This window comes from Cololabis saira, chromosome 8 (genome assembly GCF_033807715.1).
Source record: "Cololabis saira isolate AMF1-May2022 chromosome 8, fColSai1.1, whole genome shotgun sequence".
Lineage (NCBI taxonomy): Eukaryota > Metazoa > Chordata > Actinopteri > Beloniformes > Belonidae > Cololabis > Cololabis saira.
In genome coordinates this window covers 11,157,075-11,218,022 of record NC_084594.1, presented here as the reverse complement: position 1 = coordinate 11,218,022, position 60,948 = coordinate 11,157,075, and the positions used below count along the sequence as shown (strand labels likewise).

The 60,948-nt window shown below is 37.7% G+C and overlaps 1 protein-coding gene across 4 annotated transcripts; it reads right to left on the bottom strand.

Moving 5' to 3' along the window:
* Positions 1-1,950: 1,950 nt before the first annotated feature.
* LOC133448328 (guanine nucleotide-binding protein G(s) subunit alpha-like) lies at positions 1,951-53,996 on the bottom strand. 4 transcript variants are annotated; one of them, XM_061726747.1, is made up of 13 exons: positions 52,263-53,996; positions 50,472-50,544; positions 45,853-45,907; positions 45,535-45,651; positions 43,784-43,837; positions 38,877-38,974; positions 14,033-14,087; positions 12,756-12,829; positions 12,108-12,166; positions 10,436-10,556; positions 7,361-7,491; positions 6,982-7,076; positions 1,951-4,217 (listed from the first exon to the last, which is right to left on the bottom strand). In XM_061726747.1, exons 1-13 carry the CDS (start codon positions 52,399-52,401, stop codon positions 4,071-4,073), a joined length of 1,218 nt encoding a protein of 405 aa, XP_061582731.1. In that variant the 5' UTR covers positions 52,402-53,996; the 3' UTR covers positions 1,951-4,070. The 4 variants fall into 4 exon arrangements, with proteins under 4 accessions (XP_061582731.1, XP_061582732.1, XP_061582733.1 ...); XM_061726748.1 differs by having other exon boundaries at positions 7,009-7,076; XM_061726749.1 differs by lacking the exon at positions 43,784-43,837.
* Positions 53,997-60,948: the final 6,952 nt, after the last annotated feature.

Sequence of the window (60,948 nt, the reverse complement as noted above, 5' to 3'; positions counted from 1 at the left end):
AGCAAGCTTCAGAAAGAAGCAGCAGCCCAGGTATTGCACAAAGGGAGTTCATATGCAGGATGTGACTTTGGTGAAAGTTAGAGGATAAAACCAATGACTGATGGTGAACACTTCGCTGCCCATTCATCTGGTAAGAACAAAAAATGGGTAAGTTCCATTACCAAATGAAAATGTGTTGATAAAAGCTTAATTACTTAATTTAGTTAGTTTAGAGTTATTTTGATTGGCATTTAGGTCAATTTATTTCAGTAATGCATAGGTATAGAAAAATTGTACTTTTGGAATGACCAATGATTTTGATAGTTTCCTTATAAATATACCTCATATTCTATGCAAATACTATAAAGACACCTAAACATTAAACCCTATAACCTTCATGAACACACAATTTATTGCAGAACTGTTGTGTTAGACTGCATTGCGAGTGCCTAAAAACAAACACCTGCTGAATGTGCTGAGGATTACAGGTGAGAATCCAATGAGCCTGGGAATGAACACTAATACAACCGTTTCTTCTTATTAAACAAATAGAATTTGGTTTATGTAGAAACAAGCAACGCTTTGCAACTGGATAGTTTCCGTCAAAAGAGTTAAAGCTAAAACAAAAAGGAGACCCACCATTTTTCACCCAGAGCGGCCACGTTTTGGAAATGTTTCCAGGTGTTACAGCTCTCAGCGCTGATAATTGTGTGCGATGCAAAACACACACTTAACCCCGGCTCAGAACCAGTTGGGCTGCTGTGTAAGGTGTAAATGAAAACATAATGTAATGGTTGACATCTCTCATAAACCAATATTTCATTCAGAAAAAAACATGGAAAGCATATCAAATGTTCAAAGTGAGCAACGTTTTACCACTTCCTAAAAAATATCTGATCATTTTGAATTTGATGGCAGCAAAACGTCTCATAAAATTTTGGGCCAAGTTAACAAAAACCGAGAAAAACACACAAGCAAGTGCTTAAAATAAACATTTGGAGACACATCGCACAATAGGCCACTAATATGATTGAGTATTTGAGGAGAAAAAAAAGCATCGTAGAAAGTCTTAAGAGGTTCACTGATCTGCAGAAAAACTGCTCTCAACTTTAGACGGTAAAGACTTTAAACATGTCAACATCTACAATATATAATATTGAAAAAAGAAGATTAAGACAATGTTAAGAAATCTGGGTGCTAATACCAAGGCCAAAAATCCGTATGAGATGCCGGTGATCTTTGGGGAACATTGTACAATGTACACCCTGAAGAAGGCTTGCGCCGAAACGCGTGGGTCTCTGCTCCCATGTTTTTATACTAATTAGCCATGTTTCAATAAAGGCTTTTTATATTTTTCCACAAGAAGAGTGCCTTGGACTCCCTTTTTTATTAGATATTGTTTTTTTCCCCAACACCAAAGAGCACCTTCAAGATTTTTTCTGAACAATTCCCTGAGCACTTCGGATTTTCTCTTCACTTGATGAACATTGTACAATGTTGCGTTAAAAACGATAGCGGAAATCGCCTCCATGGGCTCAGGATCCCTTCCAGTAACCCCCGTCCAAGAACGCATATTATCTGGAAATGCAGGTTAGAACTTCAATATTCAAAAAAGTACTCATAAATGAACATGATCTGGACATCGGTCTCTTCTTTGGGTCGTTAGGACTGAGGCAACGATGAACATACATAATGAAATATGAAATTCCTTTAGGAAACAATGGATGCCGTGTCAAAAGTCTCCATCGCTGATGGTATGGAGGTGAATTAGTACCCATGAAATCTGGAAAGAAAAAGTTTTTTTTGGGGAGGGGGGGGGTGACTTTCAGCAAGACAGACTTGGACAACAGCCTGTATTGATTACAGAAGCACAACTTTTACGTGGAAGAAGCTGAACTGGCCCGTCAGCAGTCCTCACTTTTCACCAACTATAAACATTTGGTGCATCACAAAACAAAGACGACCCAAAAGTGTTGAGCAACTCTTTAACAGAAAAGAAAAAGAAAACATCTCTCTCCTGAAACTCCAATCCTAAAACTCTTTTCAGTTCTGCTGATCAAAGAACGGATGTTACACAGTGGGAAACATGATCGCATCACAGCTCTTGAGATGTGTTACTGCCTTCAAATTCAAACTGAAGATGGTACATGTCCTCACTTTCAGTATTTGATGTTTTTTAAGTCCTAATCTAAATGAAATATAGGTTTATAAGATTTGCAAATCATTGCATTCCCTTTTCGTCATGTATTTATTATATATGAAGATGTGATGTTTGTGTGTGTATGGGGGTTTAGTATCTTCACTACACAGCAATTAGATGATGTGTCTGATTTTTTTTCCTTTCAATTCCCATTTTATAAACCAAAGGAGAGTCAAAGCAAAAAATTAAAATTAAAAAAAATAAAAATCAACAAATAAAAAGTGTGAAAAATGGTGACTAAGCAACAGACGAAAGAAAACAGCCGCCGGCCCGATCCAACGCTCTTCCCCCTCCATGGCCCACGGTGGAGAGGCGAGCTAGCCGAGACGAGGCTGGACAGACCCGTCCAGCTGTACAGCGCAGTGAAACATAACTTACATTTTAGCTCATTTTTTACACGTACAGTCGTGATCAAGGCACAGGGATCTTCTACAAGTTATCTTTTTTTCTTCAATAAAGTTGTACAAAATAATACATTTTACAGTCTGTACAAGAATAATAGTCCAGCAGTAAAATAAAGACAGACGTTCTTAAAGCCGAGTTTGGTGAGGTCCAGGGCGGGGAAGGAGGTTCGGCGAGGAGGAGAGAGGGGGGAGTGAGAGAGAGAAGAGAGGCGAGGAATGGAGGGATGGAGGGATGGAAGGAGGGTGTAGACATGGGAGGGGGACGGATGGGGCCGGAGGACTGTGTGTGTTACCATTTAAAAAATGGTGCGACCAGTCCCTGCTGCAAGTCTTTAACTTCATGCTTTCTTTTTTCTTAGTTTTTTTTTTCTTATTAAATAAAATCTGTCATATATTTTTCCATATGTTGAATAGTTGTGAAACAGCAGGGGGGGGGTTGGAAGGGGCAGTATTTATAGTTAGTTAACAGCGGGGGAGATGGGGGAGGGCAGGGGGGGTGGTGCACTCAGGCAGATCACACCCACAGTGTACACCAACAAACAACATGGGTTAAAAAAAAAAAAACGAGCAAAAACTTAAAAGTTGAATTGTGTTATTACAGGAATATATAATATTTATATATATATATTTATATATATACATATTTATATACACACATATATAAATATCTATATATATAGCTTGTATTTTCTTTTTTTTTTTTTTTGCACTGCATGAAGTTCACTGGTATGCAAGAATCTATGCGTTCTATGGTAATTTTCTTGCGTTTCGAGTTTTTTCTGCCATCTCCCCCTCTACTTGTTTCTTGAAGAGCGGGGTCACGTGAGCCGTGCGACTTTGTCTCTGAGTCCTGCTCCTGTCCACAGGCAGCCAACAGTCCGTTAGGACATCTGTCCATCCCCGGGCACGAAGGAGCTGACGGCCCTCCCCCTCACCAGTCTGCCACCCTCCGTGTCCATCGTCCTCTTCAGCACGCGGTGAATAAACTTCAGCCTGTCAGACTGCTTTGCTTTTTTTCCCTCCCTCTGCCAACTGTTACAGCAGGAGGACTTTTAGTTTTAAACCGACTGTGTGTGACTGCAATATCGTGTATGCGAGTACCTGTGAGTGTGCGTTCATATGTCTGAGAGAAAGAGCTAACGGGATAGAGGGAATCCAGTCCGGAGCCTCTTCCCTGGGTCTACAGAACAGAGGTCCAGGCTGATAGTTGATGAAACTGCTGTTGGTTAAACTGAGTCTTTTTTTAAAGTCTTTATTTTAAGAAAAAAAGTCACATTTCTTATTTTTTTTCCCCTCCTGAAGTCGTGTGACCAGGAGAAGTATCGGGGTGGAGGGGGGGAGGAGGGCAGGTTGTCAGTCGCTCACTCGGCGGTTTGGGGGGCTTTGGTGGAGGCGGAGGGATGACCGGCTGGCCGCTCGTGGGCAGGATGGGAGGTGGATGCTAGGTAGGTTGGTGTTTCCATGACGAGGCCCGGCGCCGCTGCACATCACAAGAGCTCGTACTGCCGTAGGTGCATCCTCTGTATGATGTCACGACAGTCATTGAAGACGCGGCGGATGTTTTCTGTGTCGACTGCGCAGGTGAAGTGGGGGTAACAGTAATGCCGTCCGTCCCCGCTGGCTGTGCTGATCCTCTGAAAGAAACACACACAGGTCAAGACAGATTTGTGTTAAAGAAATTGTTGTGTTGTGACCCCACAAAGAGTAACTGTCTGTTTATCACAAAGGATGTTGTTTTAATAGTTTATTATGACTATTTCTTAGTTTATATATGTGCATCCGGGAGGGAGAAGCTACATTTTCAGCCGTTTATCTATCATGTTACTCTGTCCTACTAAGCAGGACTTATATTTGTCGTCCAATCAAAACTGATTAACTATTATTCTTTCTGTGATTCAACACAGCCTTTAGGATACAGTCCAATGCCATTTCTTCCTACTTTTGTACCATATTCTCGACATTTCGACTTTTTTCTCGAGATTGTACTTCAACATTAATCTCGACATATCGAATTTTCTCTCGAAATTTTGACTTTTTTCTTGACATTTCGACTTTTTTCACAAAATTTCGACTATTTCCTTGACATTTCGACTTTTTTCCTCAACATTTTGACTTTTTTCTCAACATTTCGACTTTTTTCTCAACATTTTGACTTTTTTCTCAACATTTTGACTTTTTTCTCAACATTTCGACTTTTTTCTCAAGATTGTACTTCAACATTAATCTTGACATTTTGACTTTTTTCCTCGACATTTCAACTTTTTTCTCGACATTTCGACTTTTTTCTTGAAGTGCATAATGAAAAAAAAAAAATCTTCCCCCAGTTATAACTAATATAGATACATGCAGAATGTGTTGCCTTCATTCTAAGGCTTATACAAGACTTTTCATTTTTTGCGGCTCCAGACATATTTGTTTTTTGTGTTTTTGGTCCAATATGGCTCTTTCAACATTTTGGATTGCCGACTCCTGCCCTAGTCCAAATCTCTTAACACATTTACAGTATAAACTTATAGCATCTTCATGTTAGGTTTGGTTTCTTTCACAAAGAAAATTAAATAAATCCTAAATGCCTTTTAGCCACTGAAGTATCCAAACCTCTTTCGGATATCCTGTCTAAAAATTAGACGGCCTAAATTTTAAACTAAAATATTTTGACTTTGAACTAGCAGAGCTGGATGCAATACAAATATACACAGACACAATGTTTTATCATCTATCTATCTATCTATACACACACACACATGTGGCATACGAAGAGACAATATTGATTATAGCAATCTAGTTTATGCTGTGATCGGATTATACTTGCAGAGCCACCGGTTTCTCACATCTTCATCCTTCCTCCCTTTCAGCAATACATAGTGAGACACAGATGCTCGACTACTGCTAAGCTACCGAAGAGACAGTAGTGGGTGAGAGCAAAATAAAAGATCAAATTATTTGCATAATGGTCTGAGTTCAAAGTGTAGGGTGAGCAGCAATAGAATATAATTTGCAGAGAACAGTGCCATAAAGGCAAAACAAATGACTGTGAAGCTACGTGCTGAAGCCTTCAGAGGCTCATGGCCTGAAACGAACCACAGTGCCGAGTTCATACATCCGAGCGGCGATTTATAACGGAAAAGGTTGGAGGTTGGAGGCTAAAGCTAAACTAAAGCTTACCTGAGTGATCTGTGTCATCTCCCCCAAGAAAAGCTTTTTTTAAGTGAAACATAAGCTGTGATTAAACGATTATGATCAATTTATAACTGATCAGTTGCTAGTACTAAGATTAATCGTGCTGGTGTAATTTGATTACTTTAATTTTTTTTTGTATGTTGCTTTTTAATGATCTTAATGTCCTGCATTAGAAAAAAAACGCATTATGCAAATGCTTATGCATTTCAGGCATATATTTTAATACTAAACACATACAGGAAGGTTACACTGCCATGTTTTTCCAGCTGGATTTTATTCATACAAATACTGTTTAGTAACCTGAAGCACGTCTTCAGATGTCACAGGCGTCAATATTTTATGGTGAACAAAAAATATTTATTTTTCAAATTAAAAAAATATATAAATGTAGTCTCTTTGTTGTAAATTAAGGTTCTAAAGAAAGAAAACTACCAAACTATCTGCTGAGAATCCCTGGCCTCAATGAGGATTTTGACCTTTCATCTTTTCTATGATTTAGTCATTTTTTTTGTATAATTATTAGTCTTCTTCTGTTGGGTTTCTTTGTTTGCATTTATATTCACATTGCTCTTCTCTTTTGTCATTACTTTTTAGGCCATTTTGTGATTTACTGTCATGTTTTGTTTAAGGGAGGGGAGATTTTCTCTATACATTTAGTTTTATTATTCTTTGTATGGTTTTCATTTTGGCAATCATGATTTACGTTATACTGCTACACTGTGTAACTTATTAACAGTCAATTCATTTTGTTTGATTGTTCAGGAAGCAGAATATCTGGGTGCTCCTGCCGGCGCCTCCTTCAGGCCTGGAGGAGCACTGCATAGACCTGAGGAGCCACAGCTGAACTGAATCCTCTATAATTGTTTGGTTTTTGTCTCTTGTCTCCATACACCCTGAGGAAGGCGCAAGCCGATACACGTTGGTGTTTTTTAGAATGTAACCCAGTCTAAATAATGTTTTTTTTTTAACTTTTTTCAAGCCACCAGAGTGCCTGCATTTTTTCTTTTGTTTTTTTATATCTGCTGAGAATATTGAATATTGATCATAGAAAATTGTTAGGGGGCTTTATATTATTTATATATATATATATATATATATATATATATATATATATATATATATATATATATATATATATATATATATTTATTTATTTATATTGAAAAAAGAAATGTATAAGAAACCTGCTCAAATTCAAACAGGTAAAATAAGCTTTACCTGTTTGGATTTGAGCTTTGTACACACCAGAAACTCATCCCGAATGAAGTACTTTGCCCTGGTAACCCGGGGATCTTCACCTGGCTCTGGTATTGCTGTTTGACAAACAAAATCTGGTCAGAAACATGAAAATCTTGACGTGTTTACAATTATAACAGCTATAAAAGTGTGTGGGTTATATTTGTGGTAACATGAATAGAGTTCAGATAATGGATACACACAAATATACAGGGTTTTCTTTTTACATAATAATGAAAACAAATATAGATTATCAAGTCTGCAGTGGCATTTTGAAAGCCAACCAAAAGCTGCAGCCATCAGGCTACGGGGGTTGTGGGTTAATTCACTGATGGGAGGCAAATGTCTGATCCAATCTTACCATCATCTGGTGTGGTGTAGCGTGCAAAGTCCGGGAAATACTCCTCAATTTTAGATTTCCCTGCCAAAACCTTCTCAGCAAGTAGGTCCTGTTTGTTCAGGAAGAGGATTACCGAAATGGTCCGCAACCACCTGTGGAGGAAGGGGGTACACTAATGAGCTCAGGCCGGGGCGTCTTTAGACCTAATCATTTATCAATCCAAAACCTGGAGTTCACCATTCTCTCTTAATTCTTTTAGTTAATACATCAGGTTATTACAACAAGAACATCTGGTCTTGACCAGAGATTCAAATTAATTAAATACACCATCAGATGAACAGCAGCATGAGATATTAGAGCATGTTACTATCTAAAGAGGTACCAAAAAGCTTGTGCAGTTTTAACTGAGAAGCTCTCCCAAAGGCAAGGAGGTTATGTTGCTTTTACGTCACTATCCAAGATTAAGTCTTGTTTGGGTTTCCTGTTCAATCACGCTCTTCTTTCCTCTTCTGTCATTATTTGAGCCTCTTATTTTTCTCAGCGATGGTGATGTTTTCTCAGCCACCGCAGCACGCTGGGCTAGTTTCACCATTGCTGATGTGGGATTCGGTGTCAAAGTGATGCACAGCTGGCGCAAGAGACGAACAGGATGGAAGTCCGAATCTACTTAAACAGGATTTTGCTGACAGTAGGGACACGAGACAGTGAAAGTGTCCTGAAAGTAATTTAACATTCCCTAAAATTATATATGATATGATATGACAACAGAGACTGTACTTTCTGAAAGTTCTTAGGAATAACAATCTGACTCAGAAACCTTTGGTGTCATTCTATCGTTGCTCCATAGAAAGCATCCTGTCTTACTGCATGTGTGTGTGGTCCGGAAAATCCCTCCAAAGGGTTGTTAACACAGCCCAAAAGATCATTGGCTGCTCACTACCCACCCTGGAAGAACTGCTCTCGCTGTCTTAGTAGGGCTAAAAACCTTCTAAGGGATTTGTCCCCCCCAGGTCACCAGCACTTTGGATTATTGCCCTCGGGCAGATGTTTCTTATCTTTGCTCAGGGTCTCTGCAATCTACTGTTTTGTCTCCTAACCCTGCGTTCACACTGAAAGCCTATCCGCCTAGGCTGATTTATGGTTCCGCGTCACACCAACGCAGACCCAACGGCGTAGGGTTCGCGGCGACGCACACCGTACTACGACCCTACGCCGTCGGCTACGCCGTCGATTTAAAGCGGCACCATAATTCAGGCGAAGCTGCAGTCTGTCTGCGGTGATACCATACACACCGGGTCGGAGCGGATTTGGTCATGATGTTTAACGTGTGTTTTGTGATTAATAAGCACGGTTTTTAATTAATTTTCGTTGGATCAATGTATCAAATAAAATAGTTCAGACCATCCAGCTCCTCAACCATCAAGATACGTGTTTCACGTGATCAGTTCAGGTAAAAACGACAGTCAAACCAGCAAAAATGTCATTTTGCTGGATGAAATATATTAATTCCTGATAAAATAAGTTTGTTAGTGCACAGCTCTGCTCCTGTACGCATGTGAATCAGTGTATGTTTGTGTGTACATGAAAGTACAATCTGCATTGAGGGTTTTTGCTTCGGGAATCCCGGTCTGTGATTGGACGACGCCTCGGCGTTGCCGCTCCTCATTTGCATAAAGTTCAGATTTTTCAACTTCAAATTGACGCGACGCTCCCGCCGCCCCTGCCGCGTTTTCATAGACAATGAATGGCAGCCAGACGCCTATGACGCCCGTGACACTTTCAGTGTGAACGCAGGGTTAAGCTGCTACGGTGTGTGTGAGTGTATATGTGCCTGTGTGTCTGTGTGTCTGTGTGTGGGTGTGTGTAATCTTGTCGTTTTAAATGTGTCTTTTAAAGGTCTAGTCTATTCTTTTTTTGTGCTTTTAATATTAAATTATTCCTCACTTTAAGGGTTTGTAATGCCAATTTCATTTTGATGGTACAATGACAATATATTCTATTCAATATCAAAACTGTAAATTTAACATAAAAACTCTTCTGTGCTGCCTTCACAAAAGGAAAGCCAAAAAACAAAATGTAACACATGATTCAGTGGCTGGTAGAACAACTTTTTGCAGTTTTTGGATAAAGTTGACAACAAATTTTAACCGATTCTTCTTTATAACGTTTCTTCAGTTAGATGAAGTTTGAGGGAATTTGTTTAAGATCCCATCAGTTCAATCAGGTTAAGGTCTAGAGTTTGACTGGTCCAGTTTGTTTGACAGAGAGCGTCATATTTGACTCAAGGGCAACTAAAGAAACACCCATCAACAATAAAAAAAATAAAAATAAATTAAGCTTTTAACCTGGAGAACATGCCTGTGAGAGAGGTTTTTATGTGTTATCGGATGTATGATTAGCTAAATCAGCCATTCACGATGGCTGTGAATTTCTTCTTTGAAGGTCAAAAGAACACCTGCAGTCTCAGAAAGGCTTGTTTACACCACAGAAAGAGGGTGGAGCGGCGGGTGCTGCTGGGTGGGGCTACACGGATCATTTGCACACATTGTGAGGTAAACAGAATTTAAAAACGATAAAACAAAAATGACAGAAAACGGGGCAATATATCACACATCACTGTCGTTAAGAGATGTACTGCAAGTCACATGCGGGAAGTTGTTGCAGTGAAATGTTTTAACAGCGTCTCTGCAGAAATTTTCTGTTTTCAAACAGTATTTTTACATCAACTTCCTCTTCATTTATTTTGAAGGCCACAAGCAAGACAACCAGTCCCGTACGCTAAATGTTTTTCTTTACGGATGTGCACTTTTATATAGAAATATATCCTTTATTTCAGTGTTTACAGTGAATACTGAACACATTTCCATGAATTAAGTAACAACTGAGAAAATATTTCTTGTGAAAATTAAAGACATGCAGGATTTTTTTGTTTTTTAACTTGGTATAAGGGCCAGGATCAAAGCACTGTTGTTTTCATATTGTTTGTATGAAGTTACCCTTTTGAGGCACATTTATTTCCTGAATTAAACATTTTCCAAGAGGCTTTTTTAGCCTCCCACTTTGCAATAAAAGTAGAAAAAATAAAGAGCCCCTGACCTGTTGTTCCAAATGTTCTTGAAAAGATTGAGGGCTTCTTGTAGTCTGTTAGTCTGATTGTCTTCTCTGATCACCATGTTGTAGCTGCTACTCGCCACCACGAAGATGATGGCCGTCACATCTGTAGCACACATACAAATACAAAAATGCCTCAAATAACAATAATAATACGATAATTTATAGGTGCCTTCCAAGCTCACCATACAAGAAGACACAACAATGACAAAACAGGACAAATCAACATAAAAAAAAACAGCAAAGCAATAAAATGAGGACAATAAATTACAAAGAAAAAAAGCGTATTCAAGAGGGATACATGTTATTGCGCACACAAACAATTACTTATTACTAGTGTAGTCCCGATCGATCGGGTCGATCGGGCCCGATCACGTCATTTTCAAAACATCGGTTCGGCCAAAAAAGTTTTGGGACATACAATTAGGACACGGCCGGTTGGGCTTTCCTCCGCAACTCCGCACAGCGGAGTCGGCGCAGCGGAGTCGGCGCAGCGTGGCCAGAAGAGCTTCACGCGCGGAGCCGAGGACGAGGACGAGCCGAGGACGAGCCGGGCGCGCGCCGGCGGACAGCGGAGCCGCGCACATTGCCGCAGCTGCACCTCACCAGATAATCTATGGGAGAAGTTAAAGAGCGGGGCTGCCAGTAGCTCGAGGCGAGTTCGTCTTATTTGTTTGCTTGTTGCTCTGTGCCTTATGATTTTGGAGTTCCCTGTGAGTAGGCTAAGGAGTTTTTTGTACATCTCTCCGTGGTCCCTGTTGAAGTTTTTTGTGTTTTACAAATCAAACTACGCCGTGATTTTGTCCAAAGTTTTACCCTGTCTGGAGTCTTGCGCTTGGGTTTGGAAAAGAAATCCATAACACATACCTAGTTAAAGGAGCTTGAGGCAAGAATAAGAAATGAGACTCATTAGCGCCACGACGACCGTCGGGGTTACTGCAGCCAAAAGCGAAGCCGGCACGGGAGAACGGGGAGAACGTGCATGCAGCGTCATGTGACGTCACATCCACAGGACAGCGCGGGAAATTCCGGTCCGGAATTGCAGCACATTTTGCAGCACACAGCCTGTTCAAGGCAACGGAGAGATACACTAGAGGAATCATTCTTTTGGTTTGGAACGCTTCATCTGACATTATTACTAGAAAAATTAAAACGTATACGAATTTTTTTCATAAATCCTGCCTCAATCGTGCCTCATGCTCCTTTAATGTTTTTAATATATATTAATTAAATCGTTTTATAATTGTATTTAACAACTGTATTTAACAATACAGACAGTTGATGTGTGTTTATTATAAGATATTGCTTTTGGGCGGCGCCGGCGGCTGGAAGAGACATTTGTGCTGGAGGGGGAAAGAAGCGTGGCAAAGGTAGCCTACGCTCAGATAAACGGAGACAATAACAACCGCGATGAATAGCTGCTGCTATTCATTTCATGCTGTTGAGAATTCTGCACTAAGGTTAAGCCAAAAAAGTGATCGGATCGGGAAAAATCGGGATCGGCAGATACTCAAACTCAAGTGATCGGGAGCGAAAAAATCCTGATCGGGACAACCCTACTTATTACCCATACTCATTAAGCATTAAGTTGGTCAACAAATAACTACATTAAAATAATAATCCATCTTTTCATCACAACAGTAAAGCAACAGCCAACCGTTAAAACACTGGATCCATTTCCGGCGTTCGTCCCTCTGACCTCCTACATCGAACATACTGTGAAACACAAAGTTAAATATTTTATTTGCAAAAAAAAGATATAACTTGTCTGGTAAGGAGAAACAAGGGAAAATAGAAGTTTTAATATTTTACAATCACTGAACAGCTTTCCTAATCTTTGCATCATTTTGTTGTACAGGACTGTCTCAGAAAATTAGAATATTGTGATTTTCTGTAATGCAATTACAAAAACAAAAATGTCATACATTCTGGATTCATTACAAATCAACTGAAATATTGCAAGCCTTTTATTATTTTAATATTGCTGATCATGGCTTACAGCTTAAGAAAACTCAAATATCCTATTTCAAAAAATTTGAATATTCTGGGAATCTTAATTTTAAACTGTAAGCCATAATCAGCAATATTAACATAATAAAAGGCTTGCAATATTTCAGTTGATTTGTAATGAATCCAGAATGTATGACATTTTTGTTTTTTTTAAATTGCATTACAGAAAATAAAGAACTTTATCACAATATTCTAATTTTCTGAGACAGTCCTGTATACTGACAAAGTCACAGATTACTGGCACGCCTACGACTTTAATCCTCCAACTCTTGGAAAAATGAAGTTTGTTACTCACTGGAAATTGACTTTGTCTATTTGAAATCTCGTCTCAAAGATCCCGGATGTCAGTACTCTGCATCTCAAGAGGTCCTGAAACAGAGACGGAAAAGGAACGAGTTGAGAAAAAAAAATTAATGCAGAGAAAAAAGAAGATAGGTAGAGGAGTCAATAATGGGGGGCTTTGAAGCCACTTCAAGGTGTCCACATGTGTCATGCACATGGATGGCAAGATAAAACGGAAAAACAACAGTTACATGTCTCAGTAATAACAGCTTCAGTTACTCTTAATGTTACTTCTTCAACAAAAACGATGGACAGGCATCTTTCCAACAGATATTCCCACATTTGGATTTTTGATGATGGAAGAGGAGAACACCGTTGTGTTTGATCAGGGTGAGATCTAGGAACTGCAATGGTCATAGTGTCATGGGTTCTGTTTTTTCCCTTTAAATGATGCAAATGATAACTTGTAAGAATGTGATAAAACAACAAATGAGAAGCAGAGGCGGCTGAGAGAAGCATGAAGTATCACAGAAGTAACAGAGAAGGTGTTATTGATAAACAATAATGATGGCTGAATGAGTTATAACAAAGCCATGTGCACAAAACTAAAAATAATTTGTAGGATCCTGCTATTATTTATCTTACATTTCAACTTAATTCCTTTATTAAGTGCTTTTCCAGTTTGGGTTTTTTTTTAAATTTATTTATGTATTTTTTTTTTTATCATTACATTAAAACTTTTGGTTCTTTTTTTGTTTATCCCCAAAAAAGGAATGTTTTGTTGGACACGAGAATAACTGGTGCCATGTTTTTGCCTTTAAATATGTTTAAAGGTATGAAAACATTAAAGTGTTAGGTTATAATTGCATACATTGTCTATATTTCATTACTTTATATACTGTCTTGGGGTTACATTTGCAAAAAAATGCTAAAAACCAAAAGCTCAAAAATTAAAAACCAAAATAGACCGAAAATGGAACAAATAAAAACAGAATGTGGGAAAAAATAAAACCGATTTCATGTTTAATCTCAATATAATACTAGTAGTAATATTTTGCATAACTACAGTCATATAATTCATGCAACAGCTCAAAAAACAGTTTTAATAACACTAACCCAAATCAATATCGGAATCGAATCGAATCAAATGTTGATAATCGATTCTGAATCTTAAGAATCGGAATCGAATCGATTCTTGACATTTGAATCGATCCCCAGCCCTAGTAGATAGGCCTACTATGTTTTGTTAAACTGTCATCACATCCGTTGACTGCATGCTGAACATCTCACCTGATCAGTGGGTGTGTAGTCATTCTGCCGCACCACTTCAACCCTGTCTAAGAAGCTGCAAACAAAACAGGAGAATATGATCAGATCTCAGCTGTGTAAAATATTATTATAATAAAACAAGTCATTTCATACAGTATTTGTGACCAGAAAAAAAAGATGATGACTTAAATGTAACAATTAGGAACAGTTAAGTCTTAGAAACCTTCTAGCGTACATACTTATATGTATTTATTCATTAAACGATGCAAGTTTGTTATCAGTGTGATCAGTACTCGAGTTGTAAAAGAAAATGGGATGGTGGATTTTATCATATGGGGACAGATAATTTGTGCTGATTACAAATAATATAATATATTACAAATAATAGCACTGACCAAAACACCTGCAGAAATACTTCAGGAATGACATAGCAGCAGTTAAATGCAGCCTTCTGTAAGCTTTAAATATCCACTGGGCTTACATCAAATACATCAAAACACAACAATAAAAAACTGTTTTATGAACTTATCAATATGACTCTGTCCTTCACAGGATAAGTAAAATGGATCACTGCAAAAACTCCAAATCTTAACAAGAATATTTGTCTTATTTCTAGTTAAAATGTCTCATCTCATCTCATTACACTTAAAACAAGACTCATCACTGGAAAAAAAAACAATTTTCACCTGTTTCAAGTAGATTTTCACTTAAAATAAGTAGAAAAATCTGCCAGTGGAACAAGCTTTTTTGCTTGTAATGAGAAGATAAATCTTGTCCCACTGGCAGATTTTTCTACTTATTTCAAGTGAAAATGTACTTGAAACAGGTGAAAATTGTCAAATAAGTTATTTTTCTGGTGTTATTTTTCTGGTGATGACTCTAAATGTGGAAATAGCAGTAAAACCACATTCATTGATGAAATGACATATGGGATGGAAAGGGGGGATGGCAGTTTTACAGGGGGGAGGATTTTGACCGTTTTTATTTCAGGTCGGGATTCCATCCCCCCTCATCCCCCCTCATCTCCAGTACTGAGTGTGATCCAACAAGACACACGGTGTCTGCAGCCAGTGCGTTCAAAGATGGAGGGTGTCGTTCCCAGAACGACCACAAGGGGGCATGTGTTTTGATTCAAAGTGAAATCAGATGCAGGCAGTCTGAGTCATCAGCAGCCGTTTGCTCTGTCAGCCCAGAGAAGGCTCGTCAATGGAGCTGCTGTAGTAGTCCTTGCACAGGAGGAAAATGTGCATCTGTCTTTGTGTGTGTATGTGGCAGTGTGTATGTGTGTGCCTGGGTGGGAATGCGGGCTTAGAGTGGATTCATATTTGTAGAGTGGCCACCCAAAGGCATGTTAATTGTTCTGCTGAACGGACTTATAACACTACTGTTTTTCCAGGTGCATGAATTTAGGATTTCATAATGACTGTCTGAGGATGAGTTCCCTGCTAGAGTTGTCTGCTAAACCAAATCGGGACTCAAAACAACTAGAACAGATATGGTGATCATCTTTAAGATTGTGTGGCAGCTATCCACAAATGATTTGACCTACACTACTGCTCATAATAATGATTAAAAAAAATATATAGAAGATTTTTCCACAAACACTTCCAAAGAGCATCTTACACATTTGTGTACAGTGACTGTCCTGCCAAGCATGATGATAATATCATCTAAAGTTATTACTTTGATACTGCCCTTAAAAAAACCCTTGCAGATTGATGCCCGTTAAAGTTAAGGCCTTCACATCTTATACTGCGGTGTTAACGCAACATTTTAAACAATAAAATGTCATGTAGGTTGATGGCAAACTATCATCGCGCGGTATGTTGCAGATTTGACCAGACTTTTGTGCGTTACGTACATTTACATTTTAACATTATTTACACATTAAACTAAAGGGAGTCTCTGGTAAGTGCAGGTTTTTCTTGAAGCACAATAGTTTAGTTTTTAGTTTAGTTTAATTTATTTATTTAGCAATATAAGACAAATATGAACAAAAAATGAAAAACAATGAAATAACATGCAAGGAAAGGAAGAAGCCTGGTGGCTTATATAGAATCCTTTCCATATATGAATAAAAAACAAAACGAAGCTACACAAGGGAGAGTAAGAAAAAACAAAAAAACACAAGAAAATGTAACTCAGATCAAATAATGAACATTACAAAGATGAAACAATAAGAAAGTTCTTTAAATGTTTTTTGAATATTGGCAAGGATGGTGATGATTTAAGAGATTTATTGAGTGAATTCCACAAGTGAGGGCCTCTGTAAGTGATGAAAGATTGATGTTTCCATGTTCTACAAAACGGTAAATTAAAATCATCTTTGTGCCTTGTGGCATAAGAATGAATATTGGAATTAACACAAAATAAATTATGAAAAGAAGAAGATACTGTATGAACACATAAGTACAATGCTTGGCCAGAGACTAGTTTGGCACATCCCAAATAAACAATAAATGGCTCCTTAGAAACTCCACCATTTATGACCAATTACAGTAGAGGCAAAGCAAGTGTAAATGTATAGCACATTTCATGTACAAGACAATTTAAAGTGCTTTTCAGCAGGCCAGTAAGGACACATCTTAAAAGCACAGAAGCGGAGGTGCTACTTAAAATACTCTTTGGCTGAACTGTCACATCATGAAACTAGTGACTGAGTGAACAGCTTCACTTTTGTTACGTTGAAAAAGATGCACAGGTTTAAACTGTTTTAAACACTTGTTGATACCAGGCTGCTGACACATACAGATGGACTCATGGCCTGCCCTCTTTGATTCCTCGCCTGCTCAGTTGTCTGCCCTGATTGACTGACCGGCCGGCCTCCGTCTCAACGCCTAGAAAGGCAGTGCCGAAAGCTTGTAGATGCCTCTCTGGAACAGGTATGTAGTCTACTAGTCTGAGATGACGAGGAATGTGGCAGGCAGGGTTGAAATGTGACAGGAAGGCTGCAGGTAACACAATGATAAGAGCAGGGGGCTGGGACTGCGGAAGTGTGTTGGGGTTACGGATCGGCCAGCTGACTGACAACGAGCCACCGAGTCAAGAAGACGACAGTGAAAGCAAGAGAGACCGAGATAAAAACACTGGAAGGACAAAAGATGCCAATGTGCACTTCCTCACACAAATGCATACTGACACAGATATTCATATTAAACACACACAGAGGCTATTAAGCAGCCAACTGGTAAGGTACCATCAGCTCTCTGCAGGGGCCAAGTGGCTCAGCTGTTCCCACACCACAGTGCCTCTGCTGTGCCAGCACGCCCACAGCCCTCTGTGGAGAACTGTTCAGAGCCAAAACGCCTCACATCCACTGCTTCCACCCGGCGAGCCTCTAACTTTGTCCTCCTCCAACATTCCCCCCACTGAGCTCCCGAAAACATAAATAATCTGGATGTGACAGAACCAGAAAGCCGCAGCGCTAATGCTGACAGAGTTAACATGGCTGCCGCCATCATCTGCCGAGGCCAAACTCGTGTTTATCTACGGCTCTCGACTAAGGCGTCGACACGCCCAGCACAAACACACAGCTCAATTTTAAGCAGTTCTCCCTATTAATAGGAGAAGTGCCAATAATAACCTTGCCTAGTAAGTTGATCTAAATAATAGTGGCTGCCCCAGTAACAGAGAGGTCTGCGGTGTTATGTATAACCTGCCAGGGTTATTCTGGGTAGCAGACAGGCGGACTTAAACTGTGGAAATACACACACGACACTTGTCTGGTGATTGAAAATAGCCTCGTACTTACAAAAAAAGACAGTATAAAAGATAAAGTGTAAAGACATGTCTGTGTGTATGAGTATAAATAACTATGGGAGGGATTTGGAAAAATTCAAAATGTTAGCAATATTGACACATTTTTAAAAGTTCCATTTACTATTTATTTTTTTATTTGTTTCATTACAACTTTAATATAATAAGCTCAATGCCAATTTCCTGTTATAAGATTATTAATTGTTAAATAATCATTATCAACTTTGAAAATTGTTCTTTTTCTTTTTTAACTTACTTTAGGTTTCAGTCGAGAGGGAAATGCTTTCCACCATTAATGTATTATATTAGATTAAGTTTTATTACCACCTGAACATTTTCTATGATTATTGTTATTATTAGTAGTATTATAATAATAATAATAATAATAATAATAATAATAATAATTATTATTATTATTATTATTATTATTATTTATAATGATTATTGATGTAAATCCTTTATACATATTGTATAATTGTGCAAATGATTTTTACCTCTTTACCACTGTTGAAACAAAGTAATTTCCCTCCCGGCATCAAATTAAAATATCAAATTCATCCATCTATGAAAATATTTCCAGCACTTCCACATACAGGAGCATGTTTTTAACTGTACTTCCTTTCCGCATTTAAAATCAACGATAAGAAATGAGTTCTGTAATGAAACACTGACAGCAACCTTTGTTTAAGGCTTCCTCCTCTCGCCACGATCTTCCCCAGATGTGTGTGCTGGAGAGGCTTAATGGGCAACATCATCAACAGCACTGCGCTGTCCCAACAAAGCTGATAACACTCCCATAATACATTCATCTCGTTAAAGTTGTTAAAGCATTAGGACAAAGGATTACTCAGATTATGAGCTTGTATAAATCTGCTGCTCTAGACGGGATTAGGCGACTCCGAGCTGCACAACTTGTGTGGATTTTTCTGGCCTGCACACACAGCTGGATATCAAATATTCAGAATTATCATCTTAATCGAATAAGGTACCGAAAAATGATTATTGTCTTAATAAGATATCAATGGATTTAGTAGTTTTGATTCCAGATATTGTTTTATAACAATATATATATATATATATAAACTGTTTCAAATGTCTTTTTTGTTTGAATAAAAACCACGATGTACCATCAGGAAATGCTTAAACTGTAACACAAAATCTAATCATTACTTCTCAATTATGTTGGGGGTTTTGTTGTGTGTGTTTTAACTTGTAAATGACTCGGGGTTTATTATTAAATTTGATACAAACACAAAACATCTGGAAAACTTTGCCCTGCTGCTTGGCTGTGTGACACACACACACACACACACACACACACACACACACACACACACACACACACACACACACACACACACACACACACACACACACACACACACACACACACACACACACACACACACACACACACACACACACACACACACACACACACACACACACACACACACACACACACACAAGGGATCAAGATCATGTCCCTAAAAAGCACCTCTTTACACATCTGCTTCAATCTATTTTCCACTACATCGTTCAAAAATAAAAGTTCAAAAAGGGATTATTTCTTATAAAGATTAATTTGTTCTTCCTTTGATGAGTAATAAATTGAGTTAAGATGAGTAATGAGTTTTTCTTTCTACTCGTTTTAAAAAGGAAAAAGGTTTTTTTAGACTATAACTCTCATCTCGGAGGGTAATTATAAACTATTTTATTGTTATTTGTCAGTTATATTTTTGTAAAAAGAATGAAAAACAAAAGAAAATGTCATTCAAGTAGCTTAAGATGTAAAGTTAATTTAAGTGAAAGTTACTCGTATTTGGCAAAGTCGATTTTGCTCTACTAACATGAAAAATGTTTAATGGGGATTTGTAAAAATGTTTTATGAGTAATACCAATATTAAATGAAGAAAAATAAAACTTTTACAAATCACAATCTCTTACAAATTACAATTGCAAATCAATAAAATGTGTCACTAAGTTCAATTGAACTGCACAAAAGTAACATTTAAAACTAACTCCAACTTTTAGAGTGGAAACAAAAGAAAAATCTGCACAAACACTAACATTTTTCAATTTAGGACACTCAAATCTGTCTGTGCAGAAGACGAGACAGAAGTTTCTCGGGCCTCCAAAGCACCGACTCCGGTAAAAAAAATGTTTTCGGTGCTTTCTTTTTTTTTTTGGGTGGGGGGCGTCCACGGCCTGCTGAGCAGAGCGATTCGAGGGGCTTTACTGCCACTTTGTATGTTAACGCTTCAGCCTGCGAGCCGACCAAACCTGAGGCTTCAACCGCCGATCCTTATTCAAACACACACACACACACACACACACACACGCGCGCACAGACATGCACAGACACACACACGGTGAGAGAGAAAGAGGAGGAAAGAAATGAGAGAGAAGGCTGTGTCTGACATTACAGCGCTGCTCCAAAAATAGCTCCCTGGCGCCCTGGCCTCCAGCTTGGTTGTCATGGTGACAAAACCACAGGCGCTATTAATAGACAATCGGCTCCAAATCTTGTGCTACTGGAGAGAGGCCAGAAAGAGGGAGAGACAGAGCGGGAGAGAGGAGAAAAAGAAAGAATGACAAGAAAGAAGGGAGAGAAAGAACGATAGATAGACAGATAGATAGATAGAGGGGGGGAGAGAGGAGCAGAGCTGACAACAAAGAGATACGGAGAGAGCAATGCAGGGAATGGAGTGGGTTAGAGAAAGCTGAGGAAAGAGTGCAAGACAAGGGAAAGGGGATAAAAATCCAATAGCAAACAAAATAAACAGCAAACAATTAATGCAACAGTAAGAATAGAAAAAACAAGAAAGGAGAACGGAAAGAGAAAGAAAAAGAAAAAGGGTTGTCCAGTTAATCAAGTGTTAGTCGAGATTTCAATGCTGGTTCTCAAAGATCACAAATAACAATGTAATTAATTAAAGTATAACTGTTTTACTACATATGTGCTCTTCATGCATAGACTCCACTTTGGCACCGGTGAGTGACTCATTCCTGTTTTATGTGCAGCAAAGTCATTTTTTAAGAAACTGAAGTCATGCTGGTATTTCTAACGCAGACGACAAAAAGACAAGGGGAGTGTTTAGCCACCTTTTGCAGTTGGTCCTTTTTGTTTAGTGTGAAATATCAGTTAATTCTGGAATTTAAGGTAACTGTAGGAATTTCAACATTTTTATTTTAATAAAGTTTAATAAATGCAACATATTTAAAATATCAGGAAATAATTGATTTCAATAATAATGGTTTCTGTACAATAATCACATTTATTTTATACTATATATATATATATATATATATATACATATATATAAATAAAAATAATTGTGAATATTTTTTGTCAAGCAGTCCTCAAAAGAAAGCTATAAAGATTGTAAGGAGAACGAAAAACATCTAAACAAAGTGTGTCAAAGACACAGCAGACTAAGAAAATTAAACAATAATTTAAAAAAAACAACAAAAAAAACATTATCTGGGGAACTAAATGATACCAGAAAAGAGGGAGAATAAAGAAATAAAAGTAGAGATTTATAATTTAAACTACAGACTTAAAGAGAAGATATTTACAGAAAGTCTAAAAAAAGCAGTGAAAGAGATTAAACATATGTGGAGGAAATATAAGTGTGTGAAAAATCAGGAATAACACATTTATTAAAGCAAATCAGATGCTTTAGTAACAGAAAAAACAGAAAAACAAGGAAAAGGCTAAGAGAAAAATGAAAAAAAAAAAAAACAGAAATGGGAAGAAAGTAAAACTATGGAAAACAAAACAAACAAAAAGGGACAGAAAAAACTGAGGACATATCTATTAAATCTGCAGCTTAACATTAAAAGAAAAAAACAATTTAAAACAAATTGCACTCTGGAAAAAAGGACGACAACAACAACGAAAAAAAGAGACACAACGGAGATATTCCAGCAAAGTTTCACTAAAACCATCCCGAAGAGAGCTGGGCTTAAACACTGACTCACGCTACACATCAGCACAGCCACACATTTAGTTTCTGCTTACACCTGCATATTTCTCAAAAACGCATCCAAACAAATTTATAAATACAACCACGCTAAGTTCGTCTTTGCCGTCCTTCTTTCTCCCCTCACTGTCGTCCTCTCCCCGCCTCCCCCCTCACGATGAATCAGAGGACTCAATCCCAGCCATTTTCTGTCACCGCAGAAGCAGAGACGGACAGAAATAAGGGAGAGAGGAGGCGAGGTAACTCAAAAGGGACTCCAGCGGCACATGACGGCGCATTATCGCAGGGATGAGAGTGCAAGGGAATCAACAGATATTAAACGCAGCAGCAGAGCTCAGCTCCTATCACAGCGAGGAGACACATCCAACATGCACACAAGTCCAGGCACATTCCTCCCGTCACTTTCTCATATTTCTCACTGTTTTCTAAGCACTTTGAAAAAAAACTTGATTCAAGGTGTGATAACTTGTAAGGGATGTTTGAACATCTAATCGACTGACAAAAGGTTGACTTGTTTTTTTTTGTTTTCTTTAAGTGGTCAACTACATTTTAGATAAAACCTGATGTGCAGGAACAGCCAAAAATGTAAAAACAAATGTATTTCCAAAGTAATTGGTATCTGATATTTTAGGAAAGTTTAGCTGCAAAGGAAAACATTTTTTTTTTTAAGAAGTTACAATTTCTTATTTATTTTTCTAAATGTATCTTATAAAGTTTTAAAGGCAAACCAACCTTCTGGTACTTTAATATCTGGAGACTGGCTGGAACACACAAATTACAAAGTAAAGGAGCACGGCAACATAATACACACAATAATTTATTTCTAATCCAATTTATAGTCAGTGATGTAACTTCTCCTCTTAGTTTTGCTGTTGGTTTTTTTATGCTTGTTTCTAGTTTTTCTGTGTACACCAATAATTTGGAAAGCTAGTGAGTTGCTCACCAGTAGGGCTGAATGATTAATTTCATTTGCGATAATATCGCACAATCATAAAACGAGATTTTGACATCGCAACGTGAGCGATTATAGGGTTGTCACGTGATGTGAGAGTGAGCGAGCACTCGACTGCTGTTATATACAGTCTATCGGCTAGATGGACCGGTCTGAAGCTGAATCAGCTGAAACTGCGTAGAATATACAAATATTCCTAAAGTATGGTATACTTTAGGAATATTTGGGTTCTTCCGGCATCTTCCAAAAAAGAAGATGCCGCGCAGCGTCAGGTGTTCAGAGCAAGCCGTGCTAACGTTGGTACTTCACGGAGTAAAACTACAAACTTGTTCCAGCATGTTAAAAAACAAAAAACAAAAAAAACACCAGAGCCATGTACGACAGATGTGTGGTTTAAATGTTGCGTGCTAAAGAGCCAAAGACGGGTATCATTGCCCGAAATGTTTGATTAACCCGGAGACACGTTCAATTTCTTTTATTATTTGATTTGTGAAAATCTTAAATAGTTCAATTTCACTGTGTTTTCATTGGGCCCAATATTAAAAATTTTGTAAAGTCTGATAAACAAGAAAAAAACATACAAAAAAACTTTTTCAAATTTGTATTAATTGTTTTGTCAGATTAAACTTTATGTCTTTGAAGTAGTAGATCTGTTGATTTGTGGTGTTGAAGTTATCAGATCAAAATCCTCTAAAAAAAAAAAAAGCATTAGTTACATTATTATTATTATTAGTCTATGTGTTGTGTTTACTGGCTAAATTAAAATATACAAGATTTAAAACAAAGATGCCTTGTCTTCGGAATAACATTTTATAATAAATGTATATAAAATTGTGTTAGTATTGAAATCATCCATTAGGTTTTATTGAAGAAAAAAAGAATTGCCTTTCAAATCGTAATCGCAATATTGGAAAAAAAATCAGACTAAGTTAAAAGGTTTTAATTGCCATCCGCGGATCATTTGAATGCATTCGATTGTTTGAAATGACTGCCAACTCAACTCTGTTTAGGACTGCTTAATTGTCAAATTGTATCGTTTAGAAACCCAGCCATTCAATTGGCACAATACTGTAGCAACACAGACTCAAATCAGGGTAGAATTAGCCAGCCTTCCCATGTCCACCTATCCCCAACTTCTCATCATGTAGCATGATGTAAACTTGGTACTGTAAAATTGTATCAACACTTTTAAATGGGCACATCTCCAGAAAGGTCTAGGTGCAGTCGAGGACCTCCAAACCCAAGCCAACATTAACTTTTGCTTCAGGTACTACTGAAGTTGAATGGTTTGTAGCATAAAAAAAAAAAAAACTTGAATAACAGAATAGGACGCGTATGTGTGTGTGCATGCGTGCCTGCTGACTATTCTACAAGAGATTAAGGATTTGGGCAAAATGTAGTTTTCAGTATATAAAGTATTGCACAATCCTTTTTATGAAAAAATACCTGCATGGCGAGAAAGATTCCCAGCATGCTACTGAACAGTCTACCTAAAATACTACATCCCATAACGTCATGTGTAACCAGAGCAGTGACAACATTGTTTATTCCTTCTTCTTTAAACTAAAAACCAGCCACAAATACTGCAGCGTATAAACAACATCGCTTCTATGACTAATATACTTCAACAATTTTATACTTATTATATATTCCTAAATAATATATATATATATATATATATATATATATATATATATATATATATATATATATACACACACACACATATATATACACACACATACACATGCGCTATAGTAGAGGCCTTATGTGAAGATGTATAAAGTATTTTTGTCATACTGCCTCTATTATGCATCTTTCCATGCATCTATCTATTATAGTCATTCTTTCCACATCTTTCTTTTCTTTCCAGGGCTGGGGATCGATTCAAATGTCAAGAATTGATTCGATTCCAATTCTTAAGATTCAGAATCGATTATTAAGATTTGATTCGATCCAATTCGATTCCGATATTGATTTGGGTTAGTGTTATTAAAACTGTTTTTTTTAGCTTTTGCATGAATTATATGACTGTGTAGTTATGCAACATATTACTACTAGTATTATATTGAGATTCAACAGCAAGTATTGGCAGCTAATGATGCTGTAAGGACCAATCAGCTCCCAGAATGCTGATAGAACTGCTTTCAGAAACATCGTGTGGAGCAGAATTACCAAACAGATCCAGGGAGGAAACAGAGACGGATGAAATCAGTTTTATTTTTTCGATTTTCTGTCTTTTTCGGTTTTTAATTTTTGAGAATTAGTTTTTTTAGCATTTTATGCAAATGTAATCCCAAGACAGTATATAAAGTAATGTATAAATATAGACAATTTATGCAATTATAACTGAAAACTTTAAAGTTTTCATACCTTAAAACAGATTTAAAGGCAAAAACATGGCACCAGTTATTCTCGTGTCCAACAAAACATTCCTTTTTTGGGCATAAACAAAAAAATACCAAAAGTTGTAATGTAATGATGAAAAAAAAAACGATTTTTAGACATACAAATCGATTTTTAGGAATTAATATGAGAATCGATTTAGAATCGGAAAATGTTTTTTTTTTCCAACACAGGCTTATTTCTTTCTTCAGTTAAATTCAGGTTGCGCTTTGGCATCACTGCCATGCGCCAAATTAATAACTAATCTACAAGTGAACAAAGCGTTGCAAAGCGACGTAGGGATGTCTTGTATATCTGCATCCTCGGTAGATAACAAGACCACGCCATTCCACGGCGAATGAAAGCGACGCTTTTAATGAAACATTGTAGACCGGCTACCGAGGGATTTATAATGATTTATTGTACCTGCTTGGACTTAAGATGTGCATATTATTTTTTATGTGGAGTTGTCGCATAATAATAAAATAATTAATTAATTACCGTCACTGTGAACTTTGAAATCTCACGGCGTCACCACCGTGGGTTTACACCATCGCGGTATACCGAAATATGGGAATATTCACCCCTACTTTTGTCGCAATAGTGGTGGCGCACGCACGCACGCACGCACGCACGCACGCACGCACGCACGCACGCACGCACGTACGCACGCACGCACGCACGCACGCGTGATGTTTACTTGTAGCACAGACCAGCTGCAACAATTATGTTGCCATGAAAACCAGCTGCTGTGAACACATTTGTGAAGACATGATTGAGAAAGGGGCTATTGGATTGTATCTAGATCTAAGGACTTATGTCTGTAAAAACAGTCGTCTCAGGGCCATCATAATTATGAAAATTTTTGTTAATGACGTTCAAGTAAATCTGATTTTATACCACGACTATGGGACAAGTTCATCCAGTCAATTGATTTCTGCTTATACTGGTGTGGTTAAGAGGGACCCAGCAACCTAGGCAAAAAACGCCCAGATCTACTTCTTACCACACACCTTATGGGGGGCGGGTACTGAGGGATATCCAGGCCAGCCACGCTATATTATTTCCCTAGTGTGTCATGGATCAGCCTCAGGGCCTCATCCTAGTTGGATATGCTCTAAACACCTTCAAGAGACCTCTTAGGCGGATGCGTGAACTACCTCAGTGGACTCCTCTCGACGTTAAGTAGCAGTGACTCTACTCCAAGACCGATCTAAATTTGTGATCTTCTCGACCTAGCTCTAAGGGGGGAGTCCTGCCACCCTGTGGAGAAAACTCTTTTCTGATGCTTACATCTCTTTCTCTCAGTCACAGTCAACTAGTAATTATCGTAGGCGACGGCAGGAACATCGATCAATCAGTTAAGAGAGCTTTTCCTTGGAGCTCAGCTCTCTCTTCACTACAACAGACCGGTACAACAGAGTCTACATTTATGTAGATGCTGGACCAATTCTTCAATCCCCTGATCCCTTACTTCCTCCACTTGTGAACAAGACCCTGAGAGTTTTGAATTCCCAAATTGGAGGCTGCTCCTCACCCCTAACTTAGACGATATTCCACCCTTCTTGGTGGAGAACCATGACCTCAGTTTTGGAGATGCTGATTCAAACCCTTGATCGTTGCAAAACCGCTCCAGGGAGAGTGGTTACATGTGCATCTAAATCGAGCTATTGCCAATAATTGAGCTTACAATTTAACTGGAATTTCAGAGAAATCCAAGTATACATGCGTGAGAAGACAATCAAATTATTGAGTGAGGTATGTTCAACTCTGCAATGCTAGATGGCGCTATACGCCGTTTCGCATTGGCATTCTTCCGGTTAGTTAGAACAATTAGTAAACAAGCGTGACAAATTGGAAGCCGACATAGAAGGATGACAACACGTGAAAATATGGACGCCAACGATGCAGCAGCTCTGTACATTTCGTACATACTGATCATGTTGTAGGTAAGATGCAAAAATCTAATTAGAACCAAATTATCTGGCACTAATAGCTCGATTTCAATATCCCCTTTTTGGTTCGACTACAGCCCAACTCAGGTGTTTACATGGCTTTTAAAACTTCGATATCAGTCAGACTAAGGCTCGACTTTCTGTTGTGCATGTAATCGTATTGAGTGAGAGCTAAAGATCACGGTGTGAAGAAGCTGCTTTTTGCAGATGATGACCCCACCTCAACAGAATACTCTACAGGACACGGTTGAATGAGCCAAATACTGCACAATTCTAGCTGATATTTTCAGATCACAATTCTTACAAGGAATAACAGCCTTTAATTTAAAGGGGACCTATTATGAAAAACACGTTTTCTCTTGCTTTAACATATATAAGGTGGTCTCCCCTCAGCCTGCCAACTCAGAGAAGGAGGAAAGCAACCAAATTCTGCAGTGTCTGTACAGCCGCCCGGATGATCCATCCAGTGTGATGTGGATCTACGAGCCGTTCAGATTCTGCTCCCTTTCGTTACGTAACGAAAATGCGATTTAAATAGGTTGGCTTCCAATGCGTGAAACCACGCCCACAACTAACTCCGCCGGCCGGAGCTTCCGCCATTTTTCCGCCAATCAGCACAGTGCCTCATTATCATAGCCGCCCGCCCACTCAGAATCCCGCATAGAGAATGAGGTTAGAGACTGGGATGATAAAGACATGGCTCAGAGGCTGAATTTCTAATTTATTTAGCAAAAACAATCAAAAGCTTGTTTTTAAGACATTCAAGGCCTGTTTAAAATAGGTATTCGAAGCCATAATAGGTCCCCTTTAAAATAAAAACAGGACAATTATACAATTTTTACTTTAGGCTTTCCCAACAAAGAAACACTGTACATTCCTTACACCTGAAGACAAGGTCGCAATAGGATGATGTGAATCAAAGTGAACCAAATGATAGCAAACAATGTTTATTTTCATAATTGCCTTAATTTACCAATATGAAAACTAATGGGTGAAACAGCCGAAATTAAGACTTTCTTTTCTTCAAATATTTTAAACTAGAGGACTGCTAGTTCAATAATACAACATCTTCATATTTATCAGTATCCTCAACAAACAAGAGGTATGGATGATGCAAAAGGGTAGGGTGGCATGTGGTTCTAACAGCGCCGTACGAAGAAGCTCCTTCTGCACTGCTTTGTGCACAGTTTCCAAATATATACTCATCTGCGACTGGTCAGCAATGTCTCCTGATTGACTTGTTTTTCACAAGCTCCTTTGGGCCATGTGTTTGCATTTATTTTCTTTGTTTGCGCCACATTCTAGCCGCAAATGTTTTTCCTCCTCTCGTTTAAGGGAAAACTTCTGAATTTGGGAAAATGTGCTGGTTAGAGCTGGATAATAAAATACATGCCACTGAATAATGGATATGAAACCAGTTAGCTTAGCTTAGAATGAAAACAGTGTTAACTACATGTGTGACTATCTAAAAGGCAACTAAGTCTGCCAACTAGCTCATCAAGCTCACCGATTATCACTATGTCTCAGTTGTTTCATTCTTTCAGCAAACAAACTGTAGAACAGTATGTTGTGGTTTTATGGGAGTGTACAGGACTGTCTCAGAAAATTAGAATATTGTGATGAAGTTATTTATTTTCTGTAATGCAATTAAAAAAAAACAAAAATGTCATACATTCTGGATTCATTACAAATCAACTGAAATATTGCAAGCCTTTTATTATTTTAATAGTGCTGATTATGGTTTACAGTTTAAGATTAAGATTCCCAGAATATTCAAATTTTTTGAGATAGGATATTTGGGTTTTCTTAAGCTGTAAGCCATGATCAGCAATATTAAAATAATAAAAGGCTTGCAATATTTCAGTTAATTTGTAATGAATCCAGAATGTATGACATTTTTGCATTACAGAAAATAAAAGGACTTTATTCTAATTTTCTGAGACAGTCCTGTACATCCTAAATGGAAGTCTGGTCCAGCGCTATCACTTTCTCAAGTCTCGCTGCAAGGACAAGACTGGAGGGATTTGGAATATTAATAAATAACTACTAATAATGCTAAAACATACATATTCATTTGCCAAACCATATCAGAATTGTTATACCAATCCAAAGCAGGACAAGAGCAGAATATGCAACAATCTTTTCTCAAATGCATTTTAAAAAAACTATCCACTGCTACACCCCTACACAACATGTCTGTCTTTGCCTCTGTCATTCTTTAAAATGATTAGGGGCCAAATGTCTAGACATATTAAACGTCCAAATTTTTAAGGATTTAATTTCACTCCGCGCTGCATCGTGAATGACAAAACCTAACAAACAAGCCTCCTGTTTCCTGAGACAAAACAAACCCTACGCTCCGGAGCCGTCACACTGTTTGGACCTTGGATGTGCCCGGCCTACAGTGACAGCAACTGAACCCAATACATCCTTGTGAGATCAACAACAACAACATCCTCACAAATCACATCCATATAAAGCTACAGGAAGTGTTACTAAACAACAACAAAAATGCAAAGGAGCATGACTGAGCAAAAAGGTGCTCAAGGAAACTTGAGAGACTTCCTCCTCGTCACATAGAGACAACAAAGCATCACTGCTCCGGCAACTTCTTGTTTTTTTGTTTGTTTTGTAAGCATGAATTGTATGATGTAATTAAGCCTTTAAAACAAAAGGAAAAGGTGAATGATATATAGGTTGGGCCTACCTAACCCCCCCTGATCTAGGGTTGACGTTTTCATTTACTGCTAACAACCTTCATCAGTAATGCTGAAGTTGTCTCTCTCCTAACACACTCGTTCATTCTTTCTCCTTCTGCAGCCTGCCTGGGTTATAAATAGCTCTCCCCTCTCTTTTTCTCTGCTTCTCCGTTTACATAAGCACACAGAGGGGGGAGGGGAGCCCTTCCGGTCTGGCCACCCAGCCCAGCATCTGATCCATAACACTGGGGCTGAGGAGAGGAGAGGAGAAAAGAGGAAGAAGAGAGGAGACGAGAGGACCCACAAAGCAGGGGAAGCCTCTCGTTCCATTTCAATCTGTCTACGATAACTTCGTCTTTAAAGTAGTACAATCTCTCAAGAAAGATTTTCATGATCGTGAGCACCACAAAAATGAAAGACAGACATCAGTAAAGTAAACTACACTAAGGCACAAATTCAATATTAACTGCATTAGATTTCCGACATGTATCGGAGCATTATTATACTGATCCCTCAGTTAACTCGAAGAAAGCATGGCGCAGAGACTGTTAATTGAAGCGCATGGTATCGTAAAGGTAAGGCCCTTCTTATCAACACAAAGCTGTTGTGATATAAAATTTCCTCATTTTCAGCCCAATCTCTACTTTTTGCCCCCATACACAAAATTTGGAAGGTTGACTTGACTACAACATGTGAGAGGAAAGGAAATCTGTTATCAGGAGTTCTGATGAGAGTTTCAAACCCATATTATTTAACTCGCTGATAGGCAACACATCTGTGGGCGATTGTTTATGTCTGTGTGCCTCCATGAGGCCTTATTTATATGGTATCACCATCACATGACTCAGAAATTGTGGTTCATTTCATTGACTTTGCAGAAACTTAGTGAGTAGTTTCACATTGTAGTTCTTTAATGGTGTTTGTGTAGCATTAAGTTTCTGTCTTGTTGTCTTGACTGAACATTTTAATGTTGGAATTATTTGTTTTTTCTGATTTGGATGCTATTCTGCTATTACTTCTGACACATTTTACCACCCGTTACAATGAGTAACCATAGCTATGGGAGAGCTGTTTAGAAGTATAGGAGCAGCTAAACGAAATTTCTAAGGACTAAATAATACCCAAATCGAGGTCCTGAATCCCAAATGAATTTAGAGGAGACATCATGGATAGAGAACAGGACTAAGCTGACAAAGAGAAAGTGAAAGTTTAAACCATTTCTTCCCTTGATCATAATGCGAAACGTGCAAATTAGTTGGACAAGTTTAGAGCTTCAACAAGGACTGGGCCAAAGTATGCAATAATTATGTTTTACCCGAGATGTGACCACAGAAGCATATTCCCAATTTCAAGGTCTCTCCAGCTGGGTTTCAGACAATATGGGCAGACAGAGATCTAAAGAGGATCTGCAAAAGTAAGGGCGGGGAAATTGCAGTGCTTGTCAATAAGAGATGGTGTAATCCTGGATATGCTACTGTGAAATATTGCCTATATAGCTTGGATATTGACCTGTTATTGTAAGTTTTTATCCATATCAAAATAAGTGTAGTGTTATTTTAGTAGTTGTATACGTCCAACCATCAGGTATTGCTAATTCTGCATGGGGCGTAATTAGCTATATTGTTACAGACAACACCACAGTACATTTGTAGCTGTCTTTGGAGATTTCAACGCTGTCCCTTTCTTTCTGGTCCACTTTCAACATTTCAACAGTGTGTCAAACTTCTCTATAAGAGAAAAATAAACTGGATTTGTTCTGTGGAAACGTCAGAGATGTATAAAGCTCCTATACATGCATCAAAATCTGGTTTCTGTCATCTATACGTATGAACCCATTGTCTAGAGGCAACCTGTAACCAAAAACTTTGAGAAAGTGGTAACAGGAAGATGAAGAAACTGCAGCAGTGTTTACAATTTCAATGCCTTGACTTAAGGCTGGATTATGGTTCTGCGTTAAATCGACGCCGAGCGTGCGCCGCAGGTTGCGCTGCAATGAGCACCCCACGCCGTGCCTGACGCGCACCTCCCAAAAATTGTAACTACACATCAAGAGGTCGCAGACCCAACGCAGACCGCGAGGGCTGTGATTGGTTCGCTTGGTAGCAACACATTTCCGGTTCCGGTTCGTGAAGCAGTAGTGAACTTTCAGCGCTCTTTTCTCCGTGTGTGTGTGATTTTTGACACAACAAATGGACTGAACATGTTCTTCAGCAATGAGCTCACTAGCATCCTGTCTTACCCCACCCAAACAGACCTCATTTTCCTTTGACCCACAGCTACCCTGTTACATCTCAACTGTGCTTAATGCTGCAGGTCAAGAAGGTTTAATTCAGAGTCCTGATGCCCATGTGTGGAACGATATGGGTTTCTACATCACCTCTTCAATCTAAGCCTGAGCTAGGAAAACATTTTAATGTTCAAGAAGATTTCCTACCTTGTTCCAGTACCAAAGAAATCTCATCTATCTGCCCTTAATAACTGAAACTGTTGTACCATCATCAAATATGAAAGTCCTGGAAAGACTTGTTTTAATAAAACATTAATCAAATGCTTTCCATACATCAAAATATAATCACAGTAGAAAAATAAATTGTATGATTTAAAATGTAAACAAAAGAAAAAAAGAACAATAGATCAAATAGTTAAAATATTTCAAATTTTGAAACTATAGCTTAAAAATATATGCAGATTTGGAACTTTATTCAAATGGTGCTGAGAACAGGTGTGTCTACAACCTGGATTTGAATAAACCAAGTGTCTCAGCTGATCTGAGGCTTTCTGGGAGTTTGTTCCGGACATGTGGAGCGTAGAAGCTGAATGCAGTTTGTCCGTGTCTGGTTCTGAGTCTAGGAATTGATTAAAAAAAAATAAAATCAGATCCTGATGATCTGAGGTGTCTGGCAGGTTCATAGTGGGTCAGGAGGTCACTCGGGTATTTTGGTCCTAGATAATTCAGAGCTTTATAGACCAGCATCAGAACTTTAAAGTATAGCCTCTGACAGAAAAGGCAGCCAGAGTAAAGATCTCAGACCTGGACTGATGTGGTCCATTTTTTTGGTCTTAGTGAGGACTGGACTGCAGAGTTCTGGATGAGCTGCAGTTGTCTAACTGATTTTTAGGTAGACATGTAAAGATGCTGTTACAATAATCAAGCTACTAAAGATGAATGCATGCTGTTAAGATTTTGGCCTTGAAGATTTAAAAAACTGATTAATTCATATTATATTCTTGATTAAAACCAGTAACATTATAGTTTATTTAATGGGAGAACAAAAACAATATTCTAATCATGTGTCCAGAGGAGTGGTTTCGCTGCCTTTTGGCCGTGTGCAATGGATGCAGTGTGTGCGCGTGCGCAGTCTATGCTGAGCTGGCTATGAATGGAGTCCACGGTAGGCTATCATTGATGGACCGAACGTTGACATGACAGGAGCTCACAAGCCATCGGTATGTGTACTTGTTCTTACCTTTCCAAACTGCTGATTGCTCTCATAGCCTTGTAGCGTTTTGATCTGTATAATCCATTTTGAAAGATGTTGTGATTGTTCCCGTTTGGTGTTGCATTGTTGCGCTGTCGGTGTTTGTAAACTTTCATTCATAACAGCGTTTGATTCTGCCTCCTTCCGGGGGCTCGCGAGTAGCTCTGTGACGTCACCAACGCTAGGCATTGTGGGAAATGTAGTTTGGAATCGCCGCGCATGGAAACATGCAAGATAGTTCAATTGTTTGACATGATTATTGCTATCATTGTTCAGCATGTAACATTTAGAATTAAATCGAATGATGATAATAATAATGATGACAACAATTGTAGTAATAATAATAATGTTGATTAATAATATATATTAAGAATAAAAATGATTAATGGGTTTCCAAAATAATACTAAGTTAAAATGTTTATCATTGTTTAATTATTCAAAATGATTGAATGTTTTTTTGGGATAAAGAATATTTCTTTACATTAAGTAAATGCATAATAGGATACTTTATTGTGGGAAAGCCTTTATAATAGTTAAATACATTTTCATTTCTGATGATCTATTCTGATGAATTATTATATTCTTTATTATATTCTGATTATATTATTTGTTCCCCCAGGTTTATAACCTGTGCAATTTGTGGAAAAATAAAAAACCAACAAATAGAAGCACGAGTTGTTGCCATTTGTGTGCTGCCTGCCGCCCATTCGGAGGGCAAACCTAAAACATCCGAACACATGCACTAGTTTTACCAGGTCCTGCTGAGACATCAGATCTTTTATCCTTGACATATTCTTAAGTTCTTCGTAAACTTTGTTATTGACTTTATGTGTTTTTCCAAATGTAGGTCTGAGTCCATCACTAAACCCAGCTTTTGGCCTGGTTGGTGTTTTTTGGTGTATAGATTGAAGGTCTGTAGTGACATGTAATTGTTTCTCTTTGACTGTAAAGACAACTGCCTGAATTTTGTTTTTGTTTAATTGGAGAAAGTTGTGGCATGTTGAGTCACTAACATCCTCAATACATTTACCAATAGGCTGTACAGGACCTCGGTCTCCTGGTGACATTGTAATATATATCTGTGTGTCATCTGCACAGCTATGGTAGTTTATTTTGTTGTTCTTTATAATCTGTGCCAGTGCGAGCAAGTAGATGTTAAACAGAACAGGTCCCAGGATGGAACCTTGGGGGACTCCACAAACAATTCTTGTCTGCTCAGATGTAAGGTCACCTATTGACAAAGTGCTTCCTGTCTCTAAGTATGTTTTGAACCAGATTAGTACAGTTCAAGAAAGAACCGCCCAGTTCTCCAGTCGTTTGAGTCACATAATGTGGTCAACTGTATCAACTGCAGCACTGAGATCCAGTAAAACTACGACTGACATTTTTTCCAATGTCTGTATTCAAGCATGTGTCATGAAACACTCTGGTCAGAGCAGTCTCAGTGCTGTGGTGCCATTTAAAACCTGGCTGGAAGACATCATAGCAGTTGTTTTGTCTTAAAAAGTAGTTTTGTCTTAAAAGGTTATTTTGTTGTTAAAAAAAATGCTTTTTCAATTATCTTACTCAAAAATAGAAGATTTGAGGTTGCCCTGTAGTTGTTCATTTGTGTCTTGTGAAGACCCACTGATATTTCTCATTGTTGTGGGGATGGGGTTGAAGACACCATCATACACCTGTTTCAACAAACAGTGTAGTCTAAACAAATCAGGCAGCACTGCAAGAATCATGTCCTTTTATTTCAGCAGCACATTTAACACAAGTCAGCCCCCATTATTATGTAAGAAACTCCAGAAGACACAGGTGGACCATTGACTACCTGACAAACAGAGCACAGTTTGCAAGACTGAAAGGTTGTGTTTCTGACCAGGTACAGCAGCAACCTCGTCATTTCTTTTCACTCTGTACACCCCACACCTCCAGTTCAAATATTGTAAAAATTGTAAATCAGGCTTTTTATTTATGTTTTAATGTCTTCGTAAAGCACTTTGAATCACCTTGTTGTTGAATTGTGCTATAGAAATAACCTTGCCTCGAGTCCTGTCATCTACAGAAAGACAACTCTGCATTCATGAGGTCTAACGGAGGTGGGCTAGAGACTGAAGAGAACTGAAGACTGCTTTGTGGAGTCATGTGGGAACAATCACCTCATCTTGAATGTGAACAAGGCAACTTGGGATTTTAGGAGGAACAGGAATGAGTGGAACATTATTTCCATCATTGGCGAAGAAGTGGAGGTATGTCGTAATGTAGCTTATTGCAACCGCATTGGCCCTGAGAAATTCAGTTTAGACTATCCATTTGTGGTATTTTGAATCCCAATCTATTCATAAAGTGCAAAACACTGAACCATCGTTCCCCGCTAATGTGCTTGTAGAAACAATCTTTACTTATAATAAGGACCGTATGATTGTGTGAAAAAAAAAAAAAAAAAAAATCTAACAAACTTTATAAAACCAAGATATGGTTAAAAGGCACTAAATAAGTGTGGGCCATTTTTCACTTGTGCCTCCAAAAAGTAGCACTTCTATAAAAATGTTCTCTCCTACATTTAGCTTTTTTCATTCAAATAGCTGCCATTTGTCCAAACTCTTTTTTCCACACAAAAAAAGACAAAATTCAAATTTTCAAACAAAATTCCAACAGTGTTAAAAGAAGGCTGCCCTGAATGCAGTTATGGGCTTATATTGTACTGGAAAATGTTCAACTTCTTGACTTTATTTACCACCAATACCAGGACACATCTCTCTGATTCAGGTGTCACTGCAAACACCATCACCCTTGTCAAACTAAGTTGGATTGAACATAGCAGGGCAGCCTGAAACTGCCATCACAGATAGGACACAAAACCAACATCTTGTGTGGCCTCTGCACTGTGTAAACATGCAACCAGTTTTAAGTTTTTGGATAAGTATTGCAACTGTCTGCTACAAAGACTATTTAATTCCACCGAGAAAAAAGATGTGTGCAAATCCATACATTCAGTTTATAAAGCTTGCTCTCAGATTTCTGATCCATGCCGCGTTCAAAGATTTGCAAACTCTACATAGGGATATATAGAAATTAGGAACGAGGAACTCTGCCAGTGTTTGTGCAGTGTTCAGTTGACGATATGGAAATCCAGCAATGTCCTTCACAGTAAAGAAAGCAAGAAACAAACAAATAAAAACAACTTTTCAAAGCAAGAAAACAGAAATAGGTTATAGGAAGAAAAAAAAGGAGCAAGTACTATCCTCTGAATGATTCAAACCTAAGAGAGCAGAGCTGAATCCAACTGAGTTGTATCATAAGCATCAATTATAGTACATCAAATATACATTATTTTTCTTTCAGAAATCTACAGAGTCATGTATTATTAAAATAAAAGTCTACCTCATGCATGCATGTCATCATATGCTGTAAACATAGAGAATAGCCAGCAAGCACTTAACCTCCAAACTCTGAAATCTGTGAGTCTTTCAAAAAATAAAGGCTTCACCAAGATCAGAATTGCCAATATTACATTTGGAACATAATCCGACACAAGAGCTTATGGACATTGAATTGTTTCAGCATTTATGAAAAATAATTCGAAGATGTAGCACATTGAAGAAGGAGCCGAGCCACACATATTCATAGTCCACAGCCTCAAACAGAAAAGCCCATCCAAGACCAACTGGACACAAAGCCTGCTAGAGAAAGTCCTACTTCTAATTTCACAAATGAGGATCTAAATAAATAAATAAAATCCTCTGGTCTGTGTCAGTTCTTAAAATTTGTTTTCTTTTTTCTTGAGGTATGATGCCATTAGTATTGCATCAAAATGTTGTCCATACTTCTTAACAGCGTTGCATCAGTTCATTGAGGTTTGTAAGTGATGCGCAGCTGGATTATTTTCATTTCATTTCAAACTAAAGTCTGAACATTCAAAGGACCATTGAAACATCCTGATTTCTTTTTTCTTTTTCAAGCACTACATTGCAGATTTCTTGGTGTTTTTAGGATTACTGTCATGCTGTACGACTCAGTCTGAGCCGTATTGTAGCTGTCAGATTGACAACCTCACATTTAAATGTAGAATACTTTGTAATTATACACAAGAGTTCAACTTACAGACCGCAAGATGTTCAGGTGCTGCAGCTTTGACACAAGCCCCAATCATAACCCCACCACTGCCGTGTATCAGTGTTACAATGAGATGTTTCTGCTGATATATTAAAGGTGACCTATTATGAAAAACACGTTTTTTCTTGTTTTAACATATATAAAGTGGTCTCCCCTCACCCTGCCAGCACAGGGGAGACAAAATACCATGAATTTCTGCAAGCTCTCTGACCCCCGCCGGCCCGAGTCCCCCAGTGTCACATGGTTTTTTTTGAGCCGATTAAAATCTGCTCCCGTCGTGACGTCACGACGGGAGCAGATTTCCAGAGGTTCAGCCTCCGCTGCTGAAACCACGCCCACAACCAGCTCTCTTCCCAGGCTGGAGCGGGGCTTCCTTCAGCCAGTCGGACGCGGCGCCGCGGCGGAGCGGATCCTGGTTAAATCATCCAGGTTCCCGGGTGGTTTGAGAGCTGGGTCCTCGGGGGTCTGTCCCAGGCAGGACCAGCTTCACCCTCTGAGATTTTCAGCGAAATCTGTCGGTTTGATCCCCGGTAACGGGCAATGCGCCCCGGAGCCATGCTGGGCGGGCACCCAGCATGGCTCCGCGGCGCTCCGCGGAGCCATGCTGTGCGCCCGGCCAGCATGGCTCCGGGGCCAGCGTTCAGCATCCGCCGGGCAGATCCGGCTGAAATAGTGCATAAATGTTATTTATATACAACTCATATTTTATTTTTTTAACAATAAAGTTTCCATTTGTGAAAATTCAGTGTTGTGATAATTTACAGGCTCGGGCTGCTCTGGCGGAGCAAGGTTTATGCTCCTCCCCTGCTACACGTCATTCAGGGAGCCAATCAGCACAGAGCCTCATTATCATACCCCCCCCTTCCCTAAAAATGAGGCGCAGAAAAAGAGGTTAGAAGCGGTAAAACTAGTGACAGGGCCCACAGGCTGGATTTATGATTTATGTAGAAAAAACAAGCTTTAGATTGTTTTTAAGACATTCAAGGCCTGTTTAAAATATACATTAAATTCCATAATAGGTCACCTTTAATGTTAAAATGTAGTCATCTCTCTACTTTGAACTTAGCTGTGATGAGACATCGTCCCATAAACTCTTATTGCTTTTTCTCATGCAACTTTGAAAACCCAACGCAAACAAACAGTCATATAAATTTGAACCTCATTACTCAAGTGCTAAAAACAAGATTAAGTTGGTGGTGTGCATGAATATCGAAAAATGTCACATCAGTGTATCTGATAGCTGTGAAAACATTTCAGTCATTAGCAAAAAAGTGGACAAATGCACGAACACACAGCAGATATTTCCTCCAAAAGGAGGCTCTAGTTTGAGCTCAAATTCATTTGATCATTGTCACCTCATAAACCCCGACAGCTTACGAAACACACCCAAACACCCACAGACGGCACACACTAAACCATTCATTTAGGCTTCATGAAAGACACGCAGAGGAAGTACAGATGAGTCCAGAGGTGTGAAAATGGGTAGTAATACGTGTTTGCATAAAGGTGACGAAGTATGCAAAACAAAACACACAAAAAAAAGACTTACTACTGTGCACAGTCAATAAGTTGATATTCGTTGGACCTCTCCCAGCATGCCCGCACACCCTCGTCCTGCCAGAGGGTTTTTGCATGGTCATAAAACTCCTAGAAGGACAGTAATGAGAGCGGATCAGTAACACACCACACCAAGAAATTACTGTCAGGCTTTCGACATTATGTCAGGAAATTAAGGATCTCGATCGTAAGGGCTGCTTTGACTTGAATGATCTTGTTGTTCTTTTTTCCTAAGAGAAGAATGTGAGCTGCAATGAACATTTGATTTACATCCATAACTCACCAAAGCAGCAACTTTGATAAAAAAGAGACAAGAGTGATAAACATTTGTCGATTCAAGGTTCTCAATTCTGAATATTTGTTATTTTCTGCAGTAATAGTTTAGGTTTAGGTCACCGTAGTTTATATGAAGTCACAAGATTACAGGAAAACTAATGAACTGAAAAATCAGAAGCAGATTAATTGTTAAGGGCAAAATTCAATTGTTGCTAAGAGGAGGAGATAAATGGATGCTTTTCAAAGAAAACTCTTAGTAGGTAGGCATCAGTTTCTGACAGTTTCTGGTTTTCAGTTTCTGTGTCTCATCTGCATCTTGATGGGTGGAGGAGTTTACAGACAGATGGCAGGAGGCGGTGATACTCCCAAGCTTAGCTTGGAGTTTAAGGTCGACTCAGAGAGGAGCAGCAGATGAGTAGGCTCTGGCAGAGGCAGGAAACGGAACAGTTCAACGAGTTCATGAAGAAATGGAGAGCTTTGTACTGAGACAAGGCTTGGCTGTTACTACACAGCAACCTATCTCTACAATCTTCTGCTGGTCAGTCAAGCAAAAATAAGCTATTACCAGCCGTAAAGTAAATCTGCAAGCTCTTAAAAGTACTTAACTCATTGGAGAGTGAGCAGGATTTTTGGAGTGACTTCAGTTTAAGTCACCAATAAGATTGATGAGCAATGTTACCATGTGGGTATGGACCTATAGTACAGGTCAAGTCAATGTAAAAGTTTTGTTTTTGAACAAGTTGCTGAGAGGGTTTAATTTATTTAGCTTCTATTTTGAACCCTGGATCACATGTGTTACACTACACTTACTCGCTACCCTTTTAAAGTATGTATCTACGAGCTTTAGTCTGCGCACATACACATGAGGGGGTGAGTGCAAAAATACACAATGCACTCATTTGTATCCATTATTAAAGGGTTTAGTTTTGTCATTTGTGTGCCATGCATGAGGGGAACAAGTACAAGACTATTTCAATCGACTGAAAAGGACTCCTTTCAATTGTCATAATCATGACAGAATCTTTAGTGAGTGGATTTCATTTCATTTTTCATTCATTTAATTATTTATTCAAACAGGTTAAAACAAAAAAATAATCAGAATACATAAAATGTATATACCGAAAAAACAAAAAAACATAAGCAAAACAAAGCAAATTAAAGAGACAAATCTACATGTAGATAAATATTTCCTGTTTGAAAGGGTGTAGGATGAAGTTTCAAAAAACTTTTCTAGTCCTACCCCCTCTAATGTTCTGTTTTTACAATTTCTTCATTTCACAGAACTTCTAAAAGAAAAGCATAAAAGAAAAGAAAAAGTGGTTCAGCTGAGCAAGGCAATTTTGGTCACTGGCTGTCAGTTCATGTGTCCATTTCCGTTTTGTATCCATAAAGAGTATTGATTTTAAAGTTTTGTTTAAACTTACTTAGTGATTTGCATGATTTCATTTCATCTTTGCAGTTCCTCCACAGATTAACTCCCTTCACTGATACACAATGGGTTTTGATGTTTGTTCATACATGCTGTTTTTTAAAATTGCATATTCCCCTGAGATTGTGTTTATTTTCTTTTATTTGAAACAACTTCTGGTGATAACTCAGATTTAATTCTTGCTAAAATGCAGGCAACAGCTGGGATTGCTCATAACTAATGAAAAGTTCTGCTTTGATTTTTAAGACTTTTAAGAAAGACGCACATTAACAAACATTTGTCACAAAAAAACAAGGAAACAACAGCAGCAACAAAAAGCAGTGAGTGAAAAGTGTGATATTAATCGCAGAGACTTGGCATGAAAATGCATCCTTAGAAATCCAACTACAGGAGGCCGGCGCTTAGAGCAGGTGTTCCCACCTGGCATTAAAATGTTTACCCAAATGCATTTTGAGAGATTGGATCCGATCTGACCTTCCCACTCTTAATGTAAATAAACACGCAGGTCATTGTTTTTCTGTTTGCCAACACCACATGTGTATTCATTTCTGGTCACTAAAGGCAGCAAGTAGAACATGCAGAAAAAGAAAAAGAAAAAACCCTGCTGTGTCCAAACTTTATTGAACAAATGACGTATTTCATACAAATCAGGTGTATTCAACATAAGAAACGCTCCACCAGAAAAACAAAGATAAAGAGCTTTACTGTGGTCATCTGTGCATAAACCAGTGATGTTAGTTTATTAGACGGTATCTGAACCTGTTCCACGGTGCTTACAGGACTGTCTCAGAAAATTAGAATATTGTGATTTTCTGTAATGCAATTAAAAAAACAAAAATGTCATACATTCTGGATTCATTACAAATCAACTAAAATATTGCAAGCCTTTTATTATTTTAATATTGCTGATCATGGTTTACAGCTTAAGAAAACTCAAATATCCTATCTCAAAAAATTAGATTATTCTGGGAATCTTAATCTTAAACTGTAATCCATAATCAGCAATATTAAAATAATAAAAGGCTTGCAATATTTCAGTTGATTTGTAATGAATCCAGAATGTATGACATTTTTGTTTTTTTTCTAAATTGCATTACAGAAAATCACAGAAAACAGAAAATAATTATCACAATATTCTAATTTTCTGAGACAGTCCTGTATATGTTCAGATTACAAAGAGAAAGAGAACAAAACTGATCGGATCTGAGCCGTTCTGGGACGTCATAAGACCTTGTATTAGCGCTAAATATAAGATAAAGATGTACTTTATTGATCCCAGGACTAGGAAATTATTGTGCTCCAGCAGCATAACGCAATAATCACTTAGTTTGAACAGGTTCAATTACTTCAATAAACAATTGATAGAAAATTATGATGCTTTATTGTTTAATAGCTTTGTAAAATATATGTATATATATTTTTCGGGGAGTTTTTAATTAGTTTTGTTTTTTAATAAGCTATTTTTAGGCAGCAATATGAGTTTTAGGATATTGCTATTTCAGTTTGACAGCTGTTCAGGAATAAATGAGTCATAATGAATCAAACAACTTTTTTGCAAATAATAATCTATGGACTTTTTGTTAAGCTTTACCATAGTAACCCCCTCTCCCCCCAAAATACCCCCTGAAAATCTAAAACCACTACATTTATATAAAATCATAAAGCTGTAGCAGGTCAGCAGGTCAGCTGGTCAACTTCAGGCATGCTTTCCCCCTATTTTATATTTAATTCCTGAATGTAATCCTTCCTCCTCCATATTAATCTATATTCATGCCCGTATTAAGCAGCGCGTGAAGGGCAAAAAAAGCCCCTATGTTGCCTAATAAATGACTGTAGCCGTGCAGCTGTGAGCAGCGTTTTCATTTTCATTTTAAAAACAGAAATGGCTGTAACCTGAGAGTTGAGTTCTGCAAACTTATAAGACTAAGAATGAATTTCCCTTCATGTAATTAGGTTGGGAAAAAGTATTCTTAGTAATGCAGCAGGAGAGACAGCAGTTATATCACATCACTCATAATGCATGTTTTAAAAAAACAAGATTTAATTTACATTTGACACAAAAGTACATGACATTTTTAAAAACTGCTCTACTTGAGTATGTACTAGCGATTTACTGTCTTTCTCTGTTGCACAATAAAATGCCATTAAACAAAGAATTTGTCTCATGAAAGAGATTAACAGGTAGTGTACATTTTACTGTAAGTTTAAAAAAAGCTTCTGAACTAATAGCTGGAAAGCTGAAGACCAGTTTGAAATACTCATAATAGAATCAATAAAAATGTCTTGGTAAACACGCAAAAAAAAGAGTTCAGTATTGCATAAAGGCTTGGTGCATGTAATTCTAAAGGTTTTGAAAACTAATTCCGGTGAATAACAACGAAGAGGGATGCTAATTTAACACAAAGCTACAGAGGAAATCAAGAAAAGGCAACAGACATTCAACACAGTCCCTGTGTTTTTTGTCTCCCTCTCTTCCTCCTCTGCTGAAGGCAGAACTAACCAGTTCAACTGGTTTCCAGTTTGCCCTCAGGCCAGGCAAGAGGGAGCGAGAAGAGGAGGAGTAGACAGCCGAGGAGGCGGAGGAGAAGCTGAGCCTGTGAGACTTTTCTCTTCTATTCTCTGCCCTCAACAGCTACACTTTTATCATTACTGCGCTGAACTTTCTGATGCTTCTTTAAACTACCGCTGTCCCGAAATCGGTCGGAGATGAGACAACGCAATAAATGTACCATGACGTAATGGAGGCAATAGCACGAGACTTCCTTTTGCTTGCACACAAATACAGTCACTCTTTACTGGAAATGACAAAATGTGTATGAATGAAACAAACAGTTTAAACAGTGGAGCCAACAGAAAAAAAAACACGGATAAGACACCAGTAAGTACTCTGAAAAGATAAAAAAAAACTAGAATATTTATTTTTCAACATAGAAAAAACTAAAAATAAATACTTGTCCAACTTCTTGATGAATTCTGGACATTTATTAAATATTTAAAAATGAGTTACGTACATAAATAAAATATCTTCAGTGATTATATTAAATGTAAATTTAGAAGCGTTGTGCACCATTTTCCAAAAATCAAGTGGAAATCACAAAAAACATGTATATGAAAATGTTTTGATTAGCTTTAGATTCATCAGCCAGCAGACTCTCAGAGACAAAATTTGCTTATTTTATCAGCCGGAAACCTACCTTTTTATACCTTTTAACAATTTTCTTTTCCATTGAGTGGGTGGTAAGATTTTTCTGCCATGTGACACAATTGGAAAAAAAAACATTTATTTCTCTAAGTTTTCATGGAAATGGGTCACAGTTATGATCCTAATGCCATTTCTCTAAATATCGTAGACAACAAATCATTATATCTATAATGTTGACAGTTTGTGGTAATGTTCTTACAGATGCCATCCATTCGTGACTCACTGCCCATCTCGCAAACATATTTAAATAAAAACTAAAAAAACAGCCACAAATCTGCAGATTGTTCTCCATAAAAATACGCCCAGGCTTTGCAATATAAGAACTAGGATGAACATCACTTGATAACATTTCCTTAATCCCCTTTTCATTGTTTTATCTGTAACACTGGTTTTGAATATCTGAATATCTGGCCCAGCAGCAGGACCTGCAGGAACTGGCTGAAAGAGCAGTGGGAGCTGATGGAGCAGACTGGAGCTCACTGGGGAGGCGGGTGCAGGTCCCTCCGGACACATTTAGGTTTATTATAGATAATCAGCACTAATGGGCATTGTGGCTCTCTCAGGTGAGATCCTCATTCAATCGACAGCCTCCCCAAAGGAAGCACACCTGCTAATTACTGCAGCTCCGTGTAAACAAAGGTGTGAGGCACCTTTTTAACCGCAGCACTGTCGGCCAGAGTGCCAGAGTCAGCAGGTAGATTTGATGCTCAACGATAGTTATTCAGTTCATATTATCGTAAATCAAAGTCAGGGGAGTTGAGAAAATTAACAACGCATAAGGAGGAATTCAATACTCTCTTTAAAGTTCAACAAAAAGCCCTAAAACCACATTTTTCTCAGGGGATCAACCTTGATGGACTAGCATCATCCCCCTACAGATGCCACCAGTAAATATGGAAGGCAGTACACCTGTGTTAGTGGAAGACGGCTGCAACATCATCCAACGGTTCCTGTTTTCTTCTTCTCTAAACAGAATAATTCATAGCTTTGTCTTTGCAAAGTCCAGGCACTGAAATGGTGATTATATGGAGATACTAGCTTACAAAATCCCAAGTTTCTTCTTAATGCTGAATCTGATTGTCAGGTCTAATTTGATTGGCTCATCAATTGCAGGTGAAACACGTGCAATAAAAGATTAATCTAGAATTGGACATGGAAGAAATATGGTTCCTTGACCAAAAAATTATTAAAATGTATTTCTTTAAAAATGTGTGTCTGTCTATTTGATTATTTAAAATGGAATTTAATTACACATTGAACAGATTTGAGCTTATTTTACTTTGAATTACTACTGAAAATATTTAGAAAATTGTGAAAAAAAACAAACGTGCAGTATTTTAATCAACAGACCAAAATCTTAAAAACTAATCACAGACTTAAAAATGAATAAACACATTTAACAAGAAAAACATATTTGTGCTGACTTGTATTTTTTTTCCACCTGGCACAGGTTTACTTCTTACGCCATCCTGTGAACGTCTCACTACTGTTTTGAACGACTAAAATAAACTGCAATTGTCAGTGAAGCTGCTTCAGCTACCGCACATTTCAGTACAAAACACCTCCAGGAAAGTGTACCACGCTTCAATGATGCAGCAAACCTTAATGATGTTACCATACAGGTTAATAACTGGATAAAATAAAGGCTATAACGCAATCAACTAAAAGAAAAGGGGAAAAATAACATCTAAAGAGGGTGAGTGGGTGAATCAGTGTGACTGTGGGAAGCTTGTTGCAACTTACTGAAGGAAACTCAAAATCCTGGTTTACTTGTTGTAGGACATAATCGATCCGGAACTGGTTTGCAGGACAGGCGAGCTTGCAAGGAGGTGTGAGTGTGCTCATGGCAGCCACGATCGTCTGGATGGCCAGAGGAGAAGAGAAAGAAGACATTATTTATTAGAACAACATGACACTTAATATACAATAGTCATCAATATATACGTCAAAGCTGTTTTATGTAAAGAGCTTCGTCCTCTGTGCAATACGCTCAAGTACAAGAGTATTAGAAACACATTATACATGAAACAAGTAATATGATCAAAGATTTTCATGCCTTACCTCAATAGCTTCTTTAATGTTGTTTTTAATATCATGGATTTTCTGTTTTTTCTCCCTGTAAAGAACAAAGAAGAACATGTTTGTGCTTTTTTCTGCACAGAGGCATAAATTACAAGAATTCAGCTTCATCAACTGGAGCCAAGACGGTTAACAAGGAATTATAACAATTGATTGCTTTGCTTACGTGGTAATAAAACTTAATTATTTCCAAATGGCTGAGATTCCAACTTTGAATCCAAATATGGAAATCGCAGCTCCACATGATATTTATTTTCGATTAAAAGAAAAATAGCATGAAAAGGAATAATTAATCCAAAATAATAGTAAAAAGATGTTTTGTTTCTTCTTTATTTGTGCCAGCGGGTTTCAGTGTGAATGCTGGAATCTAAATTTCATGCATGATTTCTTTAGCAAGAGGATGAGGAGGTGAACGATGCGAGACACCGGTATCAAGACCGCTGCAAATGCACGGATATCCTGGTTTATTGTGCAAGAACAACTACTGAATTTGAATTTTGTGTACCAACTGAAAAATGAAAACAACAGAATTTGGTTCAATTTTCACAATATTTATCAAACACAAAAACCGTAATGCACATGTTCAGTAGAGGTCAACTGATCTGCATTTTTCTACCGTGAGGAAAACTTTTAGAAATCAGGCCCTGATTTTTAGAAATAAGCGGAATGCCAGCTTATGGCACCTTAGATTGTTTGGGCTTTCTTCTTCTCCATAGAATATATAAAACAAACAGTTTAAAACGAAAGTAACCTATAATGCACAATTTTGCTTAACGTTATCCAGAATGTTAAATTAAAAAAAACAAGGAGCAGTGTCACGTGTTAAACATAAGGCTGCCTTCAGATGTGCATCCCTGTAAATCAGACCAAAAATAAATTGATGCAATTAATTTACCGGGCTGCATCTCATTTTATTTCATATTTATGTCCAGGTTTTCAAGTAACTTTAGCTTCAGTTATGAAAAGCTCCACATTTCTTTTATCGTTGCAGTTTGAATAAACAGAAGTTCATCGAGTTCATCGAAACACAAGGAAGTTCATACAACACGTGCGCTTCACTAATACTAGCAGCAAAAGGTGACGTCACAGAGGACGTCCAGTTGCTTAACTCGCAAACATCCAAAGAAAAAGACAAAAAAAGGTTTTCCCACAATGTATTTCAGAACATGAGATTATCAACGCTCAACGTGCGGTGAACGGTTTCAAATTAAAAGTATTTGAAATAACCGTCTCTTGCTTGAAGGGATTTTAGTTAAAATAAAAACAGGATGACAACATGCTATTCAAATGAAAACGTATCTCCAACTACAGATGCTGAAGAGGACAACACCGAGGTTCACATTAAAAATGTTACATTTCCAAAACAAACACTTGTTGCTGTCGTTACTGGCCGTTGGTAACAAAATGAAGCGCGTCAATACCAGGAGTCCTGGTGCTTTCAGGTAAAATAAACTAGAAGTAACTTGAAACTTATAAACTTAAGCAGATGCAGCAGGAATAAAGAGTATACCTGAGAAATGATTACATCAATCAATGAACTTATAAAATGACAGATTCAATTTTTATATGGATTTTGGCAGTTTCTGCCCTGAGCAATTTTCTTCTTTTTGTTTGGATGTGTATGTGCATTCTTAGTTTTTACACGTGCATTAGATATGTCTGAACTGTGATCCAACTTTAAACTGGATTACTTAAGCCAAAACAAAATAAAGAAGCTAAAAATCAACACACATTTTGAAGGCCAGCTTCCTCTCAGAGTTGAGAGGTTTAAGTGTTTAGGTGATTTGTATTAATGTCCCCGTTCTGACCTGCGTAGAGCTCTACAGACGAAACAAAGACTACATTCCTCGCATTAAGACCCCCGCTTTGACATGAACCGCCATACCAGCGTCTTCTCAACTCAGCCACGCTGCACAGCTCACTCAACTCTCTCTTTTTTTTTAACCTTGTCTGCACATATATTAATAGTTAATACCATGGTTGTAAGAACTTAAAGCATATATATGTGCATTTTTAATATAAAATATTATATATTTTTAAATATGTCACATATATTTATTTTATTAATATATTTGCATATATTAGTGGTGGGGGGAAAAAAATCGATGTTGCAATATATTGTTGCGCTTTCTGTTGCAATAAATAATCGATAAACTGATGGCAAATATCGATATTTTAACACACATTATGGATTTACGCGGTTGTCACCGCACTATTGTTCATGCACTTATTCGGCTCAAAAGTTTGATATGGGCCAAAGTATACGAAATTAAATAGAAAACATATTAGTTTTTGTTTATTTATTTATCAATAAATGCACTTTCTTTGTACATTGTATAAAGTTTTGGCATTGAATAAATGCATAACTACAAACGTTTTCCTTTTTATGGGTATTTCTTCTTTTTCAGTCACATATATCATGATATATCGATGAAATTTCTTACAATATATCGAATATCGTAGATATCGTGATATTATCGTTATCGTGGGCCACATATCGCCACAGAATTGAATTGTGAGTTATCCGTATCGTCCCACCCCTAGCATATATATATATAAACATACAGTATATATACATACATATCTCACTCATCTCTTATATTCTCCCTCCTTCTTATCGCTCTCCTACACCAGTTTCCAACAGCATCATCATCCAAGCTTCCAATGACTGGCACTTCCCTGCATCCCAACTGGAAACCCAACAAACCTCCCGCCCCAACCTGAGAGTAAATCAAACTGTGAAACTTAAACCAAATGAGAGGTCATGGCTGACGGAGGATGTGTCATTGCACCGCAGCGTTTGAACGTGACCCACAAGTAAGGATATGACATGACATGACATGCCCCTATCCCCAAAAACCTTTTCTAAGAAGAAAACAAAAAACAAGATGATCAAGAATAGAAAAATGTGACTTTGGTTTCCATTGCATCATTTTAGGATTGAGTTTTAGGAAATTCACAAGACAGGGTGGCTGTTCAACACCCAGGGGGGATGTTTCCATGAAAACCTGACACGCGTAAAACATTTGAGTGTTTGCTCCATAACGTCAGAAAAATATGCCCAAAATACTGGTCATATCAGAGAGTGCTAGTAGGGGAAACAAAAATACGTAAAATAATAAGCCACCGAAGAAAATTTGATTCAGAAATCAAATCTGATGTCTCTAATTTACACTCAGTTGACTAAAGCAAAGATTTGGGGCATTTTTATGTCTTATAGAGATATAACTAAAGATTCCTCTGAGATGTCATTTTCACGTCTAATTATTCACTCATATTACATATATATAAACTTTAAAAAAAAATTTTGTTTGAAATTTTACAGTGAAATGACGGTAAAGGGAAGACAGTAAAGGTCTGTTGTGTACATTTCTGTACCGAGTGACGAACTGCTGCTGATGTGCTATTGGTATTTCAAAACTGCTCCCATAAGCAGGGACGATGCCGGTCAGAATCGAGCTCCAGAACTTTTTATTTGTTCAGGTCATTGGGTGTAAAAAGGGTTTAAGATCAAGTATGTGTTTAATAAATACAATTCACAGATTTACGACAATTCGCAAAGAACATGTTGGCACCAAAAAAAATTTATCAAGTAGGGTTTTGTTTCCAAAACTTCTAGAATGGACAGTTTTCAATTAAAAAAAAAAGCACAAAAAGGTTTTTGTTCATGTTAAAATGTTCAATTTTATTTGATGGAACATTTGCGTAATTGTAGTGCATACCGCTTACTGTACTATGCCACACATCAGCAATGATGGAAGCAGCTCATGGAGCTGTGACGGACATCAAAAATTATTCAACAAAGTAATGATGGAAGAGAAGATGAGAGTTTGTCTGAGTAATAGACCAAAAGTGTAATGCTGGACAGTCTTGTAACAGCAATTTCACTTCCTCACCTGTAGGGGGCTCACTGAGCTAAAAATGTTCCTTTGTGACGCTTTAAATGACGTGCTGATCATTTTTTCGATTGATCAGTGATTGCTTTGTCAAAAAACACTAAAAAAAGCAACTCTCAACTGTTCTGAGTACAACGTACTGGTGTAAAATGTTTAGATTTGTCCGACGAACATTTAAAAACTCCAGTTTTCACTGTGATGCAAATTGAATTGTTGCTCTTTTTTTTCAAACACTGAAAACAATAACTTATTACAACTGAGTAACTGAAATCAAAACTGTTTTCTTTTGTCAGTAACGTGAAGAAAGAAGTAATTTACTAATTTTAATATTACAAGCCAGTGAAACACGTGAAACTGTGACAACATTACACTATTTAAATTTTACATGGACAGAAACCTCTGTCAAATGTAATTCCTTCTAATTTTAAAACCAAATCCAAGTTTTCCTACTGTTATGCTGTCATCAGTGAACATTTGTTTCTCATAAACACACCATTTCGCTTAGCCCAAAACATTATTAAGATATTAGTCCAGTAAACATCCGTCAGTAGGATCCAATAGTAACAGGAACAATTTAAATATTCACCTATATTCCTAAAAAAGGGCAAATCTTCAAAACTATGCAGTCATTTAGTGAATGAGATGTGTTTTGTGTGTGTGTGGAAAAAGAAAGTCAAGCAGGAGAGGAAAACCAGCAATACTTACTCTGCGTTGAAGCCGTTCACATGCAATATTCGCATCTGCTTGACTATCGTACTTTTCCCAGATTCGCCAGCCCCTGAGATCAGAGAGAGAAGAAGAAGTACTAGTAGTCAGGAAAGGGTTAAATCAAAGTTTTACGGCCCACATCAAAGGCAGCAACTAACAAATCCAGGATGGATCACTGAGGGATGTTAGGGAGTTTCGGAGCCTTGCTGGAAGATCAGATTCAACACTGATGCTTACGATTTCATCCAGAAATGATCTGAATTGGAAGGCTTTGCCTTTCAGCAGAGGTCCCGGCACAAGGAAAGCAGACACTGTTTCAGTCACTAAAGCTCCAACGTCTGTAAAACGGTTCTCACGCAGTGCAGAGCAATACAAAAACATTTTCAAGAAACGCAGCAGCTAATGGTTAGATGGTTGCAGGATGGTTAGATGTCAACACATCTAGTCCATTTCTTTGTTTATGCTGTATTTTATTTGTACTTAATGACATTTAGGAGAAAAACATTGTACTTTTCAGTTTACAAGTATTCAATATTTTTCGAATTATGTTAATGGTTATTTATAAAAAAGGAGCAGGTTTATCATTCCCATTGCAACTCATTGAAGATTTAAGCAGTGATTTCCTTCCAGTTCTGGTTTGTGACCTCATCCAGCAAGACTTTTCATTTATAACAATTTACAGCCATTTTTATACAAAAACTTTTTTGCTAAATATATCCTGACACCTCATATTTATCTGGTGACCCTATTCGGACGACTGGCCACAATAATGATAAATAATAATGATAAAATGCTAAAAACTTTGAAAGTGCGCTGATGTATCACTATTTACTCAGAAACAAAAATGTGCTTGTGCCTCTGCAGGATTAATACTTTCAGCACAAATTGCTGATACTGATGTGACATGGAACCTCGACAGTGGAGATGAGGGCACAAATAGTTAAACAAACCTAGAGACAAATCCTTTTCTTTTTTTGGTTGAGGAATCGCATTCAGGACAGCTGCATAGAAATTGTTAAGTCTACGATAACTACTGAGAATGAAAACATGATTTCCCTTTATTCTGGCATGATAAAGATTCCTAAATTTGTCCTTGCGAGCTAAAAGTGAATGGCAGCTGCATCTCTAAATACGAAGAACAAGCTAGAGCCAAATGCTTGTAGCACGTGAGCGAATCTCAGATCACTTTCAGATTAATATGACCCAAACGAGCACTCAAGAGAAGCAAATAATCCGAACGGTAATCCTAATTTGCACTCCGAGGTTATGAGGTGGTATGCCCCACAAATTAAAGCCGAATTAGATGAAAGCGGAGTCTGATACAAAGTGAAGGCATCCCGGATCCATGCTGCAGACACCGACACACACCAGGTCACAAGTAAGGAGAAACAACCATGCAAAATGCCTAAGAGTGGCCTCCCAGCCTCTGCGTGATGCCGGAGTCTGCTGCCTGCACACAGATGGTGGTTTGTGTGTGTGTGTGTGTGTGTGCCAGTTCCCCAGTCTCTCACATGTTCAGGCTCCATAATGACCCCTGAATGCAGACAGGCCTGCTTTTCCAAACAATCCCGTGTTAAGACAATGAACCGGTGGCACAGTGACATCATGTTATTGCATCATTTGTTGATGCCTCCCTGTCACAAGCTCAGGAAGAGATGGAGAGGCTTTCTTTTCTTTTCTTTTTACCTGAAAAACTGGCTGCTACCTCAGTGAAAACAGTATTTCTGAGTGCACAACATGGTCCACATATGCATATTATTAGGGGGGATACATTTCATGAACACCTACCCAGTAGTAGTAGCCGGTGAGTTGCCCGGTATATCTGTTTGTCTTTTTGGAGCTGCTTCTCTATCTTTTTGTTGGCCTCCCTCTGTGCCTTCTCCTCATTTCGTTGGTCTTCGGTCTTGCTATTGCCAAGACAGCCCATCTTCCCCCCAAAAAGACCCAGGTTCAGAGGGAAGCAGGGTGGATGGATGGATGGAAGATGGATGGATGGATGGTTGGGGTGTAATAAGGGGAATGAGGTGGGAGGGTGCTGATGAGAAGAAAAATCAAAAATCAAATCAACCCTGAATTGCTGAAGTGACCCAGCAGAGGAACACCCGGCTCAAAATGGGTGACATTTATGTTTCCAGATGAGACAGATGTCAGGTTGTAGACGGTGGGCTCCACCAGGCGCGGCGTGTGTGCGTGGATGGATGGATGGATGGATGGATTAATGGATGGATGGATGGATGTGGATATTTACAAGCAATTTATCTGCAAGAGATCAGGAGGAGAGCCACGATGCCGCCCTCCTGAAACGGTTGAATCCGGTGTTTTTCACTGTAAATCCGCAATGAAGTCATCAACGCTGATATGAGTGTGCATGTGAAATTCCCAGCTCCTGTTTGCCCATGAATGAAAATGAACGTCGGTAGTCCACTGTCCTTTTTCCTTTTTCCTTAATTTCAAAAACACCGGCCTTCCTTTTTTTCTTTTCTCCTTTTCTTTAAATATAAAGGGGATATTTTCAGGCTTTGTCGTGAATGTTTTCTCAGCCAATGTCTCCAATCTTCAGCAGATATCACACACACTGCTGTTCAATCCATCCCCACACAAGCCTGGGCCGCCCTTTTAAACCCCTCTTTAAATAGAAATATATATAAATTTCGGTTTGTTTTATTATTTTCTATTTTAAAAGGGGTGTTTTCAATCCACTCTCCACCTGACCAAAGCACATTGGGAGGTGGGTGGTGTTGGTGGGTTAGAAAAATGAAAATAAAAAAGAAATATCTCCTCTTAAAATGACTGCATGTAAAATCATCAGCCTTTTTGTTCCTTTCTTTCTTTCTTTCCTTTTTTCTCTCTCTCTCACCACCGTCTTGTAAACCCCTCACATGTCATGTCTTCAAAAAGAGGGAGGTTATGTCGTTAAATGTCATCAACCTTATCAATGCAAGCCTGTTTTTTAAAAAACCTGTGTCAAAAGATACCAGTGCTTGCTTCTTCTCTTTTGTTTTTTTTAATTTCCTTTTCCAAAAGGGTTTGACCAGACCCTTACAAAAAAAAAGGCCCCTTATCCGTCCTTTTTTCTCTCCCGTAACACAATTAATGTGTTTTTTCTCCTCCTCACATGGAAACCTTCAGGCGCCGCTGCTCGTCCTTGACTGGAAGCTTTAAGGAGATATCCAGGTGCTGTTATTGCTGGAAATCCTCCCTTATTTCCCCGTTTGGAGGCAGGTAGAGTCCGCTGTCAGGTTCCTCTGGTTGTGCTGTATTCCCCCTCTGAATCCTGGTAGGTTATGGTTACATGTGCGTGATACATGGACGTACCGCGCTGCGTCCAGTCTGCTGCTGATTTTCTGCTGATTTTCTGCTCCGAAAAACGGTGAAAACTCGCGGGAGACGCGACAGTCGCTCCTTTTTTTTTTGCAGGGGTTTTTTCTCTGAATTATTTTTGCCCCCGTTTTTTTCTCAGAGGATTGTGCATTGAGATAGATAGCGTTGAAGAGGTGGGGTGGGGCAAAAACGGCTCTCACGGAACCCTGGGAACGAAGAACCGCGGTCAAGTCGTCCGGCTGCGACCGCGCACACTTCCGGTTAGGGTTTTCAGAATAAAAGCGCGATTTGAACTAGGCAAGGCAAGTTTATTTGTTTTGTTTATTTGTTCATATTAGATGTCAAAAGTATTCACATTCATTACTCAGGTAGAAGTATAGATACTAGAGTTTAAAAATACTCCTGTAAAAGTTGAAGTATCAACTCAAGTTTTTTATCATTTTGCATAATAAAAACAAAAATAAAAACTGGGAGACCAATGCAAATTGACATACAATATAGTTAATTAAAATGAAATAATGATAAAAGTTCAAGAATTAAGGCTAAAAAAGAATCAGTCCACAACAATATAATAATAATAATAATAATAATAATAATAATAATAATAATAATAAAAAAAAAAACAAGAAATAGATAAATAAATAAAACTTACTTCTAAAAAATGTTAAACAGAATAAAACTATAAAATTTGATGCTACATAAAAGCCAGACCAAAGAGATGAGTTTTTAGTCTACGTTTAAAAATGTCCACATTTCCAGCTCCTCTCAGATCCTCCGGCAGGATCTATCTATCTATCTATCTATCTATCTATCTATCTATCTATCTATCTATCTATCTATCTATCTATCTATCTATCTATCTATCTATCTATCTATCTATCTATCTATCTATCTATCTATCTATCTATCTATCTATCTATCTACAGAGGTGTCAAAAGTATTCACATTCATTACTCAGGTAGAAGTATAGATACTATCTAAAAGCACTGGTTTCAAAACTACTTAAAGTATAAAAGTAAAAGTAATGTAAGGGGGAAAAAAGCCATTAAGGACAAAAGCCATTGAAAATGAAAGCATCTTAGTATAATGCAAATATATTAAAGAACCATATATGTGTACTATTGAGCATTAACATGTGTTTCAGAGAGCAGGAGATATGATGACCAGTTGCCTATAAGTATTGTAATGGTGCAAAAAGTCAAACTTCAGAGGCATGTTATAATTTATCCTAACCTTTATTGGAATGTACATCCAAGTTTAGTTGCAGGAATCTGAGGGCAACGGATGTAAGAACAAAACTGGACAAGAACATCTGAAACAACCACAACCAAATTCACTCTATCCGGATGGAGCAATTTAACTGGATAGTTTTTTTTTAAAGGCCGAAATGAAATAGAGTAACAAGGCTGTTTTTAAAATGTAAGGAGTAAAAAGTACAGACAATTGCGTGAAAATGTAAGGAGTAAAAGTAAAAAGTCGTCTGAAAAATAATTACTCCAGTGAAGTATAGATAACCAAACTTTCTACTTAAGTAAGGTAACGAATTATTTGTACTTTGTTACTTGACACCTCAATACAAGGTGAGTCAAAGTGCTTTACATCAACATTAAAAGCAGCAAGACACAATTAAACAGTACATAAAAAATACAATGAAATAAAATGGTAAGAAAAGAGGTAAAATAATAAAAAGCACAAGTTGTTAAAGAGTAAGGGCAGTAGAGTGCAGCAGGTAAGTATTTAATTTAAGACAAATTTAGACAAATTTAAGACAAGATTAAAACATAAGAGAGTCCATTCCATACAGCTCATTTAAGAAAAATTTTAAGAAATGGCTAATCGACAGCCCAATTTTTATCAACAGTAGTCCCTGATTTACCTGTAGTGCATGATCTATATGCTTGTTGTTGGTGTGAAATGTATTGTAAATAAATATAAAACACTATAACTATAAAGTAAATTATCAAAAACATTCTAGAATGTGAAACGTCAATTTTATATTTTGGCTTCTTTATGCATTGTTTGTTTCCACGGATTAATGCTAATGTTTCACATTTAAGCTGATCACAAGAGAAAAGGGTAGGCACTATAAGCTACGGCTTTTTCAGCCTACAGCTTTTCGGCAAAAGCAATGTTTATTTTACTTTTTTCATTTTCTTTTGTAAAAAAAACTTGTACAAGACCGAAATAAAGACAATTCATTCATTCAAAAATGATAAGAAAAGAAGTAAAATAATAAAAAGCACAAGTTGTTAAAAAGTAAGGGCAGTAGAGTACAGCAGGTAAGTATTTAATTTAAGAATACGCTTGAGTAAACAGTAATATTTTTGTCCTGATTTGAAGGAGCTGACAGTTGGAGCAGACCTCAGGTCTACAGGAAGTTTGTTCCACCGGTGAGGAGCAGAATAACTGAACGCTGCCTCACCTTGATTGGTTCTGGTTCTTGGGAACCACAACAAACCAGATCCAGATGAACCTCAGGGGTCTGGGAGCTTCATAGGAACCAACAGATCAACCATGTATTTTGGTCCAAGACCATTCAGTGCTTTGTAGAGCTGTAAGATTTTAAACTCTAAGTAAGATTTTAAACTCTATCCTTTGACTCACTGGAACCAGTGTAGCAACTAGCCTCGATGGGGGGATAGGGGAACCATAATCATACAAAACAACAAAGGCAATAACGATGTAAAACAGCCACAAAAATATGCAAGATAATGTATATACAAGATAAAAAAAGTGAGCAAATATTACAAAAGACATCCTAAACACATTCAATTAGATGCAGGCAAACCTAAATATGACCTAAAAATGGAAAGAACTGGACCAAAAATAGATGCAAATGGTCAAAGATGTGAGCCAAACCCGCAAAATGTAAGTGCAAACAACCATAAAGTGGCTGGGGGTACAGCTACAAATTATTACAATTTACTGTGATAACCAAATTATTTTCGAAAGTAGGAGGTTTTTTTATATTCATACTCAGAAAATAGTACTTAAAAGGAAAAACTATGACGAAAGTGCTTGTGGTGAGGACCCCAAGTCACATTGGAAAATTTGTTACCTAAAAGGAAAAAATGTATCACAAGGAAGAAGAAAAATTATCTGATATATAAGCTATTGATCAGTTCTAAAATTGTTGCAACTACAGTACATTTTATGGACCTCCAAATGCAAACAGCAAGTCTCAATATAAATCCAAGGCATGACAGAATGACTGAAGTGATGAGAAGCAAAAACATGCCGTTATGTCCTGTGAAAATATTCAAATTTCACAGATTTTTTAAAAAGTGAATTAATCCGAAAATACTTATAAGTATATTTGGTTGAACTGCCCCAGACCCCATGTCATCAGGAGTCTAAAGTAAACTAATCAGTTTGCACCAAAGGACTGGACTGGAGGGAACATATGGGGAGGATATGTTGACACTAAATCTACATAGTTTTGTATAACCTATAAAACATTCAATTGTATTGATTTGTTTATAATTTATTCATATTTAAGAAATACATACATTTAATGTCTTTATTAATCATATTTATCATTGATTACTTATCAATATATATTTGTACATCCCTAGAGTAATACTTGTCAAATATATCAAAGGATTTATGGAAAAAAAAAATAAAAAAAATAATTAGATAGTCATAAAATAAAATAAATAGATAGAAATAAATAGACAATTACCTGGCAAAACTGCAATTCCGCATTGCTGTTCCTGGCAAGTCAGATAATTGCTCAGAACATCATCTAAAGATGTAGTCAGGTACACCTGGAGGTTTTTCCCTCTCTTTTCAGCCCTGTATGTGTGTGCCCTGTCCTGTGTCCTAGCTCCTTGCAGGATTATATTATCTTCCTTGGTAGACAGTTGCCTGTTCACAAGCCATTTATACCCTGTAACATCCCATCAGCACCACTGAAACGATCATCAATAAACATGTATATTTCAATAAACCTGTTCTAAACCATTCATCGCCTCTGTGTTAGTCACTACAGATCTATTTGAATGAATGAATGAATGAATGAATGAATGAATGAATGAATGAATGAATGAATGAATTAATGAGTTTTATTTTTGTGTCATGTCCGAAGACCCATCCCTTACAGGATTATAAGACAACAGAAACAGAAAATCATCCATATACAATATCACACTCACTTAATTGGCAGCTACACAATGTACACCAGAAAAACAAAATAAATAAATAAAATTAAAAAATAAATAAATAAAATAAAAATACTTAATATTTCTTTCTCCCCAACAAAAACCAGAAGGATATTCATATATGTAACTTTTCTTCATTTATCCCACGCGTTCTCTAAATAGTCAGCAAGTGCAAATACTTTATAATCAAAAATCCATTTGAGCCTCTCAGCATCACTTACCCACATCAAATCCAAATTCTTACGCCTATCAAATACATTCTGACGCAACTCATGATACAGAGGACAATAACATACAAAATGGAACTCAATTTCAATATCATTAATATCACAGTAAGGACAAATCCGCTCTTCTTCTGGGACCCGATAACGTCCTGTCTCAAGGTGCAGAGGAAAGATTCCAGAACGGATTTGGGCCCATAGTGATCGTTGTCTTTTAGATAACGAGGCACAAACATACTTTTCACAGCTATAACAACTTTTTATCATACTAAATATTCTTAATTTTGGTTTATACAATATGTCCTGTGACCATTTAATCTGATATACCTGTAAGAAAGGCAATTCATTATGACTGTACAGATATAAAGCACTATCATTATTATTCAAAATAAATAAATAACAACTAAAAGTCAAAACTGCACGAAAATAATTCTTGACTTTTACTCATTCCTACTTTTTATGGAGGCTTTTAATTTGAAGCAAAGGTCAGTGTCGTGTGTCTTCCGCCTTGCAGCCACTTGACGCATGGCGATGAAGCAGGTCAGATCACATGACTGCCCGGAGCGTGATGAAGCAGAGGTGCAGAAGGGAAGAGGCGCCCTCTTTGAAGCAGAAATGATAATCAACTCACCCACCCCAAAAAGTTTTAATCAGCCTCTCTGAGAGTCAGTCATTAAGGCATCAGCAATTATGGAGCAGGTCAGGTCTGCAAGGATCTCCATTTTTTTTTTAAACAAATGTATGATAAAATAGTTTAAAAACAAAGTTGGTCAGAGAGAAAGATTGAACAGAATCTGCACATTTCTCCTTCTGCATGATATAGTTGAAGGATTCAGTGGATCTGGAGGAATTGCAGAGTGTAAAGGGCAGAGATGGAAGCTTTAATTGGTCACCCATGATTTGCAATCTTAAATGGCACGGCATCAATAACTGATATAACCACGTGGGGAAGGGATTACTGCGGTAAACCCTGGTCAAGTGGTATGATACTTCTCATTGAAAACTTCCACTTAAAAATGTGTGCACGAGAGCTTACATTACAGTGTCTGCAGGGACAGCAAAATCAAGTGCTCAGACATCACAACCCTGTACATTTGTTTGGGGTTGCCTGGTTCTGAAAATCTGCCCTTCTGTAAACTTTTGAGATTTGTAGGTTAATGTGACATCAAAGATCAAGATTAGAGTGTATTTATCCAGTTTCTCCAACATTAACTCCACCCAACTTCGTATCATGCTGCATTTGCAACTAGAAGTGAGTAGCACAAATCTAAAAAGTGGTATTTTGCACAGAAGGGAGAAGTGGATGGAAGTGGTTCCAGGGTAAAAACAGCTGTTACTAACAGTACCTGTGGTATTGTCACAAAAAAACATGTCACAGGCATTTCATTAATACAACATTAACTTGTGTAAACTTGTTTAAAAAAAGAAGAGAAAGGACAATATTTAACACCATTGATGTCTGAAATAGACCAATATTGCAAATATTTTTTGTAGATTAATCCGTATTCAAGGTCTTTACTGTAAGAATTGGACACTGTGTGCTCCAGACCAGTCTAAACAAGTGTAAAAGCTAAATGACAGTGTAGTGCTTGTTACGGTGTTCTTGGCAAATGTCATTTATACTTCTGTGATGGCAGCCGTAATGCAGAGAATAGTTTGGAGGTTTTCGAACAACATGTGTTGCCTTTTAAACGTAATTTTTTTCCAGGGACATCACTGCATTTTTCGGCAATGCAAAATAACCCTCTGCATGCATTAGAAATGCATGGCAGAGGAAGGAGAGGGTATCTGGTGCTGAATTGGCCCGCCTGCAGTCCTGACCTGTCGCCAGTACAGAATACATGGACAATTTTGAACTGGATCATCATGACAAGCTCATGTATTTGTTTCCTTACGTGTTTAGAGGAGGGACGGGACAAAATAAGAGCTGAAAATCTTCATCCCATTTCATCCTCAGTACCAGAATTTGCCTTTAAGGATCGTGAGAGCAATGGGGGGGGATTGCAAAGACCGTCAAACGTCTTTTTTCTTCGTTCATGTGTGTGAACATGTTTCAGGAATAATAACAAAGTCAAAACACACAATGTGAAATATTTTAGGTCAGTGGGCAATGGAATAAAAATTAAGATATATAATAATCACAGCCTTTGTCTAATATACAGGACTGTCTCAGAAAATTTGAGTATTGTGGTTTTCTGTAATGCAATTACAAAAACAAAAATGTCATACATTCTGGATTCATTACAAATCAACTGAAATATTGCAAGCCTTTTATTATTTTAATATTGCTGATCATGGCTTACAGCTTAAGAAAACTCAAATATCCTATCTCAAAAAATTTGAATATTCTGGGAATCTTAATCTTAAACTGTAAGCCATAATCAGCAATATTAAAATAATAAAAGGCTTGCAATATTTCAGTTGATTTGTAATTAATCCAGAATGTATGACATTTTTGTTTTTTTAATTGCATTACAGAAAATAAAGAACTTTATCACAATATTCTAATTTTCTGAGACAGTCCTGTACTTTTATCACTGTTACACGAGCTACTTTTATTGATGTGATAACTTTTCCATGACAACAGATCATATTAATTATTAGCAGAGTGTCCTGAGATGTTCTTTCTTTGTTGTTTATTGTAGCACCATCAACTATATAAGTTAAACCTTGATGCATGCAGCATTAATTCATTAATATTGGCCCCTATAGTACAACACATGCTGGGGGTTTCATACATAAACATCAAAACAAGACCATTATTAAGCAGTT

Coding starts and splice junctions, on each gene's coding strand:
- LOC133448328 (XM_061726747.1), bottom strand. CDS start 52,401: ATGGGCTGTCTTGGCAATAGCAAGACCGAAGACCAACGAAATGAGGAG. Junction 45,652..45,852: donor ACATTAAAGAAGCTATTGAG/GTAAGGCATGAA, acceptor CTGGCCATCCAG/ACGATCGTGGCTGCCATGAG. Junction 7,077..7,360: donor CTACACCACACCAGATGATG/GTAAGATTGGAT, acceptor TTTGTCAAACAG/CAATACCAGAGCCAGGTGAA.